This window comes from Eubalaena glacialis, chromosome 6, assembly GCF_028564815.1.
Source record: "Eubalaena glacialis isolate mEubGla1 chromosome 6, mEubGla1.1.hap2.+ XY, whole genome shotgun sequence".
Lineage (NCBI taxonomy): Eukaryota > Metazoa > Chordata > Mammalia > Artiodactyla > Balaenidae > Eubalaena > Eubalaena glacialis.
Genome location: NC_083721.1, coordinates 26,643,326 through 26,715,414, shown reverse-complemented (window position 1 = coordinate 26,715,414; position 72,089 = coordinate 26,643,326). Strand labels below are relative to the sequence as shown.

Here is a 72,089-nt window from a genome sequence, read left to right as displayed (position 1 = left end):
AAATGCTGAGCTGCTTTCCAACAGGGCCTCATTTATGCTCCTTCCTATTTTATATATAATTTAAAATCTCAAAGGAGTTACCTTGGGAAGACTCTAAATCAGAGTGGCCAAATAGTGGACAATTAAAAAAAAAATTTGAGGGACTTCCCTGGTGGCACAGTGGTTAAAACTCCAAGCTCCCAGTGCAGGGGGCCCGGGTTCGATCCCTGGTCAGGGAACTAGATCCCACATGCATGCCTCAACTAAGAGTTGGCATGACACAATTAAGCAGCCAGCGAGCCTCAACTAAGGAGCCCGCAAGCCGCAACTAAGGAGCCTGCCTGCCGCAACTAAGACCTGGTGCAACCAAAAAAAAAAAAAAAAAAAAAATTTAAAGCAAAAACTCAGTTCTAACAATGTGATTCCATCTGATTAAATTGAGGAAATAATTTATCACATTTGGTACAAGGGCAGCCTTTTTACTAAATTATAAATATGTTAACTAAATGGAAATATAGCCTAAATCATAAGACCATGCCCTTCTTGATACACTGCAAGTCTAAGCTCTTCCCAACTAAGCATTCAGTAAAAGGGCTTTAGACCTAAGGGCTTCTACTACTGGCTATTTAAATAATTAGGTATAGAAATGTTTTAGAAAAATATAGGCATTTATGATTTTTAATTGATTTTTTTTGGCTTTGACTCAAAGCCGACTTAATTATGGCCTAATTTGCATATGCTTAATAAATATTCTGTTTTTAAAATTTTTAATTGTTACTTAAAATAGTAATGAATCTGCTTGGTTAAGAATACCTATAAAAATCTACACTGAGCAGTCTCCTTCCCGCCCATCCTTACTTGCCCCAGCTGGCACCCTCTTTCCAGCAAGGTAACCACATTTATTTAATTAATCCTGAAATTTTTATTATGTTTTTGTGGGGGGAGGGGGAGGAAACCGAAGAGGGGGAGAAGGAGAGGGAGAGAAATGGAAATTAGCTTTATTAATAAATAAATACAAATGTTATTTTCTGCCCTTTTAACATAAATGGCAGGTAGCATATTATACAAATTGTTCTATGTATTTTTTTATATTAATATATTTTGCAGATAATTATCTAACAGTACATAAATAACTTCCTCATTCTTTTTGTAGCTACATAATATTTTATTGGATTGTTTCCAAATTTTGCTATTATAAAAAAATGCTTCAGTGAGTAACTGTGTATATATTCCATTTTACATATGTATGAGTATTTCCGTAGAATAAAATCTTAGAAATGGAATTGCTAATTCCAAGAATATGTTATGAATTTGTTATTCTTGTAGATGTTGTCCAATTATATTCCATTAGGGGTTGTGACAAGTTATAGCTCCATCAGTGATTTATGAGAATGCCCATTTTTCCGCAGTTTAACCAACAGAGTATATTATCAAACTTTTGGCTTTTTATTCATCTGACGAGTAAAAATGACAGGTAGTTCTGATCTGTATTTCTTATGTTACAAGGGAGATTACACATCTTTTCCAGATATTTGAGATGCATTTATATTTTCTTTTTGGTGAATTGTCTATCCATATCCTTTATCCATTTTTATAGTTTTTTATTTTTCTTACCTGTTGAAATACATTTTATATTTTATGGATGTTAGGTCTTGGTCTACAATAAATTTCAAATATCTTTACCAATTTGTCATTGTTTTTTTATAGGCTTTTTGGTTTTGATTCTCTGGTTTGTTTTGTTTTGTCACACATAAGCTTTGATTATGTAATTGAATTTATTAGTCTTCTTTTAAGACTTCTGGATGTTGGAGTCATAGAAAGATCTTTTCTTGTTTTCTTCTAGTACATTTATGGCTTTCTTTTTATAAAAATTTTTGATTAAGAATTTCTTCTAGTGTACATTGTGAGATTTGAGTTCTATTTTAATTTTTTTCCGAGCTGGCTACCCAGTTGTCCCACCAGCATAAATTAAATTGCTTATCTTTTCCCTATTGATTGGAATTGTCATCCTTAATCCTCTTATGTATCGTGGTCTATTTTTGGACATTCTATTCTGTAACTTGGTCTATTTATTCATGAGCCAGACAACACTGCTGTAACTGTTAAGGCTTTATAATATATTTCAACAATGATCAATCCTCCTGTATTGCTCTTCACTGTTAGTTTTCCTGGCCGTTTTTGCCTATTTAATTTTTTAAAATGAACATTATTATCTTGTCTAGTTTTTTTTTGAAAAGTCATTATTTATTGTATAACAAGGATTAAAAAGCACATGGGTAATTGACATTTATGTGATGTCAAGTTTTTTTCTCAGACTAAAAAGAAGCATGCCCTTCCTTTTGATCAATTTTTCTTTTGTGTCCTTCAGAGAGGACACAAAATTTTTTCTTAAAATTTTCTATCTTTAGTTTTTGTTCATTTCTTGTTAAGATAGTTCCTAAGTATTTTATAATTTTTGTTGCTGTTGTAAATGGGACCATCCGTTAAAGGCTGTTGACACATGTAAGGACAAATACAAATTAAAAGTAAGAGACTTAATTCTCCTTGTTGAAAATTAGGGAAGAGATTTCCCTCTCCCTCTTTTTTCTTAGAGCATTTACGTTAGAAATTGTAATTGGAAGTACTTTCAATTGTAATTGGAAGTGTATGTAAATTCTTTTGTGAACTAGATAGGGCTTTTGTCAGCTTTTCGACCCAGGAATCCATTTCTCAAGAACTAGGGAACCATCTTTTTTCCACGTAAACATCCAAGGAAGATAGCGCCCTATCTCCAAGTTTCAGCAGGAGTGTAGGAGCCTAACTCTAGTTGACCTGGCTCCAAGTTGTAAAATTACCTTTTAACACAAAGATATGAGAAGTTTGTTTTTCCTTTACATAAAGCCGAGTACCTAACAGATGGGCACCTCAATTGCCAGGTAAATGTAGGATGAACTATGTGAAATAAAATGGTGCTGTCAAGTCTTCTGAGCTAAGGACTAGTTATTGTTAAACTTGAGAACCTGTATGTAATGTGTTCTGTCTGATTGGCTATGTGAGTGAAAGTTGGGATTTCTCTCCGTATTTTACAATCTCTTATCAGATTGCCTGTGTTGGGCATCACATTTTTTTAAAAAATTTTTTAATTGAAGTACAGTTGATTTGCAATATCATGTAAGTTTCAGGTGTACAGCACAGAGATTCAGTTATACATATATATGTATATATTCTTTTTCAAATTCGTTTCCCTTATAGGTTATTATATAGTATCAAGTATAGTTCCCTGTGCTGTACAGTAGATCCTCGCTGGTTATCTATTTTATACATAGTAGTGTGTATATGTTAATCCCAGTCTCCTAAATTATCCCTCCTCACACTCCCCTTTCCCCTTTGGTAACCATAAATTTGTTTTCTGTGTCTGTGAGTGTCTTTCTGTTTTGGAAATAAGTTAATTGTGGTTTTTTTTTTTCTTTTAGAATTCCACATATAAGTGATATCATATGATATTTGCCTTTCTCTATCTGGCTTTCTTCACTTAATATGATAATCTCTAGGTCCATCCATGTTGCTGCAAATGACATTATTTCATTCTTTTTTATGGCATCACGTTCTTATTTAATGTTTATTCTAGAATAGAAGTGTTGGGACTTCCCTGGTGGTCCAGTGGGTAAGATTCCACACTCCCAATGCAGGGGGCCTGGGTTTGATCCCTGGTCAGGGTACTAGATCCCGCATGTGTGCCACAACTAAGAAGTCTGCATGCCGCAACTAAAAAAAACAAAATGATCGGACGTGCCGCAACTAAGACCTGGTGCAGCCATAAATAAATAAACAAACAAACAAATAAATAAATAAATAAATAGATATTTTAAAAAAAGAATAAAAAAGTGCTTTCTTTTTTTTTTTTTAGTCATCTTTTTATTATATACTGGTACTCCACTGAATATGAAGTAAGGATGTTGTTAACTTTGTTCAAAAACTTTTATCTAAAAATCAGATAATTTGTTTCATAGAAAAAGATGAATTATATGTGCAAATTCATGCCTCCTGGTTGTGTCAGGGTAAATTCTTTTTTTTAAAAATTTATTTATTTATTTATTTACGCCAATTCTGGGTGACTTTTTTTTTTTCCACACACACACTCAGTATTTTATTTTTACAAGAGATAAATAGACTGACACCAAGCATTGTAAATGGGTGACCACAATAAAAGCAACAATGATTGCAATTACCAAACACGAAACACACTCATACTATGTCATAATATTGACATTCAGTCCAGTAGTCCTCCACTGTAACAGCTCCTTTACTTTGCAGTGAAAATTGATTTGTATATTTTTTGCCTCTGAGTCCTTGTGGGGATTTTTTTTTTTTTTAATTCAAACAGTCACAAAAATAATCATCCTCATCAGTTCACTCAGTCCCATGTAATTAATTTTTTTTTCATCTTGATCTTTTGTTAGCACTTTTATGAGTTCATCAGTTTTCCATTAGAGTTCTGAAAATGCTTATTCATTCAGTTCAGCAGTACAGTCAGTTACCAGAAACCTGTACTTGTCAGAGTCTTTTCCATGAATTCCCTGAAGATGAAACCGTTTTATAGGAACATATTTGCAAAAGCATCAGAGTACACCCAGAACTGTCTGTAAATGACAAAAGACTTAAAAATGACCACGGTTAAAGATTTGATGAAAGTTCATAATAATGCAATTGACAAGGAAATTTAGTTATTTCTGAGATATACATTTTAAAGTAATAACTAGAATTATGACTTATAACATTATACCAGAACATATAAGATTTTTAGAAATTTCATGTAATGTCTGAAACATTTATATTAACATATTTCCATACAAATAACCCAAAGAAAGTTTAGTATTAGTTGTTTTGTTTGTTTTTTTATACTGCAGGTTCTTATTAGTCATCAATTTTATACACATCAGTGTATACATGTCAATCCCAATCGCCCAATTCAGCACACCACCATCCCCACCCCGCTGCGGTTTTCCGCAGTGTCCATACGTCTGTTCTCTACATCTGTGTCTCAACTTGGTGTCCATATGTCTATTCTCTACATCTGTGTCTCAACTTCTGCCCTGCAAACCAGTTCTCTTCTTCTTTTGTGGAGAGGATTTCTAGATTGGGAGAAGATTTTGTTTTTAATTATATTTCCCCAACACTCAGTTGGGTGGTGCCCTCTTTCTTCCTCCTTCTTTGTACTTGGGCATGTTGGCAGAAGCTGCAGCCACCATCTTGGACCATGCAGGTGACCTTGCAAATGAAAACCATCCTGGGATGGCTAAGGGTGGTTGAGGAAAAAGATAGGAGGAACCTTGGTCCCTGATAACTACTGAACCACTGTACCAGCCCCAAATTTCCTATCTTTAGACTTCTTTTATATACAAAGAAATAAAATTCTCTTACTTCAGCCACTGTTATTTTGGTTTTTCTGTTAAACAAGGCTGAAACTTATTCTAACTGATACACTGCCAAAAAGAATAACTTCAGATAAAATGTAGCCAAATCAGCTTTCTTATTTAAGCCTCCTCTAACATTCAACTGGCTTTTTGCTTACATGCATGTAAGTCAACTGACTTAGTTAGCAAGACATACATTTTGTAACCTGTTTATTTTTGGTCTTTTACCATGAAGCCATTTACTCAAATTTAAATGTTCTCTCAGTACATTTCTGGCTTTAAAAAATGACTAAGGTGAACTTTTGATTATACATGTCTTTATCTTTTTTGGGCAAAAATATTACATTTTGGGAAAAAAATCAGAACAGTTGTTTTTCCCCTAGTTGGAGCACAATTTTTGGGGGGTGTCTTTCCATTCATATAATACCTAACACTGTACATTAAAAGATTTTAATATCATAGAAAAACTTGTTTCTTCCATGAAATTCTTTAAATTCTTGATAATTTTTTCACAGTAGACATCATTATGAATGAAAAACAGGCAACAAATGGGCACCTGTTGTCTTTTAACACTGCAGATTTTACAGAAACTTTTTAAAAGTTATAATCCTTTTTGTCTTTTACTGGTTTACCTTTTGTCTTTACTGGTTGCCCTAGCTCCCCCTATATTTCTGTCTTTTATTAACTAGTCCTATTAAATCTTTACTATATTTAATGCAGTATTTGTGCTCAGTTGCTATGTGTATTTTGATATTTTTATTTAGAGGTTTTGTTTGCTGTTTGATACTAGTTGTTACTTTGTGTTACAGATATCCTTTACCCCCTCTTAATATTTTACAGCAGTACGTTTTTTTGTAACGTGAGACTGCAGAATTTCTTCCTTTTGTTATTCTTTATGTGATGGATTACAACACAAAAAAGTTATCGTGCAATTTAAGTGCTCAGAACTGAATGTTTCTGCAGATCTGTGGCATTTGTCTCTCTAGTGTGATATATAAAGGTGTACTTAAGACAGATTTCTGTTAATCTAATCAAGTTTGCTGTTAGTTGTGCATTAGCAGTATAAAAACTAATATACTATACGGTCTTGCAACAGTTTTAAAGCCTCTGCATAATTGATAATAAAAATGCATGACCATTTTGTTTTTAATACTTTTAAAATTATAAAAAAAAAAAATATTAAATTTTGGCCAGGCCATGGAAGCAAGCTAAGTGTCCATCAACAGATGAATGGATAAAGAAGATGTGGCACATATATACAATGGAATATTACTCAGCCATAAAAAGGAACGAAACTGAGTTATTTGTAGTGAGGTGGATGGACCTAGAGACCGTCATACAGAGTGAAGTAAGTCAGAAAGAGAAAAACAAATACCATATGCTAACACATATATATGGAATCTAAAAAAAAAAAAAAAAAGAAAATGGTCAGAAGAACCTAGGGACCTAGGGGCAAGACGGGAATAAAGATGCAGACCTACTAGAGAATGGACTTGAGGACACAGGGAGGGGGAAGGGTAAGCTGGGACAAAGTGAGAGAGTGGCATAGACATATATACGCTACCAAACGTAAAATAGATAGGCAGTGGGAAGCAGCCGCATAGCACAGGGAGATCACCTCGGTGCTTTGTGACCACGTAGAGGGGTGGGATAGGGAGGGTGGGAGGGAGGGAGACGCAAGAGGGAAGAGATATGGGGACATATGTATATGTATAACTGATTCACTTTGTTATAAAGCAGAAACTGACACACCATTGTAAAGCAATTATACTCTAATAAAGATGTTAAAAAATATATATATATTCCTTAGTCATACCAGAATTAAAAAAATAAACAAACAAACAAATAAATACTCTAAAAAAAAAAATTAAATTTTGGTCAAGTTTTAAGCATCAATCTTCCATTCATGCGTATGTTGGAATGGGCCTAAAATGTTCTTAAGGGAAATCTTGACCCTTTTGTCAGCTCACTTCTATGCAGAAGTAGCTAGATCTTCTACCTCCACGTGGGATGGAAACACTCTTCAGCTTATGTTAAAAGTTGTTAATTCAGTGCTAACTTTGCTGATGATTAAAAGTCATTATTCTGTCCTAAAGCAGCACCTGAGAATGTCCTCAGGCACTTGTCAGGAAGTGTAACATTAAATTCACAGCCACTCAGTATGATGCAAAAGCCCACTGAGAAGAGTGATATTTATGGAGGACAGCTTGAAAAATATGCAGTCCTTCCTTTCCTCAGATGATCTGAAATCCATCCTTAACTTAAACAGACTGTGGCAGGGCTACTTATCTAGATTTCATTGTGTTTTGGTCCCTTGTACAATTGCTTTTATTCAGTTATGTTTTGTGGTTATGACTTCTGCCTGTGTTTAAAGATATTATAAATAGCAGCACTGTGAACTTACAGTGACTACTGTAAGGCTATTATTGGGTCAGTTATTCATTACTTGGCATGGTGTTTTCTTTATGAGGTCACATGCAATGACTTTCTCTGGTTTCATTACCTAACTGTGTGCTCGTTGAGTGAGTGACTAGTTAATTTTTATTGAGCAATTGGTTTATTTTTATGGACCTTGCATTATTGCGGGCATATAATTTGTTAAGTCCAATGGCATCTTCTTCTGAAGCAAGGGACATCGAAATAAATACCTAGCCTAATGTAGCTTCCCCTTTCACACTTTCACATATTTTTCATGATTGCTATCCCAGTGACTTTTTCCTCTCTGTCTCCTCTCTTTGGCCTTGTCTCTTTGAGGTAAGGGCAAAGAAGGATACTTGGTTCATCCTGTTTTTCTTAGCGGGATAAATATATTATATATATATATATAATTTTTAGAGTGGAGAAGTTTCATTGAGCTTCTAGAAAAAAGAGCTTCAAAACTGACAGTCTTTTAGAATAATTATGTTAAGAAAAACTAGAGATTTTTTTCAGGTTAATAATTTAGCTATTTTTTAAACCTGTTTAGAATTCTTATTTTCTTCACTTATTTTCTTAATTGGTAATGCATCTACACAACTAAATCAAAAGGAACCAAAGGATATGCAATGAAAAGTCTTTCCCATCTCACATCCTCAAATTTCTTTCCGTATAAGTTGCCAATGTTATTTCTTTTGTTCCCGTATTTTTTGTATAAACAAATATATATAAATTCTTTAAAAATTTTTTATGGTAATATACTTATCACACTGTGCTACCACGTTTGTCAAAACCACTATATATTAGAGCTTTCTCCCTATCAGTACATAAAGCATTTCCCCATTCTTTGCTCTGGTTGACAAGTATTCTATGGCTATACTTTATTTAGCCAGTTCCCTATTCATGGTCGTTTTGGTTTTCTAATCCCTTTTAAAAAAATATTAACACAAACAATATTTTATTGGATGACTTTGTACAGAGCCAATTTGCCTGTTTGAGTATATCTGTAAGATAAGTAATAGAAGTATAACTTTGGCTCACATTTTACATGCACTTTAAGTTTTGATGGGCATTGCCAACATGCTGTTCATAGAAGTAATACTACTTTACCTTCCCCTAGCTATTTTATTATTGCTTCTGAGGCCCTCAGAGTATCAAATGACTTTATATCATTTGAGTGCAATTCAGAATTAACCATAGATGGTCTTTGCCCACAAGAACTAACATTCAAAAGAGATAATTTTTTTCCCAAGCATATATATATATATTTTTTTTTAATTGACTGACTTTTTGTAATTTATTTGCCCACATTTCTTTGCCTTGGCTTAGAAAAGTCTGGAAGAGTGAGTGTAATGAAACAGGCGGAAACAGCTAGAAAGGTAGTTAACAAATGATAGTCCTCCCTCGCCTCAGAGCCCATCATGTTGTCACAGATGTCTCTTGACCCTGGATTTAAAGAGGCCTATGGCTACTGATTAGCACCACGCAGGAGATGGGAGTGGGGACGGATGAGCTGGAAGCCTGGTGTCTAAAAGTGGAAGCTTAACCATAGCCTTGCCCGGGACAACTTTCCAAACTACGAATTACTCTTTTTTTTTTTTTTTCTACTGCCACGTGCTTTATTATTATTATTTTTTTTTCACACACACTGTATTTTATTTTTACAAGAGATAAATAGACTGACACCAAGCATTGTACATGGATGACCACAACAAAAGCAACAATGATCGCAATTACCAAACATGAAACACCCTCGTACTATGTCATAATATTGACAACGAATTACTCTTGACTTTAAAAAAAGTCCCCATTTCCCATGAAGGATTCTGATGTGAAAGAATAAAAAGGCGAATTACAAATAGCATCCTGTGCACTGGCTATTGAAGAAAAGAGCCATGAAGAAATATCTAGTCTCACCAGTGGTGGGTCCAGAAACGTAGCTCTGTCTCCAAATGGCTTCAACTCATTTCTGCTCATCTTATTTTACCTGTGAAATAGAAGGACATATATGCTTTTCTCTTTGTCAAAACAGTGTTTCAGAGAGCTTAAGTGCTTTGCCTGGCATCCCACGGTGGAGTTGTGGCTGAGACAGAGAAGGAACTTGAGAAACTTGTTCTACTCGCCTTTATTACAGGCCTCAGGACACCCTTCTCACTCATCAGAAGCCAGAACTCTGCCTCGCTCTCAGGGCCCTCCCTCCGAAAGTTGTTCCCACACTAGTATTCTGGGTTTTTTGTTTTGTTCTCAGATTAATCCTTTTCAAAAATCTACACTCTAATGCAATGGAATTAGATGCTCATCTGGAAACACACACTATTCTTTTCCATCTCTTGTCTTTGTGCTCTTGCGTGCCAGGAAGGTTCTCTTCCCCATTTACTGCACATCAAAATTCTAGCTGCACTGTGCATTCAGTAAATTTTCCCTAACGCTGCCCCAACAAACTATGTAATTTTTGCCTTGGCCAAACGCATGCTGCACTTTCTCGAATCTCTCATCCAGCATTCTGGACAGAGCTATTCATATTTATGAATTTGCCTCTCATATTCACCTGCATTGGATTATAAGCCCTTTTGTGACACAAACCATTATCCTTATATCCAATGCAGTGCCTGGCTCACCTGAGGGGCTTACACACACACACACACACACACACACACGAATGTATTTAGCATAAGCATAAAAGCAATTATGATTGAAGTAGATGAATGAATAAAAAAGTGTAACTTTCCTCCTATAAGTTGAATGGTAGAGGACATTTTTAGTAATTGATGCTGTATATTTGCAACGAGAAGATATTGTTTCCTCCATTTCTAATGAGCCAGTGGTTCTCAATGCCATCGGGATCACCTAGATAGACTTCTTAAACTCAGGTTGCTGAACCCCTCCCCCGAATTTGATTCAGTAGATCTAAGACTATATTTCTAACAAATTCCCAGGGGATGCTGATGCCGCAGGTTCAGGCACTAGATTTCGAGACCCATTGTAATAAGCTATAGTAATAGTGTGAGTGTAATAACAGTGTAGTAACATAATTATGCCTCTGTTACTTTTGTCCAGTTAGCCCTGATCTGTTTACCCAGGGGGATGTTTGAGAGACCCAGAAACAGTTTGGACTGTGCCAGTGTGTCAATGGTCTGTGACTGATGAGAAGATCAACCTTCCTGACTGGCATTGTTTTGAAATTATTGCTCCCTTGAGCCTGTGAGGGAATCCGTAAATCCATACAGTAAATCCTTTTACTGTAGTCCTCAACTCCCAGAGAAAGGACAGTAGCACTTGAAGGTCAAGCACTGTTTAGACTTCAATACTCTGTTGCGATAAGGCCTGCGATGCCATACACCACGTACAGGTCATGTTTTGTGCTGTCAGGGAACCTGTGTGGTCCTGTTACGGAGTCCAAGCTCCTACTGTTCGCTGCACGACAGGCCAGTAAATCGAGAGACGAGGTGTTGGGGCAAGGAATAGAGACTTTATTCAGAAAGCCAGCAGATAGAGAAGATGGCAGACTAGTGTCCCAAAGAACCATCTTACCCGAATTAGAATTCAGGTTTCTTTTATACTAAACGGGGAGGGGGTGTGGCTAGTTGTTGCAAACTTCTTGGTCCTGGAGTCCTTTGTTCTTGCAGCTGTCCAAGTAGGTCTTGTCACAATGTTCCTCTAAAACTCCAACAAGGCAATTATTTTCTGTTCTGCAACTTTTTATTATACCTTTAGAGGTCAAGCCTGGGAGACAGAGCCTTGAGAATGAGCTATCAGGTATATTTTAGGCTATTGGGAATCAGGTTTATTCTTCTCTGTCACGGTCCTAATGCCTAGATTTCAAAAGAATGAGGGCACAAGAATGTAATTTGTGGGATCCAGTGCAACATGAAAATGAGGGATCCTTTGATAAAAAATTATGTAGAATATCAGGATGGCAACAGCAGAGCAGAGAGCAAGTGTGGGACCCTCTGAGTGCCCAGGTCACATGTCCACGAAGTTGGTCTTAACCTTGGCCATGCAAAGACTTCCAGCCATTTCTGGAAGAGTAAGCAAATGCCAGGGAAAGACTGAGTGAGGCTGGGGGGAGTTGTATGACGCAGGTGTAGATGGTGGGGCAGGAGGCTGGTGTTAGAGCTGACTTTCCTGGCCCTTTTCTCTCTCCATGTTGTTACGGTGTGGCTCTTTTTCCCCCTTGGAACAGAGCAGTGAAGGGTTGGCATGTCCCTCGGGTATATGGACTCTGATGGTCTAAGAAAGAATGTCAAGGACACCACCAGCCCATCACCCCAGTGGAGCAATGAATAGCCCGCTGGCTGGGAGCAGCAGACCCCCAGCCCACTCCCCTCGCCGCCCCAGAGCTCACCAGGGCTTAGAGTTGATGCTGTTTTCCTTATTTACTCCATCTTTTTCCTTTCATTTGTTTAAAAAACTACATATATTATTTTTTTCTCGGAAGCAATTGTATTTATTTAAAAAAAATTAAAGGAATCCCTATGTTTTCCATGAAGGGCCTACTAGATTACCATCCTTGGGAGCCAGCATCTGTGCCATCCGTCTTGGTGTCCTTATTCCCAGCACAGCACCAGATCCCCAGACAAAGTGAGGTACAATTATGTTGAAAAATTGAACCAAATTGTTTTTGGCATTTGCTCTGAAGCTTCAGATTCTCTTCTAGCATGGTGTTAGTGTTTAAATATTAAAAAAGAAGATAGCTAATTTTGGCACACATTTGGGTGATGACCTAAGGTTTTGCCAAGCTTTATTATGGAATTTTTCTTGTTATAATAAAAACCCTTTGCTGGACTTTGAGGAGGGGTAATTTGATACAAAGTAGCCGTGTGATCTGGGTAGCCAGTTAATGAGTGTGGGCCTTATTTTCCTTATGCAATAATTTGTCATTTAATTGAGCAATCAATTAGTTAATACCCATTTATTGAGTCAGATTTTGCTAAGCACAGAGGATGCTTTTTTAAAAAAATTTATTTATTTAATTAATTTATGTTTTGCTGCGTTGGGTGTTCGTTGCTGCGCCAGGGCTTTCTCTAGTTGCTGCGAGCAGGGGCTACTCTCCGTTGCGGTGCACAGGCTTCTCATTGCGGTGGCTTCTCTTGTTGCGGAGCATGGGCTCTAGGCATGCGGGCTTCAGTAGTTGTGGCATGTGGGCTCAGTAGTTGTGGCTCTCGGGCTCCAGAGCGCAGGCTCAGTAGTTGTGGCGCATGGGCTTAGTTTCTCCGAGGCATGTGGGATCTTCCAGGACCAGGGATCGAACCCGTGTTCCCTGCATTGGCAGGCAGATTCTTTTTTTTTTTTTTTTTTTAAATTATTTATTAATTAATTTATTTATTTATGGCTGTGTTGGGTCTTCGTTTCTGTGCGAGGGCTTTCTCTAGTTGCGGCAAGCGGAGGCCACTCTTCATCGCGGTGCGCGGGCCTCTCACTATCGCGGCCTCTCTTGTTGCGGAGCACAGGCTCCAGACGCGCAGGCTCAGTAATTGTGGCTCACGGGCCTAGTTGCTCCGCGGCATGTGGGATCTTCCCAGACCAGGGCTCGAACCCGTGTGCCCTGCATTGGCAGGCAGATTCTCAACCACTGCGCCACCAGGGAAGCCCGGCAGGCAGATTCTTAACCACTGCACCACCAGGGAAGTCCTGAGGATCCTTTTTCTAAAGTATTTTTTTTATTGAGGTAACATTGGTTTATAACATTGTATAAGTTTCATGAGTAAAACATTATCTTTTGACTTCTGTGTATGCTACAGCATGTTCACCGCAAAAAGTTTAGTTTCCATCTGTCACCCTACAGTTGACCTCCTTTACCCATTTCACCCTTCCCCCCCTTCCCCTCTGGTAACCACTACTCTGTTCTCTGTACCTATATGTTCATTTATTTAATTTATTATTATTATATTTCATATATGAGTGAAATCATATGGTATTTGTCTTTCTCCATTTGACTTATTTCACTTAGCATAATACCCTCAAGGTCCATCCATGTTGTCACAAATGGCAAGTTTCAATTCTTTTTAATGGCTGAATAATATTCCATTGTATTTATATACCTCATCTTGTTTATCCATTCATCCATTAATGGGCACTTACATTGTTTCCATATCTTGGCTATTGTAAGTAACATTTTGATGAATGTAGGGGTGCATATATCTTTTCAAATTAGTGTTTTTGTTTTCTTTGGATAAATACCCAGAAGTGAAATAGCTGGATCATATTCTATTTTTAATTTTTTGAGGAATCGCCATACTGTTTTCTGTAATGGCTGCACCAGTTTACATTCCTACCAACAGTGTACAGGGGTTCCCTTTTCTTTACATCTTTGCCAACACTTGTTGTTCCTTGCCTTTTTGATAATAGCTGTTCTAACAGGCATGAGATGATATTTCATTGTGGTTTTGATTGGTGTTTCCCTAATAATTAGTGACGATCATCTTTTGCTGCAAGCACAGAGGATGTTAACACAAATAGACATAAGTACTAGTTCACACCTTCTTAACAACTGGTGCTCATGGACATGTAAAGAAATAATACTATGGTTGTGACACATGCCAGAATGGTAGCAATAGGCATAAGGGCTCTGTGAACCTAGAAAAGGAGCCCCCTCTCTCTGCTTGGGGAGTTAAGACAGATTTCACAAAGGGAAGTGCACCTGAGGAGTGTCTCCAGAAGTGGTGGATGAGTGCCCCAGAAATGGCCTCAAATTTTTCCTTTTAAGTTTGTCGGAATAGAAGAGTCTCTAAAGCTCCTTCCAGGGCTACCATATTAAGATACAGTAGTCCCAGCTTATCTGTGGGGAATATATTCCAAGACCCCCAGTGGGTGCCTAAAACTACAGATAGTACCGAACACCCTGTATATACTACGTTTTTTCCTATACACCCATACACACCTATGATAAAGTTTAACTTATAAATTAGGCACAGTAACAACAATAACTAATAATAAAATAGAACAATTATAATAATATACTGTAATAAAAGTTTTGTGAATATGGTCTTTCTCTCTCAAAGTCTATTATTGTACAAATTTAATGCCTTTTCCACCGTCACTAACCACTTCTGCACTGTGGCCGTAACTTTTGCAGTTTGAAGTATGGCAGGAAAACAACAGCACAAATTTCTTTTTCCTTCTTCATAATTTCATGGATAGAAGATTCTTTCTTACGTAGGTCTTAGCAACCTCAGCATACAATTTTTTCCTTTCCTTAAGTTGAGAACTTTCACCTTTTCACTTAAAGGAAGCCCTTTATGGCTTCCCTTTGGCATATTCAAATTGCCAGCATCACTACTCTTTCACTTTGGGACCATTATTAAGTAAAACAAGGGTTCCTTGAACACAAGCACTATGATATAGTGACAGTCAGTCTGATAACTGAGTGATTCAGATCCCTGGCTGGAGGGAACAGGACCACGCAAGAGTTCCTTCCTCATGCCACTCAGAAGGGGCTTGCTATTTAAAACTTACGCATTGTTTATTTCTGGAAATTTCCATTTAATATATTTGGACCACAGTTGACCAAGTGTAACTGAGATCATGGAAAGCAAAACCATGTATAAAGGGGGAATACTGTGCTAGGATCTAAGAGGTAGCCTGAAAGATGTTCAAGAGTAGTACAATACTTGTTTCTGTATGCTCTTATTTTTTCTCTCAGGCACTGGCTATCTCCTATTCCAAGAGATAACTGTTTTGACTACACAGTTCTGTTTGCTGTAGTGAGCAGACTGCTCTTTCATATTTTTATTTTATTTATTTATTTTTATTTTATAAATTTATTTATTTATTATTTTTGGCTGTGTTGGGTCTTTGTTGCTGTGCACGGGCTTTCTCTAGTTGCAGCGAGCGGGGGGGCTACTCTTCGTTGTGGTGCACGGGCTTCTCATTGCGGTGGCTTCTCTTGTTGCGGAGCACGGGCTGTAGAGCGCACGGGCTTCAGTAGATGCGGCACGTGGGCTCAGTAGTTGCGGCGCACGGGCTTAGTTGCTCCACAGCATGTGGGATCTTCCCGGACCAGGGCTTGAACCCGTGTCCCCTGCATTGGCAGGCAGATTCTTAACCACTGCGCCACCAGGGAAGCCCCATATTTTTATTAAGGAGCATAATTTCTGTCCTCACCACCCCCATATACTGGTTTCATTTTTTTCCCTCTACTTTCTTGTTTTTTCAGAGATCCTTGAAAAAGCCTTGTTTTACAGAACCCTCTTGAACAAGAGCTAATTAGTTTTCTCAGCAAGATTAAAGGTGAATCATCCTCAAAACTCATAGACCTCTTGAACTTCTAGTAAGAGTCTCTTGTCTTCTGATGAAAATTTTTGCTGATTGTTATTTGTTATGCAAACAGCTTCCCTAACTCTCCAGACAGTGGAAGGGAATCTGTTTCTAAAGAAACTATGTAAGATTTAAGAATTTTGCGACTATATTAAGGAAACATTTTCACTTGACTTAAAAAAAAATAAGGCATAAAGTTTAATCCTCCCAATTCTTTAGAATCTGAGACCTTGTTAAAAAGGGAGGCTGCCAAAGATCCAGAGCCCCTGCTATGGGCAGTTTTGACCTTGAACCTCTCTCTCTCTGTTCTCAAAATCGCTACAACAGAATTTTGAAGCTTTGTGGGCTTGAGAAAGACAGCAGATTCTTAGAACTTCAGGTTCTCTATCTACCAAATAAAAACATTAATTTCCATCCTATGATGCATGATGATGTCACTTCAATTTTATTCCCTCAATGTTGTTTTGAACAATGGGGGGTTGGTGTGGATAGGTGGAGAACATTTGTGTACGGGTTTTTTTTTGCTTTTATAGTGTAACACACATAGTGTTTAATAAGGATCCTTTGGTGATTGCTTGTGTCATTATTGAAGGAAGCAGGGAATATTGAAGCAAGCAGAGAAGCTACTAAGTTTTGTGCTTTGCTATTTGGTACAAAGTTGCTGTGGCCTTCATCTCCCAAATTCTGCTCCAGCCCTGGGGGTGGGAGTGGTTTGAAAAATTCGATAGAAATAGGTTTGATGGGGGGGCTTCCCTGGTGGCGCAGTTGTTAGGAATCTGCCTACCAATGCAGGGGACACGGGTTCAAGCCCTGGTCTGGGAAGATCCCACATGCCGCGGAGCAACTAGGCCCGTGAGCCACAACTACTGAGCCTGCGCGTCTGGAGCCTGTGCTCCGCAACAAGAGAGGCCGCGACAGTGAGAGGCCCGCGCACCGCGATGAAGACTGGCCCCCGCTTGCCGCAACTGGAGAAAGCCCTTGCACAGAAACGAAGACCCAACACAGCCAAAAATACATAAATAAATAAATAAATTTATTAAAAAAAAAAAAAAAAAGAAATAGGTTTGATGGGAGGCCAACACTTTCAGCCTACCCAAGAACCACCATTCACCACACCCCTATCCAGGCCCCCATAGTCTTTACACTATTGGTGCAAAGACTGGTTTTTGTGTATTTTATGACATTGCTCTGTTTCCTTCTTTCCCCATTGACTCCTCCTTAAAAATTTTGATCTCCGTGAGCAAAATATGCTGCTGTCAACCCTCAGCAGTTCAAGGAAAGCTGAGAAGGTTGAAATATTTGAGTTTGATCTTCTTCGCTGTGTGTTTGTCCACAGATTCAAAAGCAAAATCCTAAGAGTTACTGAAACAGGGTTACTTAGTAACTGTCACAACTGCTAGGGCACCAGTATCCTCTCAGCTTACCTTCACCCGTGTGGAAACTGTTTCTTTCAAATATTGCTTCTGTTGCTAAAGACAAAATAAAGATGAAGTATAATAACAAATTCCTAAGAAACGTTGTACTATTTGCTCATTCAGACTAAGGTAAAGTCGTCCACTTAAAAAACAAACAAACAAAAAACCCCACCCTGCTCAGCAGAATTTGCTTTTGTTTTCCTCCCTGTAATTTACTGCCCGGTTATAGTTTAATAACACAGTATACTCTATTTCACTGCCCCCATAAAACTGGCGGGCTGAGAAACAGCCACGGTCAGATATGTTCCTGCTCTGGGTAAAGAAATAAAATCCTGAAGTTTAATCTTGGTGGAAGTGGAGTTGGGAAATTATAAGGCAAATTGAGTTTATCAGACATTTTTGCTGAGATCAGGTTGCTAGCCACTCAAACACTGCAGACCTCCCAGGTGCCTATCTCATCCAGCACACTCAAATGCTCTCACTTGGTTTAATTTCTGAACATGAATTGGTGTTGTTAGTTTCAGGTGATACAATATTGCCAGAGTTAGGATTGAGTTGAATAGTGCTTCTAGAGGTTTTCCAGAGAAAACACTCTTGGGTACCAGAAGGGTTAAATCTACAGTGATTTCGATGTGGTTTTTACTTCCTGTTTTTTAAAAGAAGCATTTTTCACTTTGTGGGATTGAAGCGGATGCAGGAGGTGATGGGGTATAAAATCACTGAATTATAGGAGGTGTCTTTTTATGTGCCTGTTACAAAATGGGAGTTTTTATGACCTAAGGGTAAGTTTATGAATAGGCAGGTGAATGACGGTTGAAGAAACAGCATTCTTTATTAGTTGTCTCCTACTTTGTAAACTAAAAGATCACCTATGATATAGTCCATTTAATTAATATTGCATGACTATTTGAATGTCTAATTTCTCCTCTCATATAGATACTCTTTAGCATAAGGGCTGTTTGGAGACAAATCTCCCGATGCTTAGAAACCCAAACAAGTGGGAAAACTCATGAGTGATAAGAGCAGTATATTTTGTAAATAGATACTAGAATTGCTTAACGTTGGAGCTAGTGGCTACAAGCCCAGACACAGTTAACCAGAGTGCCTGGTCTCAAATCCCAGCTTCACGATGTACAACTGTATGATGTGGTCAGCTCAATCCTGTTGTGCCTCAGTTTCCCACCTGTAAAGTAAAAGTCCCCTCCTCTTAGGTTTATTAAGAGGACTAACTCATTTAATATATGGAAATCATTAGTGATTATTATATCACTTTTTGTGATCATTATTTGTTATTATCATTGATACCAAGTTCCTCTGGTCAGATATCCTGATTTTTAGTCTAGTGTTCTTTCTTTTATACTACTGCTACCCAGAAAAGAACATAATCTGTAGGTTCAAATGTGCTGGTAAACACAGATGCTGAAAGAGTGTGTGTGCGTGCATGTGTGTCTCTAGATATGGCAGTCTATACTTCAAATAATAGTACATCAGAGTACTTCAAAGAAATGTCTTTGTCTCCTTCCATCTAGGCTATTGCAGGTGCCTCCTAAGTGATCTCTCCTTAGCCATCTCTCTCACCACCCTGCCCCAGAATGACCTTTCATGTAAATGTTAGGCCTTTCCTTCCAGTGGAAGTTTTAAGGTCACCAGTGATAGTTAGCAGTTAAAAACCTTCCCAAAGAAACGTTTTGGCTGAATAGCTTGTTACAGGCTCTGTTTGCACAAGTCGTCTGTGTGGGACTTCGGAATTTGGTAACTCATCAGTGCTGATAATGGTCACAAATACCAGCTCGAAACCAGGAACATGTCTCCAAAAAACTATATTTTTATAAGTAGTTTTCATTGCTAACCACAATCAGCACTGAATTTACTGTTTTAGGCTTCAAGACTCTTCCTCTGTTCAGAAAACAAAAAAGTACTTTTACCTTAAGGCCAAAATGTAAATGTGTGACATGTACTTTTCCCCAGGCAAGTGACTCACTGTAGATGTAATGACAAGCTATCCTTCAGTTTGATAGTTGATCAGTGAACTGGATGTGGAACTGCAGGAAATTTGCAATGTTAGGAAATTAGATAAGCAAGATTATCTCTAAACTTAACCTCTACTTGTTAAAATTATCTACTATTCTGGCCAAAGTTAATGGCCATCAAAATTTGGAAGGAGTATATTCTTAGATTCAATTCATTCCCTCAACATTAATTTAATGAGAGTCTACTTATGTGCAAGGGATGAGGATACAAAGACAAGGAGATACTGTCCTTGCCCATAGGGCATTTTCAGTCTTTGGTGGAGACCAACCCTAAATAAATGCTTGCCAAAATAGAGCTATAAGCAAAGTATTATGGGAGCACAGAGATTTGGAGAAATCGTTTCAGAAGACTGGACTCTTAGAGTGTGTCTTAAAAGGTAAAAAGAAGTTTCTGGAGAGAGAATAGGGGCACGGCATTCCAGAAACGGCCAGAGAGCATATATAAAGGCAGAGAGATATAGGATGTATATCCAAACATTTGTTTGGATGTGTTTGGGGAACTGGCTGGAGGGAACATTTCATAGAAGAGTGTAGTGAGAAATAAAGTTAGTAAAAGTCTATGTCAATCCCTATCTCCCAATCTCCCAATTGACATATATACACTAATATGTATAAAATGGATAACTAATAAGAACCTGCTGTATAAAAAAATAAATAAAATAAAATTCAAAAATTCAAAAATAAATAAATAAAAATTAAAAAAAAAAAAAGTTAGTAAAAATAATTGAGTCCAATGGTACAAGCTTCAAATACCCTCCTGATGGATTTGAACCCTCCCTCAGGCACCATACCCTCACATATTTTTAAGTAGGAGTGTGACATGGATAAATCTGTCTTTGAAAGCTTACTTGGGAGATAGCCTTGAGTATGGATCAGTATGGGGAGAGTCTGTATAGCAGTAGGTATAGGGAGAGTATATTAGCTCGGGCTGCTATAACAAATACCATAGACTGGGTGGCTTAAACAACAGATATTTATTTCTCATAGTGCTGGAGGCTGGAAAGGCCAAAATCAGTTGCTGGCCATTCGGTTCCTGGTGAGGGCTCTCTTCCTGGCTTACAGATGACTGCTTTCTCGCTGTGTCCTCACAAGGCAGAGAGAGAGAGAGAGAGAGAGAGAGAGAGAGAATCCCATCATGGGCCCCACCCTCTTGACCTTATCTAAACCTAAGTACCTCTCAAAGGCCCCACATCCTAACACCATCACATTGAGGGTTAGAGCCTCAACATGTGACATTTGGGGGGACACAAACATTCAGTGCATAACAGAGAGGAATTAGAAGTCTCCTTAATAACCAAGGAATTAAATAGCAGGGTTAGAGTTAAGGTTGAGATAGTCATGGTGGCAGAGATAGCTCTTAGAGATGTTTTGAGGGACAACATTACTAGATCTTAGCTGACTGATTAAACTTGAGGAGGAATAGAACTACAGAATTAAAACTGTCAGTGTAATGATTAAATACATAGGCACTAGAGTGACACTCTCTGAGTTCACCCCTCTGTGTGATGTGGGGCTAGGTTCTTAAAGTCTCTGTACCTCAGTTTCCTCATCTGTAGAATGGGAATATTAACTGTACCTACATCATAGAGAAATTGTGAAAGTTAAACATGATAATGGGTATAAAGCACTAAGAACAGTTTTTGCCCTTCAGTAAGACTCTACAAATGTTAGCTAGAGAGTATTTATTACCAACCGTAACTCACAATAGTATTCACTAAACTTTTTGAATTGCTTCGTTCAAATTGGTAACATTTCAAACTCTAAAGATCAGGACTTGTGTTAAAAGACATTAAATGATTTTTTCCTTTGTAAAAACTTTTTCATGTGCTTTTTTGTTTCAAATACTATGTTATCATTGAATAGTCTTAATTTATAATATTTGTTGTTTGTCTTCTAGGTTTCAGTGAATAAGACCTAAGAGTAACAGATAAGAATTTTTACTAAATTTTTTCCAATTTAATATTTTTATCATAGTTACACATTTATATCATTAAAAAAGGTCAACTGTATGTTCTTATAAGAAATAGCAGTCTCATGCCTCTTCCCACCCCACCTTTACCCTCACTCCCTGATACCGCTTTTTTTTTTTTTTTAACATCTTTATTGGAGTATAATTGCTTTACAATGTTGTGTTCGTTTCTGCTGTATAACAAAGTGAATCAGCTGTATGCATACATATATCTCCATATCCCCTTCCTCTTGAGCCTCCTTCCCACCATCCCTATCGCACCCTCTAGGTGGTCACAAAGCACCGAGCTGATCTCCCTGTGCTATGCAACTGCTTCCCACTAGCTATCTATTTTACATTTGGTAGTGTATATATGTCCATGCCACTCTCTCACTTCGTCCCAGCTTCCCCTTCCCCCTCGCCCCCCGACTCCTCTGTCCTCAAGTCCATTCTCTATGTCTGTGTCTTTATTCCTGTCCTGCCACTAGGTTCATCAGAACAATTTTTTTTTTTTTAGATTCCATATATATGTGTTGGCATACGGTATTTGTTTTTCTTTTTCTGACTTACTTCACTCTGTATGACAGACTCTAGGTCCATCCACCTCACTACAAATAACTCAATTTTGTTTCTTTTTATGGCTGAGTAATATTCCATTGTATATATGTGCCACATCTTCTTTATCTATTCATCTGTTGATGGACATTTAGGTTGCTTCCATGTCCTGGCTATTGTAAATAGTGCTGCAGTGAACATTGTGGTAAACGTCTCTTTTTGAATTATGGTTTTCTCAGCGTATATGCCCAGTAGTGGGATTGCTGGGTCATATGGTAGTTCTATTTTTAGTTTTTTAAGGAACCTCCATACTGTTCTACATAGTGGTTGTATCAATTTACATTCCCACCAACAGTGCAAGAGGGTTCCCTTTTCTCCACACCCTCTCCAGCATTTATTGTTTTGTAGATTTCTTGATGATGACCATTCTGACTGGTGGGAGGTGATACCTCATTGTGGTTTTGATTTGTATGTCTCTAATGATTAGTGACGTTGAGCATCCTTTCATGTGTTTGTTGGCAATCTGTGTATCTTCTTTGGAGAAATGTCTATTTAGGTCTTCCACCCATTTTTGGATTGAGTTGTTTGTTTGTTTGTTTTAATTTATTTATTTATTGTTTTTGGCTGTGTTGGGTCTTCGTTTCTGTGCGAGGGCTTTCTCTAGTTGCGGCGAGCAGGGGCCACTGTTCATCGCGGTGCGCGGGCCTTCTCACTATCGCGGCCTCTCTTGTTGCGGAGCACAGGCTCCAGACACGCAGGCTCAGTAGTTGTGGCTCATGGGCCTAGTTGCTCCGCGGCATGTGGAATCTTCCCAGACCAGGGCTCGAACCTGTGTCCCCTGCATTGGCAGGCAGATTCTCAACCACTGCGCCACCAGGGAAGCCCTGTTTTTTTGATATTGAGCTACATGAGCTGCTTGTATATTTTGGAGATTAATCCTTTGTCAGTTGCTTCGTTTGCAAATATTTTCTCCCATTCTGAGGGCTGTCTTTTCATCTTGTTCATGGTTTCGTTTGCTGTGCAAGAGCTTTTAAATTTCATTAGGTCCCATTTGTTTATTGTTCTTTTTATTTCCATTTCTCTAGGAGGTGGGTCAAAAAGGATCTTGCTGTGACTTATGTCATAGAGTGTTCTGCCTATGTTTTCCTCTAAGAGTTTTATAGTTTCTGGCCTTACATTTAGGTCTTTAATGCATTTTGAGTTTACTTTTGTGTATGGTGTTAGGGAGTGTTCTAATTTCATTCTTTTACATGTAGCTGTCCAGTTTTCCCAGCACCACTTGTTGAAGAAGCTGTCTTTTCTCCATTGTATGTTCTTGCCTCCTTTCCTGACATTGCTTTATCACTTGATTAAGGTGGAGCCTTAAAGTTTTTCTGTTTCTTCTTTGTAAATAATAATTACTTAGGGGGAGATAATTTGAGATGAGGTAATGAAACTGAGCAGGACCCTGTGGGGCTCCGGGCACGGAAACCTTTCTGTGTCCTCCATTCTTTGTTTGTAGGAAACAGACTCCAGCCTCCATGACCTTCCCTGAGTCCCAAAGGGCAGGTTCGAACAGTTGCTAATCAGGGAAGGGAGGAGATGCACGACAAGGGAGGAGCAGCAAAGAAACAATAGTGCATTCTTGGGGCAAGGTTCTGGTTCTGTCTTAAGGGATACACAAAACAATATCTTTGAGCTCTTTACAGAACTAAAACTCCCCAGTAAATGGAGTTAGCATTCTTCATTCCAGAGAATACCACCTGAGGCCAGATTAAAGGAACCAGAGAAGCTCATCAAGAGATGACCTGAGACCAGATTAAAGGAGTGCAGGCCCTGCACACACTCAAATCTTATCAGCAACCCCGCCCTTGAACCATTGCTATAAAACTCCTCACCAAATCCTCCCAGGTTGGGACACGCAGTTTTCCAGGCATGAGCCCTCTGTGTCCCCCTTTGCCTGGCAAAGCAATAAAGCTATTCTTTTCTACTTCACTCAAAACTCTGTCTCTGAGATTCGATTTGGCACTGGTGCTCAGGAGCTGAGTTTTTGGCGTTAATAACTCTCCCACCTCTCATGACAAACTCTCCATTTATTCATTTTTAAAAATCAGTATGGACACATATTTTAAAATTTTATTCAACTAATTCACTAATTATTTTGATACTTAAATCGTCTCCCATTTGGTCAATGGAGCCCCTTCAACATAGCTTCTGTGTTCTTTTGACATGTCCACATCATTTTTTGAGGACTTTTTGGGGACAAAAAGACTCATCTTGTTCTTTCCCTGCCTCAGCACTAAAATCAATCATTTCCCTAAAGGGTGCTGATTTAGTGGAGAATGGTTTTAGAAACTAAGATTTGAATTCTGTGTGTACCCACTGCTTTTGTCGGAGGTCACTCTCCCAGACCCTCTCCGTGGACAAGCACACATGGGTATGTTTGTATGTGCATGTATATATGTATATATGTATGTATGTATGTATTTGAAAATGATGAGTTTACCTCATTATCTTCAATTCTAGTCAAACCCACAGAGTTCCTTCTAGTTTTTTCCCTTTCCAACTTGTAACTCGTTCGGGAATGAGAAACCAGGCTCCCATTATCCTTAATATATTTACTTATCTGATCAATCTCTGTGTGTGTTACCAATTTTCCATTGCCACTCTTCCCCCTGCAGGTGCCCTCTTCAGCCCACTGGGGCTCCAACACCCCACATCCAGGCTCGTATCTCTGCTGACGCCCCCATGGGTGCCCTCCTCACCCCTCTGGCAGCCTGAGAGCCTGCATGAGCAACCCCCCACCTGCTCCAACTCTTAACACCCCATACCAGCAGCCCTACCCCTCTACACCCCTGTGGACACCACCCTTGTTTGTCCCATCTAATAGCTCTCAGACTGAATTGTTCCAGAAGGAAAGGAAAAAGGGCAACATAAACTTTGTACATTTTCTTAGGTCATTTTGCTGGTGCTATTTCTAGTACCTCCAGTCATGAGAATTTACCTAAGTTCACTGATCAGAAGAACTCGGCACACCCAGACACGTGGCCAAGCTGCAGGCTACAGCAGGCACGAATTCTTGCTTTCCAGCAGTCCCAAGCAGTGAGTAATTGGATAGGTCCTCCTTTTACTTCTAATGAGCATTAAGTTACTGGTAATGACTAAGAAGAGGGTTATTTAACTAACAGTTTCAGATCTTGTTCTAAAGTTTCTTTGCAGCTAACTAGGTTTCCATTTCCAATTCACTTAGGTATGAGATTAGAATTATTTGGAATTAGGCTTCATAATGAGCTTCCTTGCTGGTCCCCCTATGTTAGCCTTCTTACTGGTTCCAGGGTATGGTACAGAAATATGTCATTTCTACAAGAGATTAATATAATATAATGTAATGTAATATAATGTAATGTAATGTAATATAATGTAATAATAATATAATATAATATAATATAATAAATATAATATAATATAATATAATATAATATAATATAATATAATATAATATAATATAATATAGGACATTTGGGGCTTTGTACACACTGCTGCCGTTTCCTTCTGTTGACAGAGGAAATCCCACCCATGCTGTGCACAGTCCCTTGAATAAATATGACTCTGATCATATTTGACTTTATCGCCTCTGCTTTGAAGAACCAGTCAGGAGCTGTGGAGTATGTGTTTTTCCCCTTATTTTCTAGGTAAAGCAATGGGCATTTATAAGCTTTGACATTTCCTAGCAATGAGTTTTGCTAAAACTGGCTTTTTGATATAAGAAAGGCACTTGCTGTCATCAGGTTCTGATGGGAACTATTCTTGTAGCCTATCCTGGTTGCCTTCCAGAATGAGGACAGATAAGGCACCCTCTGGGTTCACTAGCAGTTGTCCCGGTTCAGACTAAATCTTTGCATTGCCTAGCAGGAGAAACTTACCCTGCCTTTTCTTGTCCCTCTGTTTTCCTCTCCTGGCTGTTTCTGTGGTCCCTCAGAGTGTGGATAAATGTCCTACAATTCCTTTAGACAGAAGATCTTGTGTGAGACAAATAAACACTAGGAGTCCAGACAGAGGTGGTATCATATCATGGGAGCTCTGGAAATGAAATCAGGAGATTTGGGGTTCAGTCTTTGCCTCTGTGGCTAAAAAGTTCTGTAGAATGTTTGGAAGTTTCTTAAGCGATTTAGGCCAGCTAAGGGGATGAGACTAGATCAGCAGTTTCTAATTGGCACTTTGTGGATACCCAGGGCCTGTAGGTCACTCAGAGCTGCTTTCGGGGTTCATAGTAGCAGTTTTGGGGAACTGGGGTGACAGTCACTGAGAAGGATGTAAAGTGGGCTGTGCTGTAATAATCTCCATTGCCTTTCACTTAGGGCAGCAGCAGCTCAACTTTCATATATGTTACACCTTAGTTGTTCTTGAAGGATTTTTTTCTTTGAAGAAAAGCATTCTTGTAAAATAAAACAAGAGCAAATCAAATAAAACCTATGAGACTCTCAAAGTCCCCTTTAGCACCACATATTTAGTGGTCTCCTATGACATTTATGTATCTTACATGCTGGTTCACTTGTTCTCCGAGATGAGCCCCATCTGTGTTGATCTGGGAGAGAAATTCCATCTGTACTCTGATGAAGGGCAGCAGAGCCCCGCAGGACATGAAATCTGCTGGCTTGGTATGAGGATGAGAAGAGGCGGAAGAAGCAAAGGAAATGTGGTTTTGCATGTCACTAGTTCAACTCCTCCAGCCTTTTCTGTTAAGTGAGGGAAGCTCCCCGATCTCTGTAGGGCAGCAGCAGTGCCCAGGACCCTACATTTTTTGGGGTGCGTTTGTGAGAAGTAGTGTGGCAGCAACAGTGGGGAGAAACTCAGCAGGGGGCCCAGATGCTGCCCTTCCTAGTCTCTGAGCTATCTGATCAGGACAAAGGGAGCAAACTCCCCGTCGCGAGCTAGCCAGCAATTTAGTTATCTACCCGGTTAGTCGTGGGGCACTTCAGAGCTCTTCTCCCACCCAGCACTGTGTACATTTACCTCAAGAATGTGCTCTTTGGGCTGGTGGTGGTTGAGATTGAGTGATATCTTTCTCTGATGCAGAATAACTGTCTGGAGAGTTATTTGTGGGGTGGAGGTAGGAGAGAGCAAGGAGAATAAGAGCAGCACACCAAACAGTCAATGTTATAAAACCTTCAATGATTTATCTAAAATTACTGGGTATTGAATCTACTAGGGGCCATATACATCTCTTACTTTTTGTATAAAACTCAGTCTTCAAATAATTGAAGACCAACACCATGTTAAGAGAAAAAAAGAGAATTAGATAACTGTCTTTGTTACACAAAGGATTATTTAAAAAATAATGAAAAGCTGTTCCTCTAAGCCCTCTTAGAACACATGGAAAAATTCAGAATAGTATAAGAACCTCTTGAGTGCATTTCCTTCTCTGGAAATCATAGAGACCTGAGCTGAGGGGCTGGAGGTAGTGCTGCTTAGAGGCAGCTGCCTGGATGAGGTAACGCCGGATCCATGGTTTCCAGACTTATTAAATTCATGGAATATTAAAATAAACATAGAAATCAATTGTGAGGATTAATTTTATGTGCTAACTGGCCTTGGCTTTTGTGCGCAGTTGTTTCAACACCAGTCTAGATGTTGCTGTGAAAATATTTTTTAGATATGATTAATATTTAAGTCAGTAGACTTCGTACAAAGCAGATTATGCTCCATAATCTCCATAATGTGGGTGGGCCTCATCCAACCAATTGAAGGCCTTAAGAGAAAAGACTAAGTTTCCCTGAAGGGGAAGGGTTTCTGCCTCCAGACTGCTTTTAGGTCCAAGACTGCAACATCAACTCTTGTCAGAGTTTCCAGCCTACAGCACCCACAATTGGGTAAGCCAGTTCCCTAAAATCAATCAACCCCTTCCCCACCCCATCTCTCTGTCTGTCCACCTACCTACCTACCTACCTATCTATCTACCTATCCGTATTGGTTTTGTTTCTCTGCAGAGCTCTGAATAATGCACCAACATAAGATTGTGGTTTTAATTTTTACCAAGTAAGGACTCAAAACCAAACAAATAAATAAAAATGAAAACCAACCATCTACTGTTATCACTTCATGAAGGAAAGAACAATTTTCTGCTCCCATCATAGGAAAGCAGTAATCTCAGAATAAAGGACAGTTCTATTAATTGAAGAAATCATGTCCTACCAAACAGCTTACTGCACTGACTTTACATTTGTCATTTTCCATTCACAGGTGGAAATGTCTGAGCCAGTCTTTAGGAGTTGTGCTCTGGGTGACCCAGCTTCTGACTGTGTGGGAGAACAGCCCCACTGTCACTCCTAAGAGAAGTCTCCCCAAATACTTTTCCCTGATAAGAGAATGTGGGAAAGTAATGAGGTGTCAAGACTTACTATCCTTTTTTCCTTTCCACAAACAGTACCTAGAGAATTGTAGAGTTGTTTATGAGCCATGTGCATTCTGCCGTCTCTTCTCTTTGTTTTCAGATGGTCATAGAAATATCTTGTTGTAAAAGCACCTCACTGTTTCTTCTTAATGAAACCACACTTCCTTTATGTCCTTTCAGCTCAGTTCTGCTGTTCATGCAGAGGCGGAGGAAATTTTCCATTGCAAGTTTCTTAAAATTCATTATCCTTACAGAGTGTAAGAGCTGGAAGTTCCCCTAAAGATCACAATGTTCAAGTCTACTTTTGACAGGCGAGATAACAGAGGCTAAGAGAGGTGGAGTGGAGCCCAGGAGTGGCAGAGGAGGGTTAGACCCCAAGTTCCCGAATTTCAGTATAGCAATGGCCTTGCTCATTAAAACTTCCTCTTCTGCCTTCATCACTTTCATTTCAGTTGACTCTTTCCCCCAGAAGAGCCCTTCTCCCTTTACCTCTCCTTTTCTTTGCTTTGAAGTTACAGATCTGACACTCAGTGTTTAGCTATGCCTTGGCTTTCTTCCACATTCTGTGTACGGATGGCCTCTCATAAACCTCCTTTTATCTAGGTTTCACATTTCCCCACTTTCCTCTGCTGAAGCTTGATACCAACTGACCTATAAGGGCTTGTCCTTCAAAACAGCCTTAGTCCACTCTTGCCTGTAGGACCAATTACCGAGAGGACAAGTGAAAATAATTGCTTGGAAATTATTGCTTAAATTAAAGCTACAGAATTCATTTTGTTTCCTACATACTATTTATAGGAACTTTTCAAATTTCTCATTTTCCACACACTTGAAATTTTATCTATTGGGTAGGGATTTGTGAATTTTTGAGCCACAAATTTATCTGAGTTTCAGATTCTGATTTATTTTCAGTAGTGCTCTCAGTTTAGTTTACTCCAATTGCAAAAATACTCCTCCTCTGTAGGTATTTACAGTAACAAACTCTGAATGCAAATTTAGAGAAATTCAATCAATGGTGAGTCATGGGTGCCAATCTCCACCTCATCTAAACAGTCCGGCAACCCTTCCACTTGTAACCAGGACTTTTCTCATTCCTCAAGAAGCAGCTATTCACCCCTTCCCTTGAGCTTCTGACCCCATCATCTTTTCCTTTTCTTTCATGGAGAACAGAAACAGCCAGGTAGGCACTTTCTCAACTTACCCTCCAATGAATCTCCTTCAAATACTTTCATCTGCAGTTTTACCTTCTCTCCAGTATCAAAGCCTGAGATGATCCTAGACCTCTTCAAAGACAATTCATTCTAGGTGTGCCACATTGTTCTGCCTCTTCAGTACTTTACTCCTTTGATTATTGCTGCCTCTCCATCTTTAGCCTTTCCACTAGATCTGTCTTCTCAGTATTTACTCATGTTTAAGTATTGATACTCCCCAACTTGAAACAAAACAAAAACCTTGGACCCACAATCCTGACTTGAGGCCTCAACTTTATTTTATGGTTAGACGTTTTAGAGCCCATACCCCAAATCCACTATCCTACTTGCCCACACACACTTCAAATCATTATGATCTACTTTTGCTCCCATAGGTCCAGTAAAACTATTCTCATTGAATTCCTAGTTGCTAAATCCAGTGGACCTTTTTCAATCCTTATTTAATTGCTGGGCAGAATCCTTTTCAGTTGGCCAATATAGCTCTGTTGGCTTTTATATCTCTTAGACCCAAAGCCTACAGGGTTTGTTAAGAGTTCCTGGAACACAATCTCAATTTGATGAAATAATTAAAATGGAAAATAGGTGGGAACCAAATGGTGAAGGCTTTTAATGCTGAGCTGTGAGGATTGATTTTTATTCTCTAGGCAGTGGTAATCTATAAGAGTCTGAGGAAGGAAGTACAATAGTAATATCACATCTTTTGGGAAGTAAACTCTGGGGCAGTGGATGGTTTGGAGCAGTGGTTTGCAAAGTGCTGTGCAGGGCAGCAGGGTCAGCATCACCTGGGAATTCATTAGATGAAATTCTTGGGTCCCACCCTGATCTATTGATTCAGAAGCTTTGGATGTGCAGCCACGTGACGTATGTTTCATGAAGCTCAAAGTTAGAGAACTACTGGTTTGGAGGAGAAACAGAGACAGAATAAGTACTAGTCATCAAAGGCCTAAAATAGAGTCACAGAAATGTTGTGGAGAGTGGGGTATGTGAAGAGAATGTGCAGTATTCAGTCACTGGATGAGGGCCTTAGGCATTTTTTTTTTTTTTTTGTAGCTACGGACAGAGAGAACGTGCAGTCCTGGTGCTGCCTCTGAAGTCTTATTCACTCCTTTATTCAACATATGCTTCCTGTGTTGGGGTCATTTAGTATGACCAGGGAGAACACAGGCCAAGCTCAGAGCTAAAGTTATGATCATCACTGGTTTGTATTAGATCACTTCCTGCAAGATCCTGGTAGATACAAGCTGTGAGCACTTAACAGTAATTCGTGGAGGACAGAGAAAAGTGCTCCAAAGTCACCCCACCTATGAACAATGAACACTTTTAACAGGAAAACAGACATCTACATTACCAAACGATTTAATTTCTCTTTAGAACCTTTGCATCAGTTTCAGCTGACCCAAGGCAGACCATGTGGTCCTGAGGGATAGTTCCGCTATGTGGTGGCTCTCAGCAGTTCACTTTTAGAAACCAATTCTGTAAGATCTCAGAGCGGGAGAGCACTGAAATGAGGTGTCACAGGGTTCTCAGTTGCAAGCCAGAGAAGGCAACTGGTTGATTTAGGCCGAAAAGGAATTTATTCAATGGGTAGAGATTGCCCAGGAAGCTTGGAAACCAGGCAGCAACAAAGGTGATTCTTCAGCTACTAGGTTCATGGCCAAATTCTCAGAGCAATGGCTACTCAACACCAGATGCTAGGAGCTTACCTGTTGTCCCCATTGGATATACCAGATGTTTCCCCTAGTGATAGTTAGACGCTGCTGCTCTCAGCGTGGATCCTCTCCTACCCAGTTTCTTTGCTTTGCCAATTAGGGTGCAGTGTCCCAGTTGCAAGGGAGGTTGGGTGAAGTTTTTGCTTCCACAGGTAAAAGTGGTCTGTGCCATTTGAACACTGGAATGGGATTCAGATGCAGAGCACATGCCGCCCCTACCCCCCAAAGAAAAATCCACTGATGTAAACTTGCAAGTCGTGTGGAACTTTAGAAGGGATCTAAGACATCATCTAGATCAGATTCCAAAGATAAAACCTTTTAAAACCTTTTAATTAATAATTTAGAACACCAATATATAAATGATTTAAAAGGCGTTCTGCCTGCAGCTCCCCCTCCTTTCTATTCATCATACTCACACCTACTTACCAGTCTCTAAGACACCTACAGAGAATTCTGGGTCCTATAATGACATTTAAAAATGAGGGCGAACAAATCATTTTACAAGTACTTTGAAAATTCTTAAGAAGGCTCAGAACCTGTGCAGGAACAAAGATGATGAAGCAGAAGGCTTACATTTTTACCAACTGTTGGCTCTAGCTTAGTGAATTCAGGCTTAGAAAAGTTTAAGTGATTAATTTCCCTTAACATCACAAAGCAGTTAAAGCTAAATAGGAGAACAACTTCATTTGTGGTCTGGTGCTCTTTCCAGTACTTTCTCCAAACCAGACTCTCTTGATCTTCATTGCCTCTTCTGGAGAACAAAGTGGTCTTAGACTGTTAGACTTTGAAGAGACCTTCAAGGACGATCAATATTCTTTGCAACCCATTAAATGTTTCAATTCTCAAACATCCCTTATTTTGTAATCTCCCTCTTATCTCTTGAACAACTGTTTCCTAGTTTCAAATTATTACCACAAGGTATATAAATTACTTTAAAAATCATTTGTGGGAAAAATGATAATTAAAAAAAATTCAGATTCATACTGCTAACCATGAGTAATTTTGAATACTTTATTATTTTAATACCCTTTTAAAAGCCAACTTAAAAATATTCACAACAGCTTTATTCATATAACCTTAAACTGGAAACAACTCAAAAGTCCATCAACAGGATGAATGGATAAACAGATTATAATACACACAAAAGACTAGTCAGCTAAAAAAGAGGGAATGAACTACTGAAGCTTGCATTAATATAGATGAATTTCAGAGCAGCCGGCTGAGTGAAAAAAGCCAGAAGCAAATGAGCACATCCTGTAGAATAACATTTATGTCAAGTTCTAAGGCAGGCAAATGCAAATTACGGTGATAGAGATGAGAACAGTGGAAAGGAAATGGAGAGTGAAGAGATTAGAAAGGGGCCCAAAGAGGGGATGGTTACACAGTTGTATACACTTATTAAAACTCAAACAACACACTTAAAATCTGTGTATTTATTGTATGTAAAGTACACTCCAAATTAAAAAGTTGTATAGACATCTAGAAAGCCACAGGAATCTTATTTTCTGCTTCTGAACTCTTGGGACAGAGTGAATATTAAGTATCAAAGAAAGATTCTCACAAAAAAATTAAGAAATTGTTAGATAACAATTCTAAGTATAGACTCCCTAATCGTGAAAAACAAAACTTTTCATTTAGGTCAATAATTTAAAGAAAATATACGGACACAAAAATATCCACTGAAGCTAGCAGATAATAAAATATTTATTTTATTGTTGTAAAATTAAAAATAGTAGACAAGCATATGTAGTTACAGTTCCAAAGCAGAGCAATACAAATATATAAATTATTGCAGTTTTAAAAGGAAAATATAACAGCCAAGTAATGTCTAAATAAACTTTTTTGAAACCAGCTTGGTTTAATCACTGCAGCTTCATTATCTTTTCTCAAAGGTCTTAGACAATTTTGTACGAATTTCTACTCAAGTTTAAAGCAAGATTCACACACACACAAATTGTAAAAGTATGAATGGCATTTAACAGAAGTCACTACTGAACACTTTCTAAAATGCCTCTTTTGGAGGCAGTAGAATGGAAATAAACATTTTACACGTTTGAAAGAAGAAACACACATTTACTAAAATTCCCTTTGCTTTCTGTGCAGTTGAGGGAAGTTCAGCTAACACTTTTTCTGAAGGGAGGGTGGAGGGCAATACTCATCTTCATGATTTTTAAATTTGTTTTTAATTTGGTAAGGTTAAAATTGTGGACTAATTCAACATCACTGAAATGCATTAGTAATCTGGATTATTTTAAACTAAAAAGAATAGGAAAAGCATATGTTACAAACTAGGTGCTCAAGAAATCTCAACGCTAGAGACTTGCTATGATATGGTTCATAGCAAGGTGACCAAGCTGCTTAATAGGTTAGACTACATTATCATAAGGGCAGTTATGAAAGGATGAAGTGAATGAAAATACTTAAGACGCTGGACAGAACCTTGTTATTCCAAGCACAGTATTACAGCCCTCCTCCAAGATACCTTTACTTGTGCCAGAGCCTTATTACCTTATTATTTTGGTAAATAAACTCTCTCCCACCCCACCACCACAGATTTCCTCAAATAATTATTTCCACCAACCTAAAGTTAAAAATGCAGTTGAACACTGAAATGAAATCAATTATCTTTGCTTTACAGCCACATCTGAACAAAAGATATTTAAAAAAAATCTATTTGTAGAGTACTAAACTTTTTATTAAGTACTTAAAATTACTCACATATCTTACTTTAGCATAAAAATAACGCTACAAGAACTTGACACTGTACCATTTGAAAGTTTTTTATGTCACGTAACTTAATTTTATGGTCACTAACCTGAACCTCCTACTAAGCTACACAAATAATTTCTTTAAAAGTTCCTACTGAAGTTTTGAGCATATACATTTTCTATTACATTTTACAACATCAATAACACTAGCAGATTTCTTCCAAAACAAAACAAAATAAAGCCAAAACTGGTAAACATTAACACACAGACATCCATCCCAAAATATTAAAAAAAAAAACAAAACGCAGCAAAAACTGACCGAAAGCCTCAACATTGTAAACACCTAGGTAAAAAAATATATAAACAAAAAAGAATGAACTTTAAACCATTTTCAGTGGTAAAGAATACAGTAAAATAAAAAACCCGAGAAATCTCAAGATGCTTGTCAAGATGCCAACAAAACAATATATTTTGACTATATTACTGAAATCGCTTTCCAACATGAACTTATTTTAAAAATAATCCTCAAATGCATATAAAAATGGGCACTTTGTGGTGAAATGAACATATAATTTGAAAAACTAATAACATTTCTCTGCTCCAACACTGTGTGTAAGCAACTACATAATGGAAAGAAACACTATCCTGCTGCCTGCATGCATCATCTATTATTGGTCTCTTAAGTGCATGCCTTTAAGAAGAAAAAAGACTAATTTGGATACTAAATACTAGGATCAAAGGATAATAATCGCAAAGTAAATAGGTTTTTAGCTTAAATAAAAGGCTGTAAGCATTTAAAATCTTTAAAGAGAACAATCTTGTGTGGTCAAAATAACTTTAAACTTCAAACTGATTTTTTAAACTTAATTCAACTTGTCTAATTATGAAATCTAAAGTGAAAAAATATTAGTCTTATTTCACTCCCTTTAATCATATAAGCTGTGAAAATGTCAATAATGGCTGATTAGCAGTCTCTTTTTTACCATATTTGAAACTAAAGGTATATGTGAGGTTTTCTTCTAAAACTTCCTCAAAAAGTACTGACAACTCTGCAGAAAAATCGCCAAGTATGGTAACCAATATTTGCGGTATTTCATGTTCTCTGAAAACTCAACTCTATCCCTTATCCTTATTTTAGCATATACAATAATTGCATATTCAAGAAAACTAACATAGGAATATAAAATAAGTTTACCAAATATTTGGATAAACTGCTGTGCAAAATACTTTTGTCAAAATTTTTTTTAACTAGGATATCCTTCCAAATTAAGTACTAGTGCGAGTACCAGCACCGCAGGTATTTTTTAAGAGCACCTTGCCTTTGAAGGGCTTAAGTAGAAATATCTAAATGGAATAAATTAGAGTCCTCAATTAAGACCTTCGTATATACGCTCCCATCCAATTGTGCCAAACTCATTAGTAACGCTATAAATTTGCCAGAAACTCTAAGAAATAAGCAAACACTTTCTTTGGATAACACTGTTGTATTTGGGACTGCACCATATGGCTCATGTTCTGGCAACAAGCTACTACTTACATCAAAGGCAACACATCCCAAACTTTTACGACTGTCCCTAAGTGATCTAAATAGAACCACAAATGTGTACAAGCACCCTGGCTGGGAAGATTCTTAATGAATTATGCCAAAAAAGAGTAAAGTCAAATTTGAAAATCTGACCATAACAACGAAGCACTGAGATACTTATCGGCTTCATCAGGAAATGTCTTTATTCAGCTTATAATTTATAGAGATTTTGATATTGCACACATTCAATTAAAGCTTATCAAAACTAAGGCAATGCATCCCCACTCCCTGGATTTTAAATTCATTCTGGGTGACTCAACGGATTGAGAGAAATTGAAAACATCTTTCAAAAGCTCCCTCCGAAAAGCAGTTATGTCATACTTCAATGAAAACAAAATCAGTGAGGTATCAATTGATATCCTCAGGCAAATTTAACACATTTTAGCATTACAAAAAGTTGTTTTCTACTAGATTGAGGTGTTTCTTTGCTTAGTCAAATACTCTTTGTGTTCAAGACTAAAATCTGACCCAAACCAGGGCAGGCTGCCAAATTTAAGGCAGAAGTTATTCATATCTTTATGCGTGAAACTGCCAAGTTAATGGGCTTTTCTGTGGATTCTTTCAAGCAAAGGATCCTACCTCATAAATACATTCTAAGTACCAGTTGAAAACAGAATTTAGAGCCCATTTTAATTCTGCATTGGTTTTAGCTTTTACTATATTATTTGAAAACTTATCTAGCTGTTTGAGACAAACTATTAGTTCGGAACTCTTTGGAAACATGATAGGCAAAAAGAGTATCCTCTTAAAAACGGACTTTTTTTGAATTAGAGTTCTGTTTTTCTGTGACTAGCAATCTCCTCTTTTCCTTTAGATTCTAAAGTTTAGAAAATGCTTTCTTTGGGCACTACTTTCAGTGATGTTGATAACAGAATTTGGACAGTTGAAGGATTCTTGAACTTTTATCTGAAGTGGCACACAAAATGATTTTAATTTTTTTCAAAGATAGGACAACAATTTCATGGCATATTATATTTGAAGATAGACATTACATTTGACTTGGAAGTGAGACTTGACTTAAATTCTGTCCAAATCTAACACATCAAAGTCATTAGAATGAAAGTAATAATGACGTAGAATAGGCTTTTACTTCTATGGAGACAAGCTGACATACAGAAACTAGATTAGCATTTTCTTCTTGAACTCATAACTGTTTTTGTTAGAAAAAAATAATGTCTTTTATTTTCCTGTATACTTGCTTTAAAAAATTATTAATTCCTCTTTCGTAAGAGTTATTAGAAGTCAAAACAATTCAACTAGATAGATTTCTATGCCAAAATACATTTATCTTTGGAAAATAAGATAACAGCTGTAAAAACATTATTAAGAGAATAAAATGCAGTGATCTGAAATATGGGTAACATTCACACATGAAAGTGTAAATATAATATACAGAGCCATTCAAATACACATTTATAAACAGAATGAAAAGGTACCTAAAATACTATTTTTATATATAAAATTTTCATATTAAAATATTGCTCAATAAATAAGAGGTGATATTATGAATTCCATTTACCTCTTAAATGTTATCTTTAGTAGTTTAGACTAACCTAAGAACTTTGTTAACCTTCTGTTGTTCTGACAGGTGAATTACATTAAACCATGTTTAACAAAGTCACACTCTAACAGTATATTTAAGTAGTCTCATGTGGTAAAAGTTAGGGAGGGCTGTTTAGTAATTATGGGAAAAAAAGATTTCCCAAATGAACCAAAATGATTAACCCTAGAAGACTAAAGTGTAATGATCTGCTTTATTTGACAAAGATGTTAAACACTGCCTTAAGTTTTGCAAACTTAATGACCATAAAATAATTGACCATAACTTCCTTCAACTTCTTCAAAGTGTGCATGCCCGGCAGGCCAAAAAAATGGCAGGCCATAAGAAGGATGTGTAAGTTTAGAGTTCAGTTGTTTATGGGTAGGTGTGACTTCATTCCTGTTCGTCCCATTTGCAGACACGGTAACTTGGAATAGTTCTTGAGAAGCTGTTCGATGGCAATGTGGCGGACATGGAGCTCTGAGGCCAAAGAATCTTTTTCTTGCACTTGGTGGGCTAACTCTTCAAAAACTTCTGTAAAGATTTAAAAAGTAGTTCCATTTTTAGTACACAGAAAGCTAATCTATGATTTATATTTCAAGTACTTTAATTAAAATGAATGCACTGGGCAAATGTTTGCAATGAAAGTAGTTTGAAATCAAGGAAACGGTTGTGTTTTGATCATCCTAGGAAGTTGTATGCTTTGCATAGCCAACTGGGATACTGTTTTCCTTTTCTCCATCAAATGAAATTTGAGAGTCAAGCAATGACTTAGAGATGCATAGCAGAAATGGCAGTTACAACTACCTCTGAGATACTTTTCTCAATCTGAACAGATCGACAGGTTCAATCAATTTCTAATATGACTTATGGACAGTAAAGTGCCCATTAGTACCCAGGTCTGGAACCCCCCTAAGAGGCTTTGGAATCAGACTACCTGAGTTTTGAACCCTTGTTCCGACTCTCACGAGTCTCAGGCAAGTAACTTAAACTATGTTTTTTTTTTTTTATAAATTTATTTATTTGTTTTTGGGTCTTCGTTGCTGCGCGCGGGCTTTCTCTAGTCGCGGTGAGCGCTTCGTTGCAGTGCTCGGGCTTCTCATTGCAGTGGCTTCTCTTGTTGCGGAGCGCGGCTCTAGGCGCACGGGCTTCAGTAGTTGTGGCTCGTGGGCTCAGTAGTTGTGGCACACGGGCTTAGCTGCTCCGCGGCATGTGGGATCTTCCCGGACCAGGGCTCGAACCCATGTCCCCTGCAATGGCAGGCGGATTCTTAACCACTGCGCCACCAGGGAAGTCCTAAACTATGTTTTAATTTCTTCTTATATATAACCTCGATAATGAAAGTAAGCACCTCACAGGGTTATTGTGAGTATTAAATAAGATCATAATTGTAAAGTACTTACCGCAGAATAAGTACTTGATAAATATAAGGTGCTATTATTATTATCTTATTATTCTGAGAGGGTGTGTGGTCAAGAAAGACTACTAGTTTTGGAGTTAAAAAGACAGGGGTTAGAATCCTTAATCTGTTACTGACTGTAAGCAACTAAAGCAACTGTAAGCAACTTAATGTCTCTGAAGCGCAGTTAGTTTCCTCACCTAAATGGGAATCAATTGTAGGAAAAAAAAAAAAAAAAAAGAAACAGTTGGGGAATGTGAACACTGTTTCAGCATCCTATTTGATGATGTTAACAAATTACTAGCCATTTTCTTTTAAAGATGTGACAGAGGTTGTGATTGCCTAAAAAATAATGTTATTTTTTTGAGAAAATCCTACACTATTTACGGACAAAACAAAATGTTGTCTGGGATTTGTTTTAAAATAATCCATGCTGGAGGTAGGGGTGGGTTGAGGGGAATGGGTGCACGCAGAGATGAAGGAAAAGTAGCTATGCTTCTGATTATAGTTGAAACTGGGAAAGATGCGTCAACGGTTCCACTATACTATTCTGATTACTTTTGTGTTTGGAAAATTTAATAATAATTAAAAAAAACAGGGCCAATACCACCTGCCTAAAAGAACTGCTAAGGAGCACACCTGCACAGTGCCTGGCACAATAGTAGGTAGTCAAAAACATGTTAGTAAGAGGTAGAGATTAAGTTGTTGTCTCCGTTTTCACCTAAAAAAGAACCTATTTCACCTGCAGTTCATAAAGAAGAATAAGAATTCTTTTTGCTCTGGAAACTCTAACAGGTTCTAATCCCATAATTTAAATGCAGATGAAGCTAACGGGATTTTCTGTATCAAAATTTGCACATGTAAAAAGCACTGACACTGAGTCTTTACCCTGTATTTGTTGTCGGAGCTCTGCATTCAGTTGCTTTACCTCACCAAGAGTCATCGAATTCACTGAAACATGAAAATATATTCATTATTACCATGACAACCTGGGAAAAGAAGTTATCTACACCACCAACACAATATCCTATTTAAAAGAAATATTTGCACTTATCTTCCCACATAACATTCGGCAGGGCCCCAAGATTCATTCATTAACTCCTAAAGTGTTGAGTTTTCAAGTTCTGACCACAACCCACAGTAAGAACATTTCACTCCCAGTCTACCTCCACCTGTAATAAAAGGTTCACTGAAAAATTCTTAGCATTAGGTCCAGTGGATTCTGATATTTCTCATTCTGTTTCAGTTTTTAAAAAGTGCTAGTCACTACCCATCAAGTTGATTTTGCTTAAGCACTACATGCTTCATGATGTGTAGCTTGAAAAACACTAAAGTGCTGTGGAAATAGTTTGAAAAATCAATTTGTCTACCTAGCTATATAGCCTTAGATAATTCATGTGTAGAATCATGGAGTTTTATAAAAATATACCCAAGGGCCCTTCTAGCTCTAAGATCACTTGATTTTAAGTCAATTAACATTATCTTAGCTCCTATGAGTTTTTGAAGAAATATATGCAGACTGAATCAGTCACTTTTTCCAAGTGCACACATTACCTTTGGCCTTTAGTGAAATGTCAGATTTCTGCTTTTGAAATGCCACCCCCAATTAGTCTTGTAGGGATTAGCAATGTGCCAGTGTGTGTTTGTCAATGGTTGAGGCTGTACTTCTAAACTATATGAACCCTGAACTTTCCAATTCACGGTTGTTGATTCCATTCCGTTAATAATTTAAAATGGCAATACAAATGATGGGACTGCAGAATTCCAATGGTTTAGGACATACTAAGGAATATTCCAAAGAAATGACGAAGAGTTTTAAGACATCTCATTTTTGCTAGGGTGAACCTGTCATTTAAATACTGTATTTACCAAATCTATAATATCACAGCAAAATTCTTGACACATCACATCTATAAAACATAAAAAAACCCAACAGAACTCCAACCTTTACCTTTTCTTCCTATTTTTACTTACATTCTTCTCTGCTGTAATGTGGATGCTGGGTATGGACATTAGCCTCTGGATTAGAGACTGTCTCTTCTTTCTTCTGTTCCTGGTTGTGACTATGAGGCCACAATTCACTATTGTGGCATAAAGTGGCACCTGAATCTTGTAACACAGCAAGCCCAAAGTCCGTATTTTCCCTCTGTTCCAATATTCTTTGTGTACAGTTTGAGAGGCCACCTGCATTTCCATCTATCCACTTTGCAGAATACTTTGGTACTTGGGAGTCAAACTGTGGGAGTAACTTTTTATCTGGCTTATGCCTGAAATTAAACAGGTGATGCTGAGGATTTTTAGAACATTCGGAATCTGAATCCAGATCCTTATTTTGTGCATATTGTACAATCCAGTTTATCTTCTTACTCAAAATGGTTTTAACTTCTTCGTAAGTACTTTTTGAAAGCTTAGATCGAGGACAATCCTGGTTTGCAATCAAATGGTATTTTTCAAAGCAGTCTTTATGGCCCCTTAATGATTTGGTGTGCAAGAGATTAGATTTTGGTATTCCTAAAGAAAAAAAAGAAACAGAAGACTTGAGACAGTTTTGTTTTTTATAAGGTGCATTAAGAAATACAAATCTTAGTAAAACACAGTCACTGATAATTTGTAAATCAGAGGAAAAATGCTGAAGAATATTGGTATTAATATAAAATACAGCCTAATAATTTATGCTTCAATTTAACTATTCAGTAAATTCTGAATAGCAGAAATATTAAATTCTTATGAATAGTAAAGCCTTTCTAAGGGCTTAATGATTCAATTTCAACCTCAGCCCAGAGGCATGTTGTTGCATAATATTAAAAAATACTACTGAACCAGCAGTTTACATTTACAGAATCTTGGCCTTGATATTATAGTGCTTTCTTCACTAATCCTCCTGAAGTACACACTTGCAAAAAATTTCTGTTATAGGCTCAGTAACAGAAATGCTTGACAATTTTTTTCCCAACAAAAAAACACAGTAAATCATGAACTTAAGTTATTAGTTATGTTTTTACTGGGGAAAGATAAACCAGAACCAGAAAAATACACATTAATAAAAGCCTCAAAAAGTCGATGAACTGTTTATTTTTTTGAGTAAGAAAAGCATCTAAAATGTTTTCACATTTTTGATACTTATTAAAACTTTATCAAGATAATTTTATCTCTAGAAGAAATGCATTACACACAATTATTACTCATATAGCAACACATTCAGTCTACCAAAATACAACAGCCAGTATAATTCTTCAACTCACAAATGTTCATTATGCACCATAAATAATGGATATATTCGTATTACATGTTTATATTTCCCAACTTTTTAGTACGGCTTAAGCATACTATCTCAATTGCTTTTTAAAATACAGAATACCTTTTCAAATACACAACACACTTTGAAATATAGAATACATTCATACGTTTTCATAAGTTCAAACCATTTAAGGTCAAACAGGAGTGCTTTTATACTGAAGGTGAATAAGGGATGTGGAACTGAAAATTAATGCCTGCTAGAATTAAGCAGTCTAAATCTGCTTAGCTTTGAAAACAGAGTAAGTGGAGAGCCACTCAGGTGCTAGGTTAAAAAAAAAGTTTTAGCTGACTCGTCAGAAAAAATTACATTCTGTATTCACCCCTTGTTTTAAAAATTGAAGTCGTAACAATTTTATTAACTGAACTGCAAACGCTGGCTAATACTAAGATAATGAAGTATTTGTACTTTTTTTTTTTTAAATTAATTTATTTATTTATTGGCTGTGTTGGGTCTTCGTTTCTGTGCGAGGGCTTTCTCTAGTTGCGGCAAGTGGGGGCCACTCTTCATCATGGTGCACGGGCCTCTCACTGTCGCGGCCTCTCTTGTTGCGGAGCACAGGCTCCAGACGCACAGGCTCAGCAGTTGTGGCGCACGGGCTTAGTTGCTCCGTGGCATGTGGGATCCTCCCAGACCAGGGCTCGAACCCGTGAACCCTGCATTGGCAGGCAGACTCTCAAGCACTGCGCCACCAGGGAAGCCCCGAAGTATTTGTACTTTAACGGCATTAAATCAGGTATAAAAGTGCTTGTGAATACTAATTTGTTCCAAAATGACATAACATCAGCCAATGGTGGGTCCTGCTAAGACTGCCAAAACCAGTGCTAACTGGGCTGTCAGTTCCCTCACAAGTAAGCTATGGGGCACACCTCCTAGACACTAACAGTTTAAGCAGACGAGAGCCAACGACTCTAACCAGGTAAATTCAACTATCTCAGCCTTGTTTCTTCCACTGAGTATAAAAACTGAACTTAAACAGAATTTCATACACGTTTTATTTACCCCTTTGGTACTTGTACTGCAACTGTGTGTGTATATATTTTTTACCAGTTATTGTCTGGTTGGGTCAAATTTCCAGCAGAATTAAAATATTTAAGCGCAAAACCTCACAGCTGTATTTCAAAACCTGGTAAATTAACATAAAAAGGAAGTTCACAAACCTTGATTAGAATGAAAATATTAAATGTATTGTTATTATGCATGTTTCATATCATAAATAAGACAAAAAGGTAGTTAGTATCAATTATAGACAAAATAAGAAATACCTCCATTCTGCTGTTTGATTCTAATACTTACTGCTAGGCAGAGAGAACCTGATAGCTTGCTTACTTTACTAACTTTGGAAGATTCATCAAAGAGCTTCTTTACTCTTTATGAACTCTCCTAGGGCTCACTGCCCTAAGATGAGGCAGACGGCTAGCCAATCCCTGAAACAGTAAACAGTCTCATTCTCACTCGGTCCACTGCCACAGCACTAATCATGTAGCAATGATTTAGCTGAATCTAAACACTGTAAATTGTTTCTCCTTTACTATGTATGAAAGGAAATCCTTCAGCATATAAAAAGGGTTCTAAACTAGGCTACAGAAAGGCATTATTTTTTGCTGTTATATTTTGTTTTTTGGGGTTTTTAAAATTCTATTTGGAATGTTCAGAAATTGTATTAAAAAAAGATAAAAAATTATATGAAACAACAAATTTCCTGATGTACCCCAGAGCTTCAACAACAAATCAATATAATAGATGTTTATTTGAAGAATAATGTGGGCTTTTAAAGATATTTTTACCCAACGTTGCTTCTTAGTAATTCATGTAATATAACTTTTTGTCCTCCAGAAATAATTTTTTAACTTTTACTTAAATCCCCAAATGAATGCTTGGAACCCAGTAAGCACATGATTATATGCATATTGGTAATCTGCTGAGATAAACAGCAAGTCAGAGAACTACAATATTCAATTTACTGTGAAAATACATAAATGTAAAATAAATTTCCGATTCAGACACTCAGGTGAAAAATCCCCTATAAAAGACATAAAAAAATTCATGGCAGGAAGAGTTCTGAATGTGGGAAATATTTCTACTTAGATGTCCCATAGGCTCCTTAAATTCACCTTGCCTAAATGACACGCCTCTTCCTCCATTTTTACCACCCAAACCCAATCCTCTTCCTGAGTCTGGTACCACCACCTGGTCAAGGAAGAAACCTGGGTGTCCTCCTTGACAGTTCTTCCCTGCACCCCCATCCCAGATGTTTTACTGTCCATCTTAACAGATTTTGTTCCCCCTGAAGTCTAGCAGTACAGCATATTAAATCCTCCTTCACTCCATTACTACTCCCACTACATTATCTGGGTCTTCCTCACCATCCCGTCTAGTTCTCACTTCCTGTAAAGAAGGCTTTTCTAACCAGTAACGTCTGAGTTAATCACAGCAGATTTTACAATTGCTTCTTCACTGGCCTTTTTCTCCTGCTAGAAGGTCAGTTCTGTGAGAAAGGGGACCATCTGTTTTATATGCATCCTTATTGTCCTAGTGCCTGGTACATAGCGAACACTCAAGAAAAATGAAATGAATAAAGGAAAATTAAAATTATATTAAAAAACAAACCTAAAACTTATTACCAGTTATTATTTGAGGTCTACTGCCATGAAGTTTTGCCCATCCTAGCAAGGTAACTAGGATGTGCAGATAGGCCAGGCTCTCAGAAGTTAAAGGCATCTTCCAGTGAAGTTACTCCTATGTTTATAGTTTAATGTTCCATTAGTCCCAAGAACTAATGAGTGGCACTGATACAGAAATGGCATTCCTGTGGCATCATTCAATCTGCCAAACAAAATCAGGAACTTCTATTCAATTACATATTTTTATTAGAAATGTACATACAGTGAATATACAAGAAGGCTATTTTATGTAAACTGTAGCTCATTCATCAGATCTGTACCTGTAACTTCTTTAGCTCACTAAACATTTAAAACTTGAATCAGTTTTAAAGTTCAATTTGAAAATGTTTGTCTTATAAACATAGTTTAAAATATCCCATGCAGTAGCAGAAGAAACAAAAAATTTAATACACAGACTACTTCATATACTTGAACAAATTACTTTTTAATCTAGAAAAGAATGTGAGTAGCCCACTTAATTTGTATCAGCAATATAGGTGTAATTGTATGAACTCCTGAAGTGATTTTTTTTTCCCACTTTATCAGTTAGAATATAAGAGAAACAACCACTGCTATTATCAGAGATCCCAGTGAGTTTCCCAACTGACTTTACAATTTTAATTGCATTTACAAGTGTAAACAGCTCTGAGCACCATTTATTTCTTCAGCAGCTTTTGAAAGGCAATGAATCTAAATGCAATTAAATAAGTTGATACTTTTGAGAAACTGAGTTATAAGTAATTTCCAAACCAGTTCAACAGAAATTGCACTAAAACTTCCTTACTAATAAAAATTCTGAGGGCCAATATAATTGACATCTTAACTATCATAAAATCTTTAAAACATATCACAAAGATGTCCATGTAACTCTGTGTCTTGAGTTCATGATTATTAGAGAACCAAGACCTTACTTGGCAACTATAATTGCTAATATTTTTTAAAAGTATGTACTAGTTTCTTCTGGATAGAGGCTGTTTAGAAATTTATATAGGCAGTGCATTTCTTATTTATTTATTTATTTATTTTTGGCTCTGTTGGGTCTTTGTTGGTGCGCGTGGGCTTTCTCTAGTTGCGGCGAGCGGGGGCTACTCTTCGTTGTGGTGCGAAGTCTTCTCATTGCGGTGGCTTCTCTTGTTGCTGAGCACGGGCTCTAGGCACGTGGGCTTCAGTAGTTGTGGCACACGGGCTCAGTAGTTGTGGCACACGGGCTTAGTTGCTCTGCAGCATGTGGGATCTTCCTGTACCAGGGCTCGAACCCGTGTCCCCTGCATTGGCAGGCAGATTCTTAACCACTGCGCCACCAGGGAAGCCCCTAGGCAGTACGTTTCTGTATGAACAGTGGTATTTTAAAAAGTTAAGCTGTTTCTATTCAATAGTTTTCTTTTTAAAGTCTTCCCACTTTCATTTCTGATTTTGTTACACCATTCTCACATACTTTGAAAACCCTCCCACTAACCCATCTGGCATGCTATCCCCATTTTTATTCTTTAAATTCCTCTTTAGGATCAATTTGCTTTAAGAAAACTCGGTTAAACTCATAAAAGAGCAAGAGCCACTCAAATGTAGATCTTCCTGTCTACCTATCACTGTCACCCTTTTAAAATAAAGATATTTCCATGCATATATTTAATATGCCTATTGTAGTAACATAATTTTTCCTCTCACAGGATGATACTCCAAATGGCACTAAAAAATAGCCACAAAACCCAAAACACTTAAGAGTTCTATGACATGTCCCATTACCTTCTGCTTTTACCCCCAGCCTCTTGAAGAAGATCTTATTTATGATTTGGTGGTAATTAGGTAAGCTAAGCAATCTTTCCCTGATGGTTCCCTAGCTGGTCCTGTCAAACAGTACCATCTCTCAGCCGACTACACTGATGCTACATGCCTTTTATTTCACACGTTCTCAAATATCGTATCATCTGACTGACTGCCTCATGCATGTTTACTCTCTGTCAGTTAGCCTTCCTTCTGAATTTGACTACTATATTTCATTTCTCAAAGGACTGGCTTCATATAATTTGGTATTCCATAGGTAGAGTAAATATAATACAACCAATAGTTGGATGTAAAGCTGTAATACATGTTACCATATCAGTAGGAGACTGGAAAGCTCTAAGGGAGTAAGCACTTCGACTTTTACTACAAACTTAAAAGAACCAGAATTAGAGAACTGGCAGTATTCGTTTTCCAAATGGTGGGTTTGTGTGTTCTTTCTTAATTTTTAAATAAGACAAGATAATTTAGTTATGATTTAAGTTCCAGGTTGTTAACAGGCTGTGAAGAAATTTTAAGCACACTGCCTTTAGACATGACCAACATTTGTGCAACAATTCACGCAGTACTGCTTCAAAATCTTTTTTATGGAGGCTCACATTTTGCCCAGAGTAAAGACTTTTCCAAGAGTTAAGGTGTTTTCTTTTTCTGATGATCTTATCTTGGTTGCTAGGAAAGGGAGAACAAGCACCTGCATGTTTACGTGTTGCCCATATTAAGCCATGTTTATGTGCTTCTTTAAGTAAGTGTTAATTGTAAAGATGGAGGGAGAGCTAAACTTTGTTGTACTACGAATGGAAGGACTGAGCTGCTACGCCTTTGTTTTTGAGGATCAGGTTCCCATTTCTGATAAAAGGACTAGAGGAAAAGTTCTGTAAGTAGAGGTGGCACACCCACAGCCTGAAGTCTGGATCCATACTGCAGCAAGTTAAGTTTAGCCTACAAGTGTTTTTTTTAAAAAAAAGATTCACTTACAATTTTCAATTTCTTGGTTTCTCTTAAAAACAAAATCAGAAGATCTGACAGCAACTGGCTAGTAATGAGAAGCAGCTACTGCCTGAAAACTGGGTAAGTGCTCTCCAGTTCAAACAGCCCTTATCCTTCCTTTCGTGAGTGTGCAGGTACTTGTGACCTAGCAAGCTCCGTGGCCATGTTGGTTAGTGACTCTCATAGTATACTCAGACTCTGTGATGACATAGGTCTGGATTGCTTCTGTGTAAATAATGGCTGTCCCAATGATGCTTTGACACCCAAAGCGACCAGGCTACTCTGCATTTGATGATCAAGCAGCAGCCAAGCCACGATTCAAGAAGAGTTATTACCATTATATCTACTGCCAGTCACACACGCAGTGGGAGGATGCTCAGATTGTCTATCCCGTCACCGACAAAAGGCAGATCAGCCCGAAGGTGGGAAGGCGAGGATGGATAGTTGGAGCACCTACTTCCTTCCTGAAACCCACAATAGGACAGGCTTCTACCTCTTGGAAAATTTTACCAGTTGTCCTATGTGCCTTAGTGAGTACTATGATAAACAGTGCTCCTTTCCCCACCCCCTCATGCCATTTACAGTCTGCCGTATTCAAATACCCAACATAGTGTTTAAAGGTAATAGGTAATTGCTTATCTCCGCATTGGAAGCAGATGGAATTACTGGCAACTGTACTAAGCCGATATACAGATGGGTTCAGCAACTTGCTTCTTCCACATTTTGAGAATCACTGCCTTAAAGAAAGACATACCAACAGGTGGTCTTTAGACAGCATATTTCTGCTTAGGAGATGTTTATGCCATTTAAAAATTTTTGTGTGTGCTAAGAGGATTAAGCAGTTGGTCAAAGCAGCTTAATCCAATAAAGGAATTATAAGGGCAAATTTCAATCAGCAAAGTGTTCAGAGAGATGATGTTAAAAGATAAATCTCAACCTCAAATAACCAAGGTAGCCACAGTAGAACTGAGTTCTTGTATTGATGGATGTATAAACTGCAAATGATTTGTCAAAAAGAAAACCTTTCTCAGTGAATTTTACTTTTTCATTATAATGGTTGGGAAATTGGGGAAACACACCTACATAACAACTGTTTATTACTAACAGGGTACAAAAAAATAACAATCCACACTCAATTCTGCTCTCAAACTTAGCTACCTGTTTTAACGAGAAAGGTCCAATAGAACTCTCTGTGAAGATGGACACGTTCTCAATCTGTGCTATACAATAGGATAGCCACTAGCTACATGTGGCTACTGAGCCTTTGAAATGTAGCTAGTATGACCCAGGAACTAAAGTTTTAACTTTAATTTTAATTAACTTAAATTTAAATAACCAGATTGTGGTTAGGTTACCATATTGGACAGGGCAGCCTGTCCATAGGTAATTGATGAAGTAAAAGGGTACTTGGAAAAAAATATGAATGGAAGCTATCCATGTTCAGGATACTAAGCTCACAGTAGCACAGAATATAAAAAGCTAAAATTGTTTTTCTAGCACATTAAAATATATTTAGACTATAATTTTTAAGTGGCACAAAGAATTAAAGTTATATTATAAAAAATTTTAAGTCAATAATCCAGTTGACCCAAGTAACCCTCTACTTGTTCCATTTTTCTCCTAAATAAAACTTCCCTAAAAATAGGCAAGGTTAAAAAGATACACATTACCTAAACAAGAGACAGTCTGGAAAAAAGGCTTTCATAGTAACACCAGATGAAAGAGGATAAACCATTAAGACAAAGGAAATTTATGGGTTCAAAAGCAAGAAATGTGATAGCCATATGCACTCTGCCCTTTATCTCCTGAACTGCCTGCCATCTGCTCAGTTAAGGTTTTGACTGATTTATTTTCTTACAAATAAGAAAAACAAAATGAAAAGCTGTCCTGCAGCTATTTATAAAACATCTGTTTTGCATCTCAACTTCTCTGCTTATATTTGAATCACTGTTCCTGAAATTCTAGTTGACTATTCCTTATATAAATGCTTTATAGCAGTATCTATTAATTAGAGATTTACTAGCAAGTGAATTTGAAGGCATTTATAATTCAATTACTACTATAGGTAGTAAATGGTAAAAATTAAGACTGATGGGAAACAATCACTACAATTCACCAACCATTTGATTAGAAAAACTAAAGATTAAAAAAAGGCGATAACTGATGAATCATACTGCGAAATATTAAAAAAAAATTGTGACTGTGTATTATAATTGAATCATAGCAATTCTAGAGTAAAAAGAACTTTGATTAGAACAAAGGGTTTGGAGAACTAGTGTACAATAAAATCATTCCATGATGAAACAAAGTTTTAAAAATTATGGTCCAATGCAATGCAACCTTTTACAAAAATATCAGCGTAGTAGAATTTTACCTATTGACATGAAAAAGATGTTTCTGATATATTAAATTAAAAGACTGGTTATAAATAGTATATATAGCCTGATTTCATTTTTTAAACACAATTTACCACACACATGCATACTCTACTGCAGAAAATAATTTAGAAAAACAACATACCAAAAATATTAAGAGATTATTGGTAGATAGGTGGGATTATAAATCTTAAAATTCTTCTTGCTTCCTGTATTTCGATTTTTCTGTAATAGGCATAGTTTGCTTTTTTAATGGAAAAAAAGACTTTATTATGGGAGAAAGAAAATCTTTTCTCATTTTAAATAGTGAAAATTTAAAACATTAAAAAAAATGCCCATAAAGAAACATTTTGGTTTGGGAAAGGAAATAGTGTTCCTTAGTCCGAGACAAATTAGGTTTTGTACTGTATGTTCCAATGAACTAAGTAAAACAAAAAATTTACAACTGAAATGGTAAAGATACACATAGGTAAAATATCCCAATATTCTGAATTTTTTTTTTAAATTGAGAATTTCCTTAGGCTAACAATGTATCTATCAAAGGATAACCTTCAAATGAAAGAAGTCCCCCTCCCCCAAAGTAAGATTATAACGACAGTATAGTTTTATCTGGCAATCCTTGTTGGAGGCCCGGAAGACTTCAAAGGGAGTGAGGGAAAAAGACACTGATACATGAACAAAACTCATACTGTTGAGAGAAACTGTGGGGAAAGGATTGGCTGGGCAGCTCCTACATGAAGGAAATTACGGCAGCTAGAGCAGAAAAACCTACTGAAAGCTGAATCAAAAAGGTAAACTCAGGATAAAGTCAGACCTCCTCAATGTACATAAAACAATGAATTATTTTGGCAATGGAGGAGTTGTTCAATATACAAACAAATCATAGTAATCTTTTCAGTAGAATTTCATCTTTTCAGATGAGATGAAAACAAAACCCTTTTATGTTTCAATTTAAATCAACACGAACATTTGCATCACATACTGTAGTTACCAAAGAGCTCCTACATTCATCATCTTTCTGTGATCCTCGCAGCAGCACCGTGAACATAGGCAACAGTGTAATTTATCATCACCTCTATTTAATACATGTACTCCAAAAGTTAAGCAGTTGCATACTAGGAGGATGAAGTCAATGGTTCAAGACAGAGGGAACTAGATAAACAAAAGTGTGCAAGTGAGAAAGAAATGGAGGAAAAGAGAGGAAGGGAGAGAGAGCATGCACAAATGATTGGCCTGTAGAGTGCCTTTGAAGGGTAATAAAAGATCAAGGTAGACAGTTAAGCAGATACCTGGTCATGAAATGTCCTACGTGTCATGTTAGGGAGTTAACAGCCTAACCAGAAGAAAATAGTAAGGAATCGAAGAGTTCTAGGAAAATGAACAGCATGATCAGATTTGCATTTTAAAGACCTTACTGGTGATACTGAGAGAGAACTAGGGGTGTGCGGTAGTGATGGGGAAAGGGGGGTAAAGTCTATGAAACTGATTAAGTGGGTCTTGAAGTAGTATTGGTGAGAAGGAATAAAGGCCTGGTCAAAGGTGTAGCAGTGGGAATGAAAAGTCAGGAACAGATTGGGGAGAATCAACAGTACTCAGGGACAGACTGCATGGAGAGGGTGGGTGGGAGGGAAGCAGTGAGGGAACAGGGTAGGGTTGCTGCAAGGCCACAGGCCAATTTGCCTTTGAGAACTGAAAAACCATCCCTGCCAGGGTGCATGGCTTGAAAAGCAGAGCTTAGGTAAGATTTCAGCCATAATTCATCACTGCACCTACACAACTTTATATGGACAGTCCTGAAGAAACTGGAACCATTCATTCGCTAAGGGCAGTTTTTCAAAGTTTGGTCCTGAAACCACCTGCATAAGAGTCGGCTGGGATTCTTATTAAAATGCAAATTCCTAGACTCAACTGTAGACCTACTGAAACAAAATTTCTGGGGTATAGGGCCTGGAATTCCATGTGAACCAAAGATGAAGGAAATAAAAATGCATGTGTATATGGAAATAAGGAGAGAAATTTAGTTTGAGAAACTTAAATTCAAGACAGCTGTAGAATATCTAAATGGAGAGGTCCAGCAGGTGGTTGGATATATATTGATAGGTCTGGTGCTTAAAAGACAGATTTGGCCTGTGATATGTTTGTGGAGTTCCATTAGCTTACAGAGGTATAGCTGAAGCCAATGCAGTGAAAGAAACAGATGAGTGCAATATGAGAAAAAAAGAAAGACAAGGACAGAATTCAATGAAACACTAGTATTTCAGGGACCTGTAATAAGCAGTGACCCTAGGAAGAAAAGAGGGCAGAAATACGAGGCCCGAGATATTTTATCACAGAACCCAGGGAGCTGAGTGTTTCAAAAAAGAGGGAAATGTTAAATGTCAGATTTTGAAAACGGCAGGAACATGAACCTATTTATTGTGTTGATAACTAGGAAGTCACTGGTGAAAGCAAAGGAGGTATGCCAGTTACAGGGGCACGGAAGATTAAGTTGGGAGGAGAGACAGAGGGAGACAATGCATGAACACCGCTCTTTCAAGAACTATGGCTTAAGGGAAAGAGAGGAAAGCTTTTTCCCTTGATTTTTTCTTTTTTTTAAACATGGGCGACATGAGTATTTCTGCCATTCTAATCATCTTTTTGGTCAATCTGCCAGGTTACGACGGAGAAGATAACTGTAGGTAGGCAAGATGATGTGTCAGTATACGATAAAACAAATGAAGGAGAGGATAAATATATGAATGAAGAGTGGGTGGTAGAAAAGAGAGACAGAATGTAAGAAGCATGAAATTAAATTGTTCTGTAATTAGTCTCTACCGAGAATTGTGATATTTTCTTTCCGCAGATACTTATGACTGCTATTTCATTTGGTTAGTAAATACACTGGTAATCTAAGGCTGAGTTTTCTGGAGAACTGTCTGATTTACTATATAGGAATTATATTTTATTATATTGTATTTATTCTACTTTGTAGTAGAAATATAGCCAAAATGTTGATTGACATTGAATTGAAACTTGATTGTTGATATACTGAAATTATTCTGGTGAGATCTGGTCAAGATTATGAAGGATACTTTAATACTAAATAACAGAAATGTGCTCAGGGCAAATACTACGAACAGTGTTAGTGAGGAAGTAGTAAGAATACAAAACCTTTAAAATCTTTCCCAACACTTAAAGATACTATAGATCCTCTTTAATATTTGAAGATAAAAATATAGAAGTATGAATAAAAGAGGACTTCATGTTAATTTTGAAACACTTCCCCTCCAATAACACCAAACTTCAACATGTGAACTCTGTTTTCAAAACAGACTAGGAATTATCATTCACTAAATTCACTGTAGATATTATTCCACCGGTTATCATGAGTTTTAGATATTAAAGATGTCATTTAAGTATATCTGTATAACACTTTAGAGGTTAGAGCCGTTTTTACTGTCTATTAAATTTAATCTCCACGTTATATAGGAAATAAACACTAAGTGTGAATTTTAAATAAGGTAATACATGGAAAAATGTATCAGCAATTGAATTTATTCTTCATAAAAGGCAAATAATCCTATATCACCTTCCAATGTACCATATAACTTATTCTAATGTCTTTTCCGTCCTCTCATGTACGCTTCACAAGTTTATGTTTGTCTTGTTAACTGCCTTATCCTTAGCTACCAGAACAATTTCTGGCACACAGCAGTTGCTCAATTAATATTTACTTAATCAATGTGTATAAAAATTGCTATGAACATAGCTTTAACTCTGAGATTCAGATTTTGATGGGTACACACAAACCATTATTTTGCCTTACTGTTATACAGTTGAGACAGTAATGCCAAAAAGCTAACAGAAATAGATACACTAGTTTAAAATTTTTTGTAAATAGACAGACACTGTTCCCCTTTATTACAAACTATAAATCCAAGGCTCAGTGTTTAATGGGTTTATTCCCCTTATCTAAATCCTAATGTGTGCCAAACTGGATTAGAATAATTTAAATCCACTCTAACTAGAACTATAGTTGATAACATTTTGATAATTCTGCAATGTTACTTAGCCACGTTGATTTCATTTATACATTTTACGTGTAACACCTTATCTGAAATTCACAATGTTAATATCCTTTATAATGTGGAGATTAAATTTAAGATGCTGTAAAAGCACCTTTGAACATCTACAGTGCCTTATAAATATAAAGTTATGTTGTCTTACCACCTGTTTCTTCTCTCTCTTTCTGGAAAAGTGTTCCAGGCGACTACCGGGGCAGATGAGCAAAAGGGACATAGCGTGCAATTCCAGGATTGGTGCTGATCTTTTCACTGTTGTTTGCACTGTCTGCCTCCACTTACTTAGAACCCTATTCCCTCGTCAGAGGAAGACTAATCAGGATAAGTATGTTAGCCTCTATTACTTGAATGGTTGGAAGGACGGAGAGCAGTGTTAGAAGAACTGCCTCCTCACCAGCTGACACCTGTATGATTCTGTAGCAAATGTCAGTGTACAGCTCAACTTCCTTGTCCCTTCTAGGCAGAGACTAGCAAGACTGTCATGTGTGTGTCTCTTCTTCCTAGTTCTTTCCTCCTCTCTGATAATCATCAATCTAATCCAAGAGTTCTAAAAGACCACATTTTCTTGACAGACTATTTAGATTGTAATCTATATGGAGATTGCATCATCTCACTCTCTTAGGTCATGAGAAATGTCTATTTTTGGATATTCCACCAAATGTGTATTAATCAAATAATATCATAGGTAGGAAAAACTTTTAAAAAGCAAGCATTTCTTGGGACCCAAATTTTGTTCCTTGCTTGAACATTCACATTTGTGTAATTCATCTGTAACTTTGCCTGAAAGTTACTTAATATCTCCTAGATTCTTAAGAGTTCACGCAATTTTTTTTGGAAGGAGAAATGATTTAGGCACTTGACTTTTTGGAATCAGATACCTTAGGTTTGGACTTCCAAGCTATGTGATTTTGGACTAGTTTCCCAGACTCTCTACTCATTTCCCTCATTCATCAAATTGGGATAACCTAGCACCTAGCTCATTTAGTTGTATTAAGAACGAAATAATGCATGTAACACAGAATACCTGACAAACAATACCTATTATTTAGGTAAGTCACTTACCTAAAAGTGTAAATCCCTTAAGTATCTGACAGTTGGACTAGCTTCTCCCAACTAGAGAGTGATTATTTCACTTCTTCCAGAGTAGAGAGAGAAACTTATCTTTGTCTTCTTTCTTCACAGGCATTATTTTGCATGCAACAGAAAAATTACTCTTTATTTCTGGGCAGCTAATTTCTCTTTATTAACTCTCCAGTAACAGTTATTCAAATTATTTCAATCATGAAAAGTGTATCCCTTTTCTGAGAATAGATACTAATATTTTTGACCTAAGTATTAAAAGATTTTCAATCTAGATTTAATTTGTTTCCATATAACTCATAAAACATTTCTTTTCATCTTTGTCAACACACTGGAAGGAATGAATTATGAATTTGAATCAGAATGTCATTTTTATCTAACAAATCCTTTATTTATAATTATGATGTTTCTATTAATGATATTCTGGGTTATATATTGTTTCTTTGTTTTCAACTTTAAATCACTGATTTAAAGAACATACTTTTATTATTACTGATTTAAAAAGCACTGTGGATCATCAAATGCCTTGGGGGTCAGCATTATGAGCAAACATCACTATGCTGAGGTGTTCTGAATAACAAGAGTTGCAGTGTGTAAATGAATGTAGAAACTCCCACTCTAAACACAGCTCTGTTTAAGACTTCTTGCTCTGTGTTTGGAGAAAAATACTATGTCTGTTTTCTATCTTCCTGATTGAAAAAGATAACCAGATATCACTCTTAGTACTATTCGCTACATTTTTCTTTTGAATATGACACAAAGTTCTTCTATTGTTAAGATTTGTAAAACTTTTAGGAGACTCCAGAAAGATCTCAGGCAATTCTGTGAAAGGGCAGAAAAACAGCAGAAGAGTTTCACTGTGGGCCAGTTTAAGGGAAAAATATAAAAAAAGACAGTTCTCTCAAGTCTCCTTTAGACTGATTCACTCATCAATCACATTCTCGTTCATAACTTCTTGCCAGTCCTTGTACTACTGCTGATTATATACTAGTAAATAAAAGACTCTAATCCATGTTTTTACCCAATTAGAAATGGGGGAGGGGTGGCGCATTAAACAAACACATAAGCAAATAGTTACAGCAACAAATTATAGCAAGTGCCATGAAGGAAAGGGCGCTATGAGGACAAGCAGGTTGGGGCTGACAGCGGTGGCAGGGGCGGGAAGAAGTGCTAGGGCAGGGAAGGCCGCTTTGAGAAGCACCTTTCCAAGCGCCAGGGCGGGCAGGTTCTCTCCTGCAGCGCTGCCTCGCACGCATTTTCGCCAGACATGTAAGTCCGTACCTTCTCCACAGTGCGCTTCCAACCCCAATGCTTCTGATCGCAGGGGTGGAGGGGAATTCACTTACTTAATTTATTTACTCATTCATTTCGAAAGGAGATACACGTGGTGCAGAAATAATAGTTTAACTTTAGACATGTAGTCGGAAGTACTTACGGGAAGTACAAGTGAAGATGTCTACAAACTAGTTGCATATATAGATGTGTAGCTTGGGGATGGGGAGAAAGAGGTAGGAGGAGATCTGCTAGTTATCAACACATAAAAGGCCATGAAAGCCCGGACAGAGCGACGACGGAAGGTCTAGGACAGAGCATGCCAACATAAAAAACAACAACAACAAAAAAGACACTACAAAGATTATCAGGACTAATCAGAGGCATTAGGAAAACCAATAAGTGAATGCCATCAACATAGCAGGGCTGGTCTGCAATTTAAAACTTAAAATATGGCAAAGGTCAATGTCCATTTCTCACAGTGGTTACAACTGCTCTGACACCAGAGACCTGATCTGAATCCCTTCTGTGTCAATTACTATCTATATGACTTTAGGGTAACTTTATTTGACCTCAGAACCTTCATTTTGCCACATATAATTGAGGGTACTACTATTTACCTCTTAGTCCTGATGAGAGACCTCTATAAACATTAGCTGCAATAAATGCTCCATTATGCTTAAAAATCAGTTGGTAGAGTAAGGGTTTACAACCATCCTAGTCACTTCTACAAGCATTTTAGCCATATACTGTATCACTAAATAGGAGAAAATAAATATTAATCATTTCCTATTTAAAACGTACATGGGCATATACCTGTAGCTGAACTGACAGAATAGTAACACACACAGTGGGAATTCCCTGGAGGTCCAGTGGTTAGGGCTCCGCGTTTCCGCTGAAGGGGGCACAGGTCGATCCCTGGTCAGGGAACTAAGATCCCGCGTGCTGAGTGGCGTGCCCGCCCCTACCCCCGCAAAAAAACAAAACCAGAAGTAACTTGCCTGTGGTCTCACAGCTACTAAATGTGGATTCAAATCCAGAGAGTCAGGCTCTGGAGTGAGTGCCCCCACCAGGAGTTTTTGGACCTCAGTGGCACAGAATTAGGAACCTGTGCTCCTAATCACCACGCTACAATTACTCTGCAGCTTCATTGTGAGCATCAAGGGCAAACAAATAAATCTGAGCTCCACTGCTTACACTGCCAAGTATTCTTGGAACAAATGGCAGCAACTGGAGTTCAGCCTTTTGAATTAGATTCTGGCACAATCATTTCAAGATTAAGAAATAAAAATATAAAACTGCTCTTACTGGTAACATTTGAGAACCAGTATGACACAATCAACTTAGGTATCTTGCCAAGAAAACCCAACTAGTAAGTGGCAGGGTCAAGATTCAAGGTCTGAGTCCAAGGCCCACATGCTTAATCACTAGAGCAGAAGTGAAGCAGTAGCAGATGTATCCAGCTGTAGAAAAGCAATCTTCCCTGTAAAGGTATGAGGAAGGTGGAATTACCACGTTAGTCTATCATGAACAGAGGCTGGGAGAAAGCAGGAAGTAGTTTTCCTAAGTTTATAATATCTAACATACCTATAATGAGCAGTAGCATTAATCATCACATTTTCTGACCGAGATGGGTCAGAAACTTGAAAATTCTTATCAGCTTTTTGGCAACAAGTTCACATGAGATCTGGCTGCATGCCTATCCTCAGAATACAATGCCTCATTCTGTAAAAATCCCTTCCAGTTCAAACTCCTGGGTTAGAAGAATCACCAGAGCATTACTTGTTGGTCTTAGTTTTAGCTCAAATAGTTTGTCTTCAATGTGGTAACCTTTAATTACTAGAAAGGCCTCTCTATGGCCGATTTTGCTAGGTGCATACTCAATGTCCTTTGTCCCTTTCTTTGGAAAACACTGATTTTATTTGGAGCAGCTTCTCTTGAAAGGGCAGTGGAATGTGTAAGAAATTGTTAGGTGGGACTTCAGGAAAAGCTCCTTTTTAGATGCAGGAGAGAATGCTAACATGTATCTTTTGTCAGATGTCCTTTCTTTTCTGTCTAAGGAAGCAATGGCTGGAGTTCTAGCATCCATCCTGGCTCATGAGATGACTGACGATGGCAAATATGTGTTAAGGAAAGTGGATTAGAAAAACAGAAGCAGCTTGAGTCTTTCTGATCATGGAGCTACCATACCAACTCCAGATTCAACTTCTTTTAATACAAGACATATAAATATCCATTCCATTTTATTTCATCATTATTATTTGGATTTTCTATTACATACAGCCAGACCTAACTCCTAATGGAATATACCATTCCAACTGAAATTCATGTACGATCTCAATTTTAAATTCATCCTAGACTTTAAAATTAGAAAGCTTAAAGTTAAAAGGAGAAAAAGTTGGGAGTAACTAAAAAGAGGCCACCATTATTAGGACTGCGATAAAAATCTGGAACCTGGCTCCTCAGATATGGGTTGTTAGTTAAGTCACAAGTCTTTACCAGATGTTGTTAGCCTAGTTTTATTTTTAAAAAATATTCTATAATTTAAAGTTATCACCAATTAAACCTACATTTCACTTCTGTCCCTCCCTACTCCTGTCCAAATAATGAGATTTTACTATCAGAGCCATTTAAAAAGTGTTCAAATTTATTTAAAATGGAATTAAAAGGCAGTTAAAGAAAAAAAACATTAACCTTTCATCTGTATTTCTAAGTATATCAAAGATAGCCAAGCTAAAGTTCAAAAGGCATATTAGGCTTTATATTTAAAAGTGCTCTTTTAGTTAATAGCAAGGCATGATGTTTGTCATTACGGGAGACAAGAGAAAGAGGTTAACGCCAGATTCAGTTAGCAATATACAGTCTCCTTATCACAAGTAAAGTGGTGGGCTTTTACTTAAGTGGAAAGATGCTGATGTGCCAGAAGCAAGTCAAAGGAAGAGCTGTTGACAGGCTTTGAGTAGTTAATAATCAGTCTTGACTTCCAAGCTAAGTCAAGATTTAATATTGAGATTCAAACTGCTTCCTGACTACTGACCATGTGAACCATGTTTTGGTCAAAGACACAGAGAATCAAGGAAGAATGAGATTAAAAGTGAGCATTGGGTTCACCGGTGCCTTAACCAACAGAAAACACCTATAGACTTTTCTGGCTGGAAAGATTACTAAGGATCTGCATTGGGGTCTGTTTCTAGAAAAGTTCCTGGGAAGTTCAACAAATTAGAGGAGAATGAAGTCTGAGATGGATTTTACAGTCCAAGATGGACTTAGTAAGCATTAAAAATGCTTACTAATCAACTAGCAAGATCAACTCACACTGAAAACTTTGGCATAAGAGGAATTGATCTTGTCTTATAAAAAAGTTTCTGTAGAATAGAAAGGAAGTCAATTATTAAAGGAAGGTAAAAATACTAATTATTTGGACAGTATTTTGGTACAAAATGAAAACTGACAGTATGAAGTAATAGATTGGAGCCCTGGATCTCTCTCCCATCCCCCACCTGTAGTTTCATTTCTGACTTTCTTATATTACAGTTGAGTTTCATTACTGGCTCCTGACCACTCTGGGCTACCTTCCTCCCAGACTTAATAGCCTAGGGAATGGTAGTCAGTAAATAACTTTAGAGATTTTAGCACCATGAACCATGAGGCATATTAATGCATTTGATCATACATGCATATAGCGTCTTAGTGTCAAGGACAGGCCATCAGTATTAAGAAGTTTAAGCATCTATCTCCTAATCCTAGAAGTAGACAAGTAATTCTAATGGTGAATTATAAGTGCCCCCCCCAATCAATCTCCTTAAAGTGCATTTCTTAGGTCCTTGAAGTATATCACCTATGGGTTGAAAGTATATGAAATGTAGGTACTCGTTTACTTTTAAGTACTGTAAAGTGACAGAAAAAAGGCAACTTAGAGCCAAGCTCAGAATATGAAATCTCTCCTACAAGATTAGACTGTCTTTTGTTTATCTAGCCTCTTAGCTGAAAAAAGAATAGAAGGCTTTAGAGCAAACTCAGCAATTAGAAAGCTAAGAAACCAAGTAACAGCAACATTACCATACTACAAAAAAGTTATACCAAAAACAGTAAAGTTAAATGTCATATTTTTTAAAAGTCCCTCTTACTTATCTATTTATTGACTGGCACTGTGCTGAGAATTTGGTAGGGGAAAGGAAACTTCAAAAACATTTTAAAAGGTTTACTGACATAGACAAAGAATATAGTTTGTTATTTTTCAGGTATGTGATTACTTTATTATCACTTTTTTCCATTGATTTTTTAAAAACCTGTATACTGATATAAAAATCGAAATTTTGAGAAATTCAGGGTTCTCATTTCCCTCCTTTTCCCCTAAAATTCCTAATACTTAGAAAAAAATCTCATGATATTAAAATGGTTATACGCACAAGCTCATCACTGTAGTGAATATAAAATGTATTTGTGAGATCTAGGAATTGACTTCAGATAAATTGAGAAGAAAATTCTAAAGTAATTTTTCTTATGAAGATTTAATTGGCATTTAAAAATATAAAACCTTGAGTGTACATAGAATATAGAGGGAAACGGTTCTAATACAAATTGAGAATTATTTTCGTCTTTTAAGTTAAAGACAACTCTTATTTCAACACGTAGGGCTTATGACAAGCTTATATACTCAGATAAATGTTATCAGAGATGAAATATTTATAAGATGGTACCTGAGGAATACTTGTATATTCTCTATACAGTGATGAAGAACCAGTTAAAAGGCATTAAAAACAGGCTAGAAAAGCAAATATGAAAGTTTACATTTCGGTAGAAAAATCCTATCACAGCATGAACAACACTAATGATTTAGCAGGAAGCACTGATAAGGAAAAGTTGGCTGACCGAATATCAAGGAGAGCAATTAGGACTCAGGAAAACAGGTTTCTAATATTAGCCCTATCAACTAAAATAACTACTGACAGTAGATCAATGGAATTAAAATCACATATACTAGAACTAGATTGGCAGGCTTCAAAGCCCAGCACTGTCATTCACTGCTGAGCAACTTCAAAGTGCAGTTTTCAGGTCTTGAAGGTTAGACTCCATCAACTTTAAAATGGATAATAGTAGCCATCCCAGAGCTATTTTGAGCTGAATAAGATAATCCATGTAAGGTGCTTAGTACAATGCCTGGCACATAGCAACAGCTTGCCATCACTGCTAGAGCAACCTTGAACAGTCCAACTACCTGGTTGTCAGCTTTCCTCAATGTAAATACAGGTTTGGCTGAGTCATTTCTAATGTCTTTGCCCATCTGAAACTAAAATCTACAATGTAAAAGAATATATAGGGCCAACTCTATTTCTAAAGAACATACATTTATATCTTTCACTCTAGCATGATTAAGGACATGGTAATTTAAATGCTACAGAAGAATCATGTTTTTAAGTCATCCCTTTGAAATTAGTTATAATGCTACATTTACTAAAGCCTAAGTTTCATGCGTTCTATGCAGCCCACAGGAAATCCATGATCTTCCATCTATTATCATGTTTAGCAACTACAGTTCTGAGAGTACAGTGGCAAAACTGTCAAAACCAGTATGATCTTAAATGGAAAATGAATGTCATATAATTAACTCTACATGTTTTTAGTAGTCTACTTATGGTTATAATTTTGACTTTTACTACAGAGTATCTAAATATATTAATTTGGTGCCTACAACAATTTCTGAAAAACAAGTCTTAATAGGAATCTCAAGGTAGATAATCCTATTTTTTTTTTAATGGCACGAACATTTGCTATTTCCTATTTAATAAATAAAACAAGTAGAGATAATACAAATTAATCTAAAGATCTAACAAAATCTCTCTACTGAAATGTTACAATTCAAAATTCAAATGGCAGGCCAACTTTTTTTACTGCCAGAATATTAAGATTCTTTTTTAGTGTGACTCAAATATTAAAAAAAATATCAGAATTTATCATGGTAACATCAAGATTAAGGAAACATATCCCACATGTTTCTCAGGGACAAACTACTGATACCCACAGACACATTAACTGTGCACCAACACAAATACTTTAATAGAGATTTTTTTTTAAGTATTTGGAGAACTCTTTTTCGTATACTCTTAAAGATACGACTGAGAAATTTTAAAAGCCTTTTTAGTTTAAAAAAATTATTAAAGGTGTGTGTGATCGTTGAAAAGAGGTTATCTAAAATTTTTAAAATGTGTTGCAGATAATAAGATAGCACTGGGGGAAAAAGTTATAGCTCACCTCAGTAAGGTACTAGCACGGTAGGCCAAAAGAATAAAATTATATTCGCCTATCAATGTAAATGTTTGGTTATGTTATTTCATAATATTAAAACAAAACAAAACACACACATGTGTTAAAATCTGACAACTTAATAAACTCTCAAACCAGCAAAGTTTACTAGTCAATACTCATTCCTCATTTTTATATTGTAAAATTGGGATTAATGCCGTGGGAGTTAAAAAAAAAAAAAGTTTCTCTTAAATTCATAGCTGTGCTACCTTCAGTTTCATTTCCAGAAACCCTTATCTTTAACAGATCTCCACTTCATACTTGACACAATTTACAATCATTCAAGAAATTTTAGTTTTACCTTGTAACTAGTTGAGCATAAAGTAGTTCTGTAAAGTTCACGCCATAAAATTAATCTACACTGTGTCCTTACCATCAATATTTAGCTCAAAACAAACGTGGCAGAAGGAGAGTGTTTCTTTGTCTGTTCCCAGTTTACAAACACTGCAGATGTTGTCATCATTCAAATCAATGCTTACAAACTGCTCCTCTTCGTTCATAGTGCCCCTATTAAGAAACAGAAAAAGAAAGTTACACAATTTCAAGAACTTGCCATTACGGCAATATTAGGAACTTCTAGGAAGACAGAAGGATGCTGTTCAGGTTATCTAATGCAACAGCCCTATCAAACAAGCAGTGCCACACTTGTACTTCAATATTATACTTTTATTGTGCAAAGACACAAAGCTAGTAAAACTTAAAGCCTTGCCGTAAGTGACACTACGCCTAAGCGCCTTTTTTGGTCCTGTGTTTTATTTAGTTGAGGGGGTCTGACGGAAAGCAGTTTTCGGGTATTCTAGCCCACCCCCATCCCTGACCAGGTGTAGAAGGAGCTTAGCAGCGACACCTATTCAGCTACCGGAGTCTGTCAACCTACTTAACGCTGTTAAAGGTGGGACGAACGATCTGCTCGGGACACTGCTTTGCTAACTTCATTGTGGGAACCTTAGATCCGTTTCGCTAGCTCGGCGTAGCGAGGTTTCCTATTCGAGATCCGGGGCAGGAAAATGCACATGGAAAAGTGAACACTAGGGAGGGGGGCCCGGCCGCTTACAAAGCATCCTCACGGAAGGTCGGGCAGCGGCTCCGCTGTGCGGCTCGGGCACGGCCGGAGGCGGGATGGCCAAGCCAGGCTGGGGATCCTGGAGCCCGGCCGGCGGGAGCGCCGCGTCCCCTCGCCCCGGGCTTCCTCCCACCCAGGAAGAAGGCGTTCGAGGGCCACGGCAGCTGGTCCATGTGGACTCAGCGCCTCTGGGAGCCGGGTCCCCCGCGTTGGGGGCGCGCGCTTGCCCCTCAGGGTGCCGCGGACCCGTGTCATTCTCTCCGACCGTCCGTCGGGGCAGCCCGCGCGGAACAGCGCCAGGGGCCGCGGGGCTCAGAGTGCAAAGGCGGCGGGACCGAGGGGGTGGGGACCGGGGCGCAGGCAGTCGTGGGCAGGGGAGCTGGGGCTTTACCGTCCGGCTTCGTGCGCCGCCGCAGCCGATCCGCGCGGCCCAGGGTCCTCCACTATTGTTTCCGGCCGCAGCGCAGGCGGCCGCAGCAGAGAAGGCTGCCGAGCGCCGGCCCCGCCCCCTCCCGCCGGTGCCATCCCTCGGAGGCTCTGGGGGGGGATGGGGGACGGCGCGGCTGATAGCGAAGCCGCGCGCTCGCTCGGCGGCCGCGGGCACCGCCGCTCCCCTGCTGCACCGACGCCGCGGCCTCAACTCGGATTTTCTCTTGATTCCGCGCCTCTTGGCCGGGGTCTCTTGCCGTTCTGTGGAAGGTAGCTCCTCACACGCCCCCTCCTCTAGGCAAGTAGATAGAGGAGTCCGTTACCACCTCCCCCTTCAGCGTAGTGGAAACTACTGCCCCCGGGCGGGGGCCGCAGGGGGCGGGGGCAGAAAAGTGACGAGTGGATGGGTGAGAGGGCCAGAGATGCGTGGGTGGAACTTCGTGTGAAATCGGTAGACTGAAGCAAAATAGTATCATTGAACTTTGAGTTAGGTGCCAGTTGAAGTATTTAATGAGGGAAAAGTTCGTTTTCAAGTTTCATAATTTAGGAATAATCTTAAATACAGAAGCTTATTTTTTACAGATTGTCTTAGAAATGGGGCTCCCCTCCCCTGTAATATGGCGCATTCCTTACACGCCCACGAGTCTAATCCCGGAGCCCCACCTCTTACTTTAGGTCCTCTTTAAAAAGCTGATCTCTTTTTGCCCACTTTGCTTAACATTTTAAACCATTTTTTTTAAGGTTATAATTCATGTAACACTTTCACTTACATTTTCTATTGTAATCCTCAAAACAGCCAGAGAAGAGAAACGAAAAGAGGTCTCTTCTTTTGCATTCGAAAAATGACTAACCCAGATTATCTGTTGGTTAGAAACAGAGCTGGGACTTGAACCCAAGGCTGCTGACGTAAAATCGCTGCTATTTTCCAGAGCATCATAAACAGCTGTACTGGTTACACCAACAAAGAGAAAGGGGACTAGTTGTCAGTCCACATGTAACCGATGGTAGGAATGGATTCCATAGATCTTGGGAACTTTTAGACCGAATTGGCACTTGATATAAACCATCAGTGCCCCAGACAAGTGGTCTGTGTTTTTGCTACTTGAAGTGTTGGAGATGAACCAGCAACATCGGCCTCACCTGCCTGGTATCTTGTTAGAAACGTAGACTATCGAGTCTCACCCAAGACTTCCTGAATCAGAACCTGCATTTTAACAAGACCCCCCAGGTGATTCCTATGTAGATGAAAGTTTGAGAAGCACTAATTGAAATAGAAAAGTCTATGCGTTTTCTACTTGAATTTCACATTCTAAGTAAAAATGACTAAAATGTCTTACATCTTGGATTCTACCCATCTTTTCAATGAAAGTACTTTCTAAAATCACTACAAGAGACTTCCCTGGTGGTCCAGTGGGTAAGACTCTGGGCTCCCAAAGCAGGGGGCCTGGGTTCGATCTCTGGTCAGGGAACTAGATCCCACGTGCATGCCACAACGAAGATCTTGTCTGTGTGCTGTGGCTTAACGATTTTCTTGTATCGAACAAGTTCTTTTCATTTCTCAGGGTTATCTCTCTTTCTGTGGCATTTTGCCTTTTTAACTCTCCTTACAACTTTCATCTTGTTTTTTATTTTTAAATTATTTTTAAAAGTCTACACATTGGGGTTTAACTTACAGCAATAAAATGTTCCTGTTTTAAAAGTACAGTTGCTGAGTTTTGTCAAATGTATACAATAGTGTGTCCACCACCCCAGTTAAGATACAGAACATTTCCACGACCCCAGAATTCCCTATGCCCCTTCTCAGTCAAGCCTCCCACCAACATCTGATATAATTTATATCACTAAAGACACGTTTTACCTGCTCTAGGACTTTATGTACATGGGAATAAATGGTATGTATTCTTTTGTGATTGCTCTCATTCAGCATGTTTTTGAGATTCACAATGATGTTTTGTAATAGTAGTTCCTTTTTATTGCTGAGTAATATTCCACAACTTGTTTATCCATTCACATATTGATGAATACTTGAATTGTTTCTAGTTTGGAGACTATTATAAAGCTGCTATGAGTATTAATGTAAAAGTCTCTTTGTGTGTTTATGTTTTCTTTCTCTTAGGTAAATAACTAGGAGTGGAATTACTGAGTCGTATGGTAAGTGTACACTTACTTTTAATTTTAAAAGAAATTGCCAAACTGCTTTCCCATGTGGTTATGCCATTTTACATAGTTAGGACTGTTTTGTTTTCTTGATGATTTGACCCTTTTATCACTGGTGATATTTTTATCTCTGGTGGTATTTCTTCTCCTGAAATCTACTTTATCCGATATCAATATAGCCATTCCTGCTCTCTTATGATTAGTGTTTCCATATGTTTCTTTTCTCCTCTTTTTATTTTTAACCCCTCTATGTCTTTATATTAATGTGCTGCCTGTTTCTATTAACAGACCATTTTTTCCCCTGCTGGGTATATCATATTTTCTTGCTTCTTATATGATATGCATTGATTGGTTGCTGAACAATGTAAAAGTGATATTGTTGAGTGTAGTAGGCAGAATAGCTCCCCAAAGATGTTCACACCCTAATCCCTGCATCCTGTGAATATGTATGTAACATAGCAAAAGAGATTTTGCAGATATAATTAAGGTTGTGGACTTTCAGAGGGAGATTATCCTGGATTATTGGGGGGTGATCCCAGTTTAATCACATGAACCTTTAAAAGCAAAGAACTTTCTCCAACTAAAGTCAGAGAGATGCAGCAGAAGAGGAAGTCAAAGTGATTGGAAACTTTGAGTTAGCATTGCTGTAGGAGCAAAGACTGGATCCCAGCTGACAGCCAGCAAGGAAATGGGGACTTCAGTCCTAAAACTTGGAGAAACTGAATTCAGCCAAAAAACTGAATGGATTTGGAATTTCAATCCAGTACCTGGCTGACATCTTGATTTTAGCCTTGTGAAATTCTAAATGGAGGCTTAGAAATCCATTGTACCTGGACTTCTTATCTACAGAACTGTGAGATAGTAAATGGTATTGTCTTAAGCCATTAAATTTGTGTTAATTTGTTATGGCAGCATTATAAAACTAATACATTGAGTGTCTAGATTTTTAAAGAGTGTTGGGCTGTATTTGGGAGGCTGTTACTCTAGTAGCATATTAAACTTTGTGAGACTCTAGACTATCCTTTTGCTATAAGAATTTCTAGTTCTCTCTTGAGTGGCTTAGGCTTTCTATTGTATGTCACAGGTCTTTAATAAAGTTTCTATACTCTACTTGGAGAAAACTCAAATGATTACTTTCCCTATGAGTTTCAGTAGTTGTTCATATTGTAGTTCCCATGTAATTCTTTTTTCCCTGGTAATTAATTTTTGCCCAGCCTCTTGGAGCTTCACCCTGTACATGCACAGCTTAGTATTCAGGTGAAGACTTAGAGCGTATTCTGAAACTCTTTCTGTGTATAGCTCTTCCTTTCTAGCATTCCTGATTACAAATTCCAGACATCTTGTACTCCCCAGACTCAATCTTTGTCTCCTCATCCCAGCTTTGCTTGGATCTCCTCCTGTGGACCATGGTTTGAAAGTACCTCCAGGCATAAAACCAGGGCAATTGTAGGGCTCACCTCATTTGTTTCCTTTCTTTCTGGGATGACATGTTTGCTCTGCGTGTGTTTCAGTGTCTGAAAATAGATATTTCATAAATTTTGCCCTGTTTTCTAACTTTGAAGAGCTATTCTGGTACTCCTTACTCCATCCTGGCTAGAATCCCTTGTTATTTTGTCAGTGGATCCTTCATTCATCAAATAAGAGCTTCTTCCCAGGTCTCTTTGCTTCTGGTCTAGTTTTTTTCACTCCATCTTTCACAGTCCATTATGAAATAAACACAGGTGAACTCCCCTTCTCAAAAACTTGTCATGGCACCTTGCCTTTCTCATAACAGTAATACATGAATCTATTCAGCATTTAGACAGTTACAATGGGCTTTCCAGTTTACTGTCTCATTTGATAAAACCTAACATTTACTTGGATAGTCAAGGATTTTATTTTTATTTATTTAATTAATTTTTTAAAAAAAAATTAATTAATTATTTATTTATTTTTATTTATGGCTGTGTTGGGTCTTCGTTTCTGTGCGAGGGCTTTCTCTAGTTGCGGCAAGTGGGGGCCACTCTTCATCGCGGTGCGCGGGCCTCTCACTGTCGCGGCCTCTCTTGTTGCGGAGCACAGGCTCCAGACGCGCAGGCTCAGTAATTGTGGCTCACGGGCCTAGTTGCTCCGAGGCATGTAGGATCTTCCCAGACCAGGGCTCGAACCCGTGTCCCCTGCATTGGCAGGCAGATTCTCAACCACTGCGCCACCAGGGAAGCCCAAGGATTTTATTTTTAATTAACTGCAATCCTTTCTAATTTAGTAACTGAGTAAAGTGTGCAAAAATGTGTTACAAACTGTAAGGGGATATACAAAGATTAGTTGTATAATTTGTTCTTGACCTAAAACAGACATTACCTTGACTTTAGGCTTAAATCAGTTAGGAATGCTTTCAGATGAAAGTAACAGAAAACCTGATTAACAGTGTCTGAATCAGGTAAGGTTTTATTTGTTTCACCGAACAAGATCTGAGGAACCATCTCCCGGCAGTGGTTCACTGGCTCATTATATCAGGGCTACCCTTTCTGCATCTATTCTGGCTTTCCCGTTCAAGAGCAGAATGGCTGCCCTACAGTTAAGCAACATATTGTCTTCCAGGCAAGAGGATAGAAATGGAAGATGTAGGGAGAAGTGGGAGGGAAAGCTGCCTCTTTCATTTTTGTGAGGCAGGAAAAGCTTTCCTGAGAGACCCCAGTAGATTTCTGCTTATATCTAATCACTAGAAATTATATGACAACAATGGATTCTAGGGAAGTGAGTATTTAGTTTTTTCAACCTCTATAACAGAAGGCAAGGAAAAGAAGTTAGGTATATAAACCAACAATGACTGCTAGAAAGTTTACATAATTTTCTTTTCTGAATATCATTTTTATGTCTGCTGTGGTGCAAATGACCCTCGCTCATCATTCCAATGAATGTCTGCTATAAAAATTTCTCTAATCTTCTCGCTTTTCTGAATCCCCACAACTCTTGTTCATGCCACTGCTATTCTTGGTATTTTTTCTGGCATGTTCCTATTTTAAAGTAAAGGATTCAGTATACTTAGTGTATCTATTCATCCATCTCTTACCTTTGCTGTCTTTGCTTCTCTTTATGTGTTAATTCATTCTCTGCTGTTGGAGATGTGCTTCATCCATTTAGCCTGGAAGATTGACGCATGCAGCCCCAGGCTTAGAGCCTTCTAGTACCATGACCCTAAAGGACCCAGAAACTCAAGATGTGTGCATAATCAATTGCATTATTATTTCCACTTCTTCATACCCTCCCTCTGCCATGTGACCTCATAGCTCACTATAGTGGGCAGAATATATTTCCCCACCCTGTTGGAATATTAATGAACATGACGTGAGCAGAGACCTTAAATGTGCTGTGTGATTTAGCTTGGCTTCTTGTGCCTCTGTCATATATCACTAAGAGAATATCGCCCAGATAGTTGCCAGTGCAAGGAGGATGAGAGATGTGGAGAAGACCTGCGTCCAATCAGCAGCCTAAAGCTAGGGAGGCCTACCTGACCTACAGACCTGTGATAGATGCTTGTTATAAGCACTGAGTTGTGGGTTGTTTTGTTATGCAGCATATTGTAGTGATGGTTGTTAATACAGCAGGATTCTAAATGGCCAAGTTTAATTCATATGCTCATTTCTGAATCAATTATAGTGGCTAGTATTGGGTTGGCCAAAAAGTTCATTTGGGTTTTCCATTAAGATGTTACGGAAAGGCCGAATGAACTTTTTGGCCAAACCAATACTTTAATTGGCCAGGCTTGGATTACGTTCCCACCTCTCCCAACTCACCCCTCCCCAGAAAACAGATTGGCTCAGGAATGGGGCTGCAGGGATTAAAATTTGATCTCATAATATGGGAGAAGAACTTCTCCAAAGAAAAGTGGTTGTTGTTACCAGAAGAAGGGAGTTGGTTTGAAAATATAACAAACAGGCAAAAACTATTGTAATTCACTCTGGTGTTCTTTATACTTCAATATTCATTGCTAGAATTTAAGCCGGTTGTTTGCAAGGAACCCTGCTTTAGTCATCTTGTATTTCGACACTTACCTTACAGATTGTGCTTGTATCAGTTAGGATTAGGTTTCACTGCAGTAATATAAAAACCCTGAATACAAGTAACTTTAAAAGATAGGACTTTATTTTTTCTCTTACATTAAAGTCTGGAGATGTGCAGTCTAGGGTGGGTGTGGTGGCTCTGACCCACAAAGTCCTCAGGAATGCATGCTGCTCCTAGTTTTCTACTCTGTCATCCCTAGGACGTGGGCTCATCTTTTTGTGCAAGAGATAGCCCCTTTCATTAGAGACAAATGTTAAACAGCAGGGTGGAGGAAGATGAAAAGACAGGGCAAAGAATATATACCAGTTGCTTTTTAAGGATATTTCTGAGAAGCTGCTACAAAACATTTCTGGTTACCTCCCACCCTTCCAGTGGTAAGAGCCTGGATGAAAGGGAGACTTGGGATCAGACCTTTATTCCAGCATCCGTGTGCCCAGCTAAAAATCAGGGCTTCTAAATAGGGACAGTGTATATTAGAATAGTCAACAAGCAATCTCTGGCACAGTACTCAATAGATATTTCTTGAATGAATGTGTTAAGTGAATGAATCATATATTAAAAATTAAAATTGGTTAATAAACTCTGAAGACTAAATTTTCAATCTTAGATTCAATGCTGGCTTAAATAACCTATTTGAGGTAAAATACCTATCCTATTTCTCATTTTTAGCAAGCAAGAAAGCAAAAATGGACTGTTTTAGAATTATTTTTGCTTTACACTCAAATTGAACAGTGTGGTAGGCTTATTTCAGTGTTGTTGATCCATTTTCTAAAAGTCTAATTTTTATAGGATTATAGACAAAGTTTAGTGCTGCTCTATTGGAATTCTTAACTCTGAAGAAAATGTCTCTCTTAAAGTTATGGGTCCTCTTAAGCTTAGACCAGCATCCCTTCGAAAGTTTGGGCTACAAATATTTGCATTAAAGGGATTTACCACCTATAGTTTCAGTAACGCTGACTTTGTGGGTAAGCTGTCTGTTGATCCATTGTCCTGTTGTGCAAGCAGAACAAACCAAACCTATTTCCAGTCTGTAGATGAATTCACTGTTGGCATTGCTGGGAGAAGATTGGGAGTTAACTACTAAGCTATTGATTTTTTTTTTTCCCACTGTGGTTCAAATCCAGTCTTTAGTAATGTGCACAATTCCCGCTGTTAAATTCAAGGTGATAAAAGGAAAGTTTGAGATTGATGTCTGAAGTTAGAAAACAGTCTGTTTCACAATATTTTACCAGAGGTTTATTTTTATATTTCATTGTATAAATATCAGATGTCTGGGTGTGGAATACTCAAGCTAGAAATTGAAATCTTGACATATTTCTGAGTTAACTATTAGTGCACCTATTGAGTTAGATAGAGAATTTTAAATTTCAGAATTTTAAATTTAAAATTTTCAGGATTTTCTTTAATTCAGAGAGGTTTGTGGATGGGAGATGATAGCATTAATGGTAGGTGAAAAAGAATACAACTTTTTTGTTTTTGGAATTTCTACTAAACGTGTACTTTTTCACAAAAGTTAAAACTAATTCAATTTTTAAAATACTTTTTTTCATTCATTTAATCATTCATTTATTTATTTGTTCATTTAACAGTTTCTTATTAAATTCTCTTTATATTTGAGATACTTTTCCAGGTATTAGTTATACAGTAGAGAGCAAGAGAGTGCCTACTCTTGAGAAATTTACCACTGATGCAAGGGACAGGCATTAAGTAATTGCTTTTGGAATGGAGTTTTTAATGGCGTTGAACTATATTTGCATTTTAATTGCCGTAGCACTACAAAGATGTCTAAGTACCACATTGGCATATATTTTTGTATTCTGCTTTTTTTTTCATTATTCTGATAAATTTTACATGTTACGCATAGTAATGATTCACTTATCTATAATCTGTAGGAAATGAGGGGTTCCACCACAGTTTTTTTTTCCCCCAAAATAACTGGAAAATGATAGTTTTTAAAACTTTAAAAATTTTAGCTATTTTGAAAGAAAGCTGCAATAGACTGAATGTTCTCCCCAAATTCATATGTTGAAATCCTAACCACCAGTGTGATGGTATTTGGAGGTGAGGC

At 37.8% G+C, this 72,089-nt stretch overlaps 1 protein-coding gene across 1 annotated transcript; it reads right to left on the bottom strand.

The window, feature by feature from the left end:
* Positions 1-37,303: 37,303 nt before the first annotated feature.
* Positions 37,304-63,866, bottom strand: C6H21orf91 (chromosome 6 C21orf91 homolog). The gene is made up of 5 exons (XM_061192962.1): positions 63,783-63,866; positions 62,702-62,835; positions 40,488-41,024; positions 39,402-39,464; positions 37,304-37,648 (listed from the first exon to the last, which is right to left on the bottom strand). Exons 2-5 carry the CDS (start codon positions 62,826-62,828, stop codon positions 37,482-37,484), a joined length of 894 nt encoding a protein of 297 aa, XP_061048945.1. The 5' UTR covers positions 62,829-62,835; positions 63,783-63,866; the 3' UTR covers positions 37,304-37,481.
* Between the last annotated feature and the right edge of the window lie 8,223 nt (positions 63,867-72,089).

Coding starts and splice junctions, on each gene's coding strand:
- C6H21orf91 (XM_061192962.1), bottom strand. CDS start 62,828: ATGAACGAAGAGGAGCAGTTTGTAAGCATTGATTTGAATGATGACAAC. Junction 41,025..62,701: donor TTTTGAGCTAAATATTGATG/GTAAGGACACAG, acceptor TTTTTTCTTTAG/GAATACCAAAATCTAATCTC. Junction 37,649..39,401: donor GCTCCGACAACAAATACAGG/GTAAAGACTCAG, acceptor AAATCTTTACAG/AAGTTTTTGAAGAGTTAGCC.